Source organism: Arachis ipaensis, chromosome B2, assembly GCF_059453495.1.
Source record: "Arachis ipaensis isolate K30076 ecotype BB chromosome B2, ASM5945349v1, whole genome shotgun sequence".
Taxonomy (NCBI): Eukaryota; Viridiplantae; Streptophyta; class Magnoliopsida; order Fabales; family Fabaceae; genus Arachis; species Arachis ipaensis.
The window spans coordinates 112,468,491-112,533,540 of NC_142437.1; the positions used below are offsets into that span (position 1 = coordinate 112,468,491).

The window sequence follows — 65,050 nt, forward strand, 5'->3', positions numbered from 1 at the left end:
ATATAGTTAATATTAACAAAAAAAAATTGAGTTTGATTAATAAAAAATTTCATTTAGGTTAATAAGCCAAATTAATTTTAAATACAAAATCAGTTTTAAAAAAAGAATCCATTTTTAAATGGAAAAAAATTAATTTTTGCACATAAAAATCTATTTTTATTTAGAAAATTAATTTTTTTTATCTAAAATTTTATTTTTCTTTCAAAAAATTAATTTTTCTTTAAATTATATAAAATCAATTATAATTTATAAATTATTTTTTAGCATTTTAAAATATCAATTTTACCTTTATAATATTTATCTTTTAAAAGTTTCCAGACTAATTATTTTTGTTATTATTTTTATTACAAATCAAATAATATAATATAAAGTTAAAATGATGTTGAAGTAAGAATGATAAGAAAAAAGAAATTATTCAGTCTAATAAAAATTTTTATAAAAAAGAGAGAGTACCTGAGAAAAAAAGAGAAAGAAAAAGAACGTAGAAATAAAAAAAGAGCATGGAGTAAAAAAAAGTACTTTCTAAGAACAACGCAAAATAGAAAAAATAAGAAGGGGTAACAGTGGAATAATAAAAAATAGCACCATGGACAAAAAAGAAAAAAAATTCATAAAAACGTCCGTGTCTCTCTTCCAAATCCGTGTCCATCATTGTCCTCCGTAAAAAAGTGGACACAAAAGGATTAAAAACTGTCCCAGAGACAATATGTTCAGTGTTCATGTCTTTGCTTCCAAACGCTTTTTAAGAATGTGCTGTCCATGTCTCCGTGTCGTGTCTCCGAAAACAAACACTACCTTACATATGGCTAACATTGTGTCAGCAATCTGGATTTTTAGGACTTTGCAACAATAGGGTGAATGCAATTGATTTTTACACGGACGAAATCGATAAACTTTCAAAAGAAGCTAATATTACCAAACCTTCTTGTACAATTTCATGTACTTCATAATTTCTTGTTTACTTGGTGGATCACATAATCTTATGCCATTATTATAAACATTTAATAATATTTTTTCATTTCATAATTTGATTGTGTTACAGCCCGGCCCAGGATTCCCGCGGGTCAACCCGACCCGAGCTCCACCCGACCCGGCTACGCACCTTTCAATCGACCCAGACACGCGTCCCGTACGGCTCACCTGCAGTTGTGGGACAGCGTTCTTGGGAATATGGGCCTGCCCTCCAGAGGGGCCCACTACTGACATGTATATAAGGGGAAGACTGGCTCTTCCCCCGAGGTACGTCACATTCCTACATCACCCTCTTTCCGCCTGCACATATTTTGACAAAGGCGTCGGAGTGTCTTTGCAGGTGGCACCCCCTTCCTTTCCACACGAAGTACCCAGGACCTCGCACCTCTTGGACCGGAAGACCGTGACCAGACGAGCCCCTTCCATCACTTCGAATCCTGACCCGAACCGTCCGGTAACCGACCTACCGAACATTGGCGCCGTCTGTGGAGAGACTCGTCCATGGACTTCGTGCTAGTCCAAACTGGGACAGGCTGCGAGGCAGCGCCTCCCGTGCCCGGAAAAGGCGTCGCTGCGGCGGAAACTCGGCAACAACAGAGGTCGCCCCCAAGGGACGCGACGCAAACTCACGAGAGACGCCTCTTCGGGGGGACAGGCGACAACCACGCCAGGATAATGCAAGAGCTGCGCCATAGGATGCAAGACTTAGAACGCCGGCTAGCAGAAAGAGAACGCGACCAACGCACCCCGGAGCAGAGCCCCACCCGCTCCCGTTCAAGGAGCCGCTCGAGGCGCACACCCAGCCCTCAATACGAGTCGGAGAGCACTGGGGGACGGGGGCGAGCCAGAAGAAGAAGTCGGGACCCCATCATTTACGCCCGACACGAGAGGCGGCGTGCGTCGAACAGGGGCGAAGAGGACGCCCGTCGGGAGAATGACGAGCCGAGGAGAACTACCTGGGGACCAGTGATAATAGGAGCGACCCCTTTCCACCGTTCCGTACTCGAGGTCCGGCTGCCGAAACACTTTGACAAGCCAACGGACATGAAGTATGATGGAACACAAGATTCCCTGGAACACTTAACGGCCTTTGAGGCCAGAATGAACCTGGAAGGGGTGGGAGACGAGGTCAGATGTCGCGCCTTCCCGGTCACCTTGGCGGGCCCAGCGATACGGTGGTTCAACAACCCCCCGCAGGGCTCGGTGACCCAATTCTCTGACATCAGCCACGCCTTCTTGGCTCAATTCACGACCAGGATTGTCAAAGCCAAACACCCAATCAATTTGCTAGGGGTGACACAGAGACCCGGGGAGCCGACCAGGAAATACCTGGACCGTTTCAATGACGAGTGCCTGGAAATTGACGGTCTAACGGACTCGGTGGCAAGTCTGTGCTTGACGAACGGGCTCTCGAATGAGGACTTCAGGAAACACCTTACCACAAAGCCCGTTTGGACAATGCAAGAGATCTAGTGCGTGGCCAATGAGTACATCAATGACGAAGAAGTCAGCCGGGTCGTGGCTGCCAATAAACGGCAGCCCGCCTACAACCAAGCCCGGCACTATGAAGGCAGAGAAAGACCAAAGGAACACGCCAGGGATGGCGGTCCGAGTAAAACACCCAAACCGTTCCCCCGAGTTGGGAAGTTCACCAACTATACCCCCCTCACGGCATCAATCACCGAAGTTTACCAACAGATAGCGGAAAAGGAGATACTGTCAAAGCCCCAACCTCTGAATGACAGGACGGGAGGAAACAAGAACCTCTACTGCGAGTATCACAAGGGTTACGGGCACAAGACCCAAGACTGCTTCGACCTAAAAGACGCCCTGGAGCAAGCTATCAGGGATGGAAAACTTGTCGACTTCTCCCACCTTATACGGGAGCCAAGGAGACGCAACCGGGACCACGATAGCGAAGACAGATTCCGGTCAACAAGGCGACGACAGGAACCAGAGGGTGACGACCACGGCCTTACGGTGGTAAACGTGGTAACGGCCAGGAATACCGCCCCAAGGTCAAAGTCAACGCAGAAAAAAGACGCCAAGGTCCTAGCGGTCTCCACCTCGACTGTTAGAAGTTTCCGAGGTATCCCACCCATCTCCTTCGGCCCAGAGGACCAATGGTTTGACGAGGCACCGGAAAGTCTGCCCATGGTCATCACGACCAGGGTCGAAACGGGCCTCGTCAAACGAATCCTGGTAGATATGGGGGCAGACTCAAACATCATGTTTTGAAATGTTTTCGATGCCCTGGGACTAAGGGACGCCGACCTGACGACCCACCAGCACGGTGTGGTAGGGTTGGGGGATCACTTCATCAAGCCGGATGGAATCATCTCACTCCCGACCTCTGTGGGACAGCGGCAGAAGCGACGAACAGTTATGGCAGACTTTGTAATATTACGAGATTCCACGGCTTATAACATCATCCTGGGGAGAAAAACCATCAACGACCTGGGGGCGGCCATTAGTACAAAGCTACTGGTGATGAAGTTTGTCACCGATGACGGATCCGTAGGATCCATCAAAGGCGACTTGGAAACGGCAGTCGCTTGCGACCACGCCAGCCTTTCTCTCAGGAAAAAGTCCAAAGAAGCATCCGGGGTCTTCCTTGCTGACCTGAACGCCAGGATAGACGACAAACCTAGACCAGAGCCAGAAGGAGACTTGGAAAAGTTCAGGGTCGACGAGGAGGACGATAAATTCACATTCATAAACAGAAACCTCCCCCATGAAATGAAGGGGCCTTTGATGGAAATGATCAGGGCTAATGCCGACCTCTTTGCCTGGACGCCTGTCGATATGCCCGGGATAGATCCCCAGCTCATATCGCATCATCTGGCCGTCAAGGCGGGAACCAAGCCAGTGGCCCAGAAGAGGAGAAAAATGTCGCAGGAAAGGGCAGAAGAGGTAGCCAGGCACACGGCCAGCCTCCTAGAAGCAGGATTCATCCGGGAACTGGACTACTCGACCTGGTTGTCGAACGTGGTCCTGGTTAAAAAGCACAATGGGAGATGGAGAATGTGCGTGGACTACTCTGACCTCAACAAGGCGTGTCCCAAGGACTGCTACCCCCTGCCTAACATTGACGCACTCGTCGACGCAGTGGCGGGGTACCGGTATCTGAGCTTCATGGATGCCTACTCAGGATACAATCAGATCCCGATGCACCGACCCGACGAGGAAAAAACGGCGTTCATAACGCCAGGGGGAATCTATTGTTACAGGGTAATGCCTTTTGGTTTGAAAAACGCTGGGGCCACGTACCAAAGGCTGATGAATAAGATATTCAGTGAACTTATAGGCAAAACAGTAGAAGTCTACGTGGATGACATACTCGCGAAGACCGCACGACCCGACGACCTCCTGAGCGACCTTGATGGCGTTTTTTCGTCCCTCCGGCAGCACGGCATGAGGCTTAATCCGCTCAAGTGCGCGTTTGCCATGGAGGCCGGAAAGTTCCTGGGATTCATGATCACTCAAAGAGGAGTGGAAGCCAACCCCGAAAAGTGCCAAGCAGTTCTCCAGATGAAGAGCCCGGGTTGTATCAAAGACGTCCAACGACTTGCTGGGAGGTTAACGGCTTTATCCCGATTCCTCGGCGCGTCGGCAGCAAGAGCCCTGCCTTTCTTCAATCTAATGAGAAAAGGAATGACGTTCGAATGGACCCCAGCGTGCGAAGAGGCATTCAACCACTTCAAGGAGATCTTAGCGGCACCACCAGTTCTCGGGAAACCCAGGGCCAAAGAACCGCTCTATCTATACCTATCAGTAACCGAGGAAGCACTTGCCACAGTGCTCGTTAGAGAAGAGGGGAAGACCCAACAACCCGTTTACTTCGTGAGCAGGGTCCTCCAAGGACCAGAACTTAGGTACAGCAAGCTGAAAAAACTGGCGCTGGCGCTCCTAGTCTCCTCCCGAAGGTTAAGACAATACTTCCAGAGCCATCGTATAATCGTGAGGACGGATCAGGCGATTCGCCAAGTACTGCAAAAACCTGACTTGGCCGATAGGATGATGACCTGGGCCATCGAGCTCTCCCAATATGACCTACAGTATGAACCCCGACATGCAATCAAAGCCCAGGCAATGGCAGACTTTCTGGTAGAGGTGACGGGAGACCCCCCCAAGGAAACGGGCACACGGTGGAGGCTCCACGTGGACGGGGCCTCCAACCAAACGTCCGGGGGAGCAGGGGTCATCTTAGAAAGCCCAGCAGGGATCATCTATGAGCAATCGACTAAGTTCGAGTTCCCAGTGTCAAACAACCAAGCAGAATATGAGGCTCTCTTGGGTGGACTAATACTAGCTCGGGAAGTCGGGGCGACAAAGGTCGAAGTTTGCAGCGACTCACAAGTTGTCACCTCGCAGGTAAACGGAAGCTACCAGGCCCGGGACCCCCTCCTGCAAAAATACCTGGAAAAGGTTAAAGAAATAACAAGTCAGTTCCAGGAGGTCATCGTCCAACACATCCCAAGAGAAAGGAACACACGGGCGGACCTCCTGTCTAAGCTGGCGAGCACAAAGCCAGGATCGGGTAACCGGTCTCTTATCCAAGGCATGGTGAAGGAACCAACGGTCACCCTCCATTTGACGAAGTCAAGCCCCTCGTGGCTAGACCCCATCACCAACTTCCTGGAACTCGGCAAGTTGCCTGAAGATGAGAAAGCAGCCAAAGCTTTAAGAAGGGAGGCGGCCAGATACGCAATCATACATGGACAACTATTCAAAAAGGGACTCAGCCAGCCCCTATTAAAGTGTTTGCACCCCGACCAGACGGACTACGTGCTTAGAGAAGTCCATGAGGGGTGTTGCGGGCACCACATCGGGGGCAAAGCCCTAGCAAGGAAGCTCATCCGAGCCGGGTACTATTGGCCAACAATGATGAAAGACTCAAAGGAATTTGTCAAAAGGTGCATAAAGTGTCAACAAAACGCCAACTTCCACAAGGCACCGGCCTCTGAGCTAAGCTCTCTGACTACTACTCGACCTTTCGCACAATGGGGAGTTGACCTCCTGGGGCCTTTCCCGGTCGGCCCAGGACAAGTCAAATACCTCATTGTCGCCATTGACTACTACACCAAATGGGTGGAGGCTGAACCGCTAGCTACGATATCATTCTCCAACTGCCGAAAGTTCATGTGGAGGCAGGTGATAACCCGTTTCGGTATCCCGGAGGTAGTTATCTCGGATAATGGGACCCAGTTCACGGACAAGAAGTTCATGGAGTTCCTCTCTGGCCTAGGGATAAAACAGAGGTTCTCCTCGGTAGAACATCCCCAAACAAATGGGCAGGTAGAGGCTGCAAACAAAGTCGTCCTTCTTGGTCTAAAGAAACGCTTAGGCGACAAGAAAGGAACATGGGCTGACGAGCTCGCTTCCGTCCTATGGTCCTACCGGACAACTGTGCAAAGCGCCACGGGGGAAACTCCCTTTCGCCTAACATACGGGGTCGATGCTGTGATACCCGTCGAAATTGGCGAACCGAGCCCCCGACTACTACTCACGGGCATGAGCGAAGTGGTCGAAAAGGACCTGATCGAGGAGACAAGGGAGATGGCTCACTTATCAGAAACGGCGTTGAAACAAATAATAGCCCTGCGTTACAACGCTAAAGTCCTCAAACGAGATTTCGAGGAAAGGGACCTCGTCCTGCGACGCAACGACGTCGGCGCACCGACCCCAGGGGAAGGAAAGCTGGCGGTGAACTGGGAAGGTCCCTACAGGGTAAGGGAGGTGCTCGGCAAAGGTGCTTACAAGCTCGAAAGACTCGACGGCAAGGAAGTACCCAGAACATGGAACACAGGTAACCTAAAGAGCTTCTACTCATGACCTAACGGCTCGCTAACCAGGGAGCCTAACCAGATAGTTGATACTTGCCCTGTCCACATGTTAATTTACCTTCTCTATTCGCTTTATCAAATACTTGACCAGCTGACGATTAATTTTCACTTGTTAAATTTTTTACCTACCTATTGCTCCCCAATATGTGCTTCACACGATTGATCTCTAAAACGGCATCCCGGGACTGATCACCCCGGGAGCCAGACGGATCACAGCCATAATTAACTTGGCAACAACACGACCAAACCGGTCCGAACCGTTACCAACGTAAAAACGGCAAGACGGGCACAAGCAATAAGCCCGCCCCGGAAACGCGGTAACAAAAATAATCCAACGAACAAGGCAAAAAGACAACGACGGCAACACGACCAGACAACGAAACGAGCGTAAATTATAAAGCAACCAAATAAGCATAACTTATAAAGTGTCAAAACATGGAACGGACAAGCAAATTGTTCAAAACAAACAAACGACAAATACACAAAGTTACAAGGTATCACTTCCTCGGCATATCTACAATCTTGCCATCTTGAATCATTTTGAAGACCCCGATAGCAGAGGTATCGAAGTCGGGAGCCACAATCTTCACTTGAGCCTTCAGCTTCTTTTTGAGCCCTTCGACTTCCGACTTAGCGACCTCGGGCAACGAGACGGCTTCATCACGCTCTTTTTCCAAGGCCGCCACCCGACCCTGAGCAGAGTTCAGCTGGCCCTCCAAGGTCATCTCCCGCTCGGTTAGGCGGGCCATCGACTCGTCCGAAACTTTCAACTTCTCGGCAGCGGACATCGCCTTCTCCTCCGAAACTTTGAGCTTCTCCGCCGTCTCAGACAACTGGCCCTGGAGCTGCTCAACTTGGACTTTGAAATCATTATTGGCTTTGACAGAGGACTCGAGCTTCCTCCGGAGGGTCTGCATCCCCGACAACTCGAACTCGGCCTTTCGAGCTATCACGGCCCCCCGGAGCAAAGTCCGATACATCCATCTAGCCTGCCCAGCCAGTTCAGTGCCAAGGAAATGTTCCTCCGTCCCAGGGATCAATTGGGAGTCAATAAACCTTGTAGCATCAAAATTCCTCTCCATGATACTAAGGGCCCCCTCCGGGCTGGCTGACGACCTCCGCCTTTTGGGAGTATGGATAAGCTCCACGTCATCGTCTTCTTGATGGGAAGCGGTTGAGTGCCCACCAGTTGCCTCCTCGGGAATAGGGGAACCCTGATCCACGATAGGCCTTTTCCCCGCCGCAACGGCCTCCCGTGAAGAAGCCTCGCCCTGATCCCCAACCTCCACGGCTGGACCCTCCGACTTCCCGGCCTGATCCTCCGCCTCCCCGGCATCTTTCTCAGCTTTCTCGTCGTCACTATCTTCGAAAAAGGTCTTCATCAAATTTTCAAGCCCGACCACAGTGGCAGACATTTCCACTACAGCAAACAACAGACGCATTAGTCGTTAAATCGAATAAAGAAAACAACAATAAACGCAAAGGCAAGCAAATAAGACAACTCACAGATATAGCTCCTGCCGGCCTCCCGTTCACCCATAAGAAGATGAGGGTTCACGGGGTTCTTTTCAAACATGGCAAAAAGTACGTCAGCTATTTGCTTATCTACAGGCGACAACCTCTTGTACGTCACCTTGATGAAGGGATTCAACCCCGCCCCAAAACTCCAGTAAGTCGGGATAAGGCGCTCCCCCTCTAACGACAACCAAAAGGGGTGACGACCCTTGACGGGACGAACTTTGAAATACTTGTCTTTGAAACCATGGTAGGAGTCCTCAAAGAGGCCAAATATTCTCCTACCGTGGCCAGAACGAAAAGAGAGAAATCCTTTCCTCGCCTTCCCCTGCTTGGAAGGGTTGGTAAGGTTGAAGTAAAAAAGGAAGACGTCCACTGACACCGGCAGCTCTAGGTACTCGCAAACCATCTCGAAATAGCGGATCGAGGCCCAACTGTTCGGATGGAGCTGAGAGGGGAGACTGATATCCGGTTTAGGAGCGCCATTTGAAAATCAGAGAACGGTATCCGGACGCCAACTTGTGTGAACATGGACTTGTAAAACCAAATCCAATCGGGGACACGAGGAGAATGGAAGTTGAGCTCATAAATACGCTCGTTGGGGGCAGGAACAACGGTCTCATAGTTGGCCTCCTCGTCCGTCCCCCCACACAAGTGGCCGGCTCGCCGGAACTCGGTCAACTCCTCTAAATCCATTTGGTTGGGCGATTCCTTTATATCGTCAGTCACCCAGGCGTACGGGTCATAGGCCGCGCCAGATCCAGAAGACCGGGAGACGATGCGAGGCATACCTACAGCGGAGTACCACTCCGTTAGTCTATGAGGTCGGGAGTCCATAGAAACCCAGAAACTACACCCTTTCAACTTTATCATGACCAAATACGGTTAAAGCCTAAGCCTATCACACAAGTCACCTAAAAACCTACCCCGGAATGGTACCCCTCCCATAATTCATCTACCCCAGCGTTGGAAAGCCATCAGGCAAAAGTAAACATAAACAGCAACTACACAAGGCATAGTATAAACACAAGAGAATAAAAATCAAGAAATTACCTAAAATGGTTGTAGGAACTGGAGTGTGAAAGAGAAGCACGAGATGGCTCGAGCAAGAAAATTCGGATGTCAGGGAGAAAAGAGGATGAAAATAGCAAGAGTGGGAGAAAAAGAAAAAGGAAACTGTTTAAAAACCACCACGAGAAGCGCGAAAGAAGGCAGGGGCAAAACGGTCTTTACGCACGGGATTTTTTCAAACCATTATGAGCATTTAATGCTCAGCGCGAAGAACGAAGCGACGAACGAACGCCTCAGCAGACCAAGAGACACGCGCACAAGAGACGCGCCTCTCCCACGGTCAACCGACTCGACGACAACGCACGAACAAGGACATCACGCGCCACCGATCGCCCCCACGACCATCACTGGCACGTCGGGGGCACTGTTACGGCCCGGCCCAGGACTCCCACGGGTCAACCCGACCCGAGCTCCACCCGGCCCGGTTACGCACCTTTCAATCGACCCGGACACGCGTCCCGTACGGCTCACCTGCAGCTGTGGGACAGCGTTCTTGAGAATATGGGCCTGCCCTCCAGAGGGGCCCACTACTGACATGTATATAAGGGGAAGACTGGCTCTTCCCCCGAGGTACGTCACATTCCTACATCACCCTCTTTCCGCCTGCACATATTCTGACAAAGGCGTCGGAATGTCTTTGCAGGTGGCACCCCCCTTCCTTTCCACACGAAGTACCCGGGACCTCGCACCTCTTGGACCGGAAGACCGTGACCAGACGAGCCCCTTCCATCACTTCGAATCCTGACCCGAACCGTCCGGTAATCGACCTACCGAACAGATTGTAAACTTACTCTAAATTGGTATATGTAGTGGAATTCGGTACATGTATAAATTGTGAAAAGGTTTCAACGGTTTATGTATATTTTGTATCTTCATAGAAACTGTGAAATCTCTACCACAGTTTCTTCTTAAATACATGATCAACGTAAATCGTGGAACCCTTCAGCGATTTATGTATATTTTGAATATGTGGGACTCCTTCCACGATTTCAATAATTTTGTAAAAAGTTGTATTTTCGTATCTAAATTGCAAAATTGTATTTTAATAATTTTAAAACTCAAATGTTTTATTTTCGTAAATTGCCCTTAAATATAATTGAGAAATAAATAAATTTACAAATATTTATAAATTTTATCTTCATTGTTACACATAGTAACAACATAATGATTTTAGTATTATATCTAAATTAATTTAAATTCAATTATTCTATATATTAAAGAAATTAAATAACTAATAAATTTTTTATTTTTATTTAATTATTCTATACAAAATTTTTGAATGCTTGATATCTTAATTTTTGTTTAAATGATAAAATATGACTTAACAAGTAAGTATGAAAAATAAGTATTTTTATAATATTTATACATCTAGATATCTAAATCAAACAAAAAAATAATTCTTTTAATAAATCTTTAACAACTCAAAAGTTAACACAATGGATATGTATGGATCAAAGTGATAAACAAAAATGAGAGCTACGATAATAGTAATATGATATGGTGGTAATTGATTGCGGTCGGGGTTAATAAAAGAAGAAAACAAAAAAGGAGAATAAAATAAGACAATATAATAGTGACGACGAGACAATAATAATTATACATGTAAAAAAATAATAAGAGAAAATAATAGTGTATAATATGATGAGATGATATAATCAAAATAAAATTAATAATTTTAAAATAATAATAAAATTAAAGATAATTAAAAATCTTCAATATAAGATTAAAGAAATAATTTTTTATTTATTAGAATTATGTATAAAAAAAATGTTTTGAATATGAATATAACTTTTTAAATTTATTTTAAATTAAATAGGATTAAAAAAATAAATAAATTTAATATATAAATAACTAATTTGTAAATAATGGTAATAAATTTTTATCTTGACTTTGTTACATATAATAACAACAAAATTATTTTTTTAATTTAAATTTATTTATTTTATACTTTTTATATATATTAAATAACTCAAAATATTTTATTTTTTTATAATTTATTTTTTAATTATTAATATTAAACTTATAATTTTAGAAATAAAAATATAAAAATATTTTTTTAACTCAATAGAAAAGCGCTGAACAGGTATCGCAATTGAGCCACTAATTGTAATAAAAGGTTGAACATTGTCCCATTTTTAAAGAATACCTAATTGAATCGATCTTCTAAAATAAAATTCAAAATTTAGAGCATTTAAATTCATTAGGTTTTTTAAACCAGCGCCAATACAACGTCGTTTTGGATTAAAAAGAAAAAAAAAATTAACGAACAATTTCTTGACTCTGAAATCTTCTTCTTCTCCCAGCCGTGCTCTCCTCTTCGTCGCTGTTCCCTGCCGCCTCAGTCACCGTCGTCTCCTCTCTCCCAGAAGCCTTGTAATCGCCGACGTCGCCTCCCAGTCCTCTGCTAAGCCTCTCCTCGGCTTCTCAGTTCAGGACTTTCCTCAGGTAATATGTTTTTTAATTTTTCAGTCCTCAATCCGCTGTGTTAGTTTGTTTCCAGTTTTTCAATTTGTTGTAGTTGTTACTGCTGTGTTTTTGCCTCTCCTTCCTTCTCCCTCTTCGGATCTTCCTCCATCTCTGCTCATAACTTAGCCGCACTTTGAATTTCTCTCGTCTCCTTCCTTTGCGTACTCTCTCTCTCTCTTCAAGGCAACAACCAGCTACCACACACCTCTTTCAGCCTAATCGATTGGAGAAGCTCACATTATCCTTTTCTTTTCTTTTTTTTTTTCACTGTTTTTGCAGTTTCGAGTTCGATTATGTCGAAGGACAAGGACTCTACCAATTTGTCACGCACCTTCAAATACCTCTTAGGTTTCGATTTAAATTATTGTTTCTTTTTTCAGTAATGACAATTTAGCAATGTGATTTTAGTTTAACTGGAAAACATACATCAGATTTTAGTTTAACTGTTTCAGATTTTCGTTAAAATAGTATTGCATTCGTTCTTTCTTTTTCTGGTGCTACCTTACATAAGAAGGCTTGCTGATCTTCTTTTCTCGACGTGTTGAATGTGGATATCATGATTCCAGCTACTCAATTCTTGTCAAGAGGAATTCCATTTATATTCAATACATGGATTGTAACTTGTAAGGCATCTTACACAAGAGGACTATGCGGTAAATCAATTTCTATTGCTGTTTACATCTTCTCTGTGCAACTGAGTATATGTATGTTTGATTGTGTTCATCTTTAAACTTAGAAGCGGATTCTCTTTCTGTTGTGATGTAGACATGTGCTTGATAAAATTTGCCATCGGCAGTGTTCTCTATCATTTATTCAGATTAGATAGCTTTAGCAAATGATTTACATTGCTTATCTGCTTCTTGTACTTATGTTTTGGATGATCAGTTGTTTTGTTTCTGTGTTTCTTTGATGCAGCTATATGCAGTGCAGTTTCATCTGTTTGTCACATGTGTTTTATTTCTTAGTCGGGAAGGCTTCCGGCAAGCATGCGTGCGCATGGAAATGCAAAGGTGATCCATCATGCATTGCTATTTCTGTTATGTAGGAAATTTTGCTAGAAACTTTTTTCTCTATTGAGTTAATTTGGGTTCCTTGCTTCAGTTAGGGATAGTACAGGTTCCATCCCTATGGTGAGAGATTTGCCAGTTCTTTTAGTTCTCTTTGATTAGGTTGATCTGATCTATGTTTTTCAACTAAGTGGGTTTAAGGATGAGTCTTAGGTTTAGACCTGCAAATGCAATGTTAGTTTAGAGCTGATTTTTATGATGCTATGTATGAACTATATTGTTAGTCAAAGGAAGTGTTTGTGATCAAAGTTGGTTTTGCATAAGGTGAAAGAACTATGGAAAAGTCAAATTGATTCAATTAACCCTAGGTTATATCTATCTCTTTGATTGTATAGAACATAGTATTCCAAAAATGTAGTTCTTAATTTAATTTCCGAACGCTCCTGATCAAATCCTTTTATCTTATACATTTTTTCATTTTATAGTGATTGCAATACAAAAGATGTTGTGAAGCTAATGAAAGTAGTGTGGATGAGTTTCCCGCTTGGAATATTTATTACAATAGTGGCATGCTCTTTTGTTCTATGGTTGCAAGGCCTAAGTTATTCTAGTTCACTTGGGCAAGCTGTCTTGATCAATGGTAATCTACTTGAGCTTTATGCAATTTATACTCATTTTTTCTTTTGTCTTTGTGTGACTATTTAAGGCTTTGCTAAAAAAAACGTAGTTAGAAAGCCCTAAAGATAAAGCCTAACTTTACTGGAGACATTGATTATTCATGATGAGAAAAAGAATTCCATAATCTTATTTTTGTTCAATCCACATGTAATCAAGCAGCCTGGAATAACTCTTCAAGCTATCACACAATGTAATCTTTCAAATTTAATCAATTTGACTTGTTATGTCAGGTCTTGCATGCATTTTGGAGCTTTTAGCTGAGCCTTTGTATATTCTTTCACAGAACTTGGTCTTGCTTGAATTAAGATTGATGGTTGAGACAGTAGCTACTATTTCACGATGCTTGACAATGTACTTTCTACTTGTCAAGAAATCTCAAATGGTAAGAGCTTATTTGTATTGTGCTACAGACTTGTCCAATTTCCTTATCATAAGCATAAATAGTCAGTGCTTGACAATGTGCTTGCATCCAGTTTGAATTAAAAATGCATACACGAAGTCTATTATTAAGATGTCATTGGTTTTATTCCAAAAATGCTTGCTGTTGTTTTATGACTCAAATGTTAGTAACAGATTGCGAGCACAAAAATAGATCCTACATGCATATATAATAACTAGCTAGCCAGTATTGAGCTTGTTCTTCCAAGTTGGATATATAGGGTTGCAGATTTATTGGTAATAGTTTCTTGTTTAAGTATATGCATATATGATTAGTATATATATTTGTGTGTGTGTGTGATGTGTGTATGCAAATATTGTGGAATTGTCTTTTCATTTTTTATTTCTGTTAACATAAAAATATATCCGATTTTATTTTATACTATTTAGTTTTGTAATATATAAATAAATAAAAGATGATACGATCATTATCTCTTCAATACCCCATGTCAAGTTTGGCATATTAATAATAAGGATAAATTAAAATTTCATGTATAAAATTGGCATATCTAATATTGTGTATCACATAAAAAGAGATGAGCTTAACTTTAAGTTTGATATATTAAGATAACCAATTAAAATATCAACTAATTTAAACTTTTTTAAAATTATTAAAAAATAAAATTTTTAATTTTTAAAATTAGAATTTATATACCCATTTTGGTCCTCAAAAAATTTTAAATCAGACATTTTAGTCCCCAACTAAAATTAATTACTCGATTGTCCTTAACAATTAATTCCGTCAGTCATTTAGGTCCTTGGCTCCGTCAACTCTAACGGAAGACAAAATGGTCCCTGAAAACTCTAATATGGGACAAAATGATCCCCGACAACTCTAACAAGGGACAAAATGATCCCTGACCCCTTTATTCAAAAACGACACTGTTCTTCCTTAATTTTTATCATATCTCGCATAACCCTAACATTCATACTCTCCTTCTTCACCTTCATAGTCTTCTTTTTCATATTTTCCTTCCTCCTCTTTAGCTCCAAGATTAAGTCATGGTGTAATTGTCACACGTGTCGCACCTACCTCAACATGTCATGGACTACACACTTTCTAAATCTTTGTGACTGATACATCCACCTCCTCTGCATTTCACCCACCAAAAGCATCTACTTCCACGTCTTTGATAACATCACCTCCAACCCCGACAACGTCCACGACATCCTCAAGACCAAGTTCCACAACTGCTCCAAGGGCACACCTTTCTCCACTCTCCAGCAAGCAATATAGATTGTTGGACATTAGGATATCATGAGAAGATTCTCCTTCGACATCATATGCAAATTCTCATTTGAAATAGACATTGAGTGCTTCATTCCTTCTTTTCCGGAGTCCAAGTTGGGAGACAGTTTCGACCTCGCATCCAAGCTATTACAACGAGCAATGTTGCCGTTGCCGCTCATATGGAAACTGAAGCGATTATTGAACATTGGTTCGGAGAAGAAGCTGAAGAAACCGATCGTAGTGGTGGACAATGTGGTCATGGAGATGTTAGGGCAGAGGAGGAGGGAGATGGCAACGACGACGACGAGTCTTAACAAATCAGACTTGCTGTCTAGATTTATGGGATCCATCGAAGACGACAATTAGTTGGGAGACACAAGCATTAGTTTCCTGAGTATGAATTGGTTGAGAGCAAATTGAGGATTTTTTTTTCTTGTGAACATTAAATTTATAGAGTGTGCATTGTGTAGTTTGAAGTTACAGTGTTAGACTGTTAGTGTTATGCAAGATATGATGGAAATTGGGAGAGAACAGTGTCGTTTCCAAACAGAAGTGATCAGGGATCATTTTGTCCCCTGTTAGAGTTGTCAGGGACTATTTTGTCTTCCGTTAGAATTAACGGAGTAAAGGACCTAAGTGAGTGACGGAGTTAATTGTTAGGGACCAATCGAGCAATTAATTTTAGTTGGGGACTAAAGTGTCCAGTCTGAAATTTTTTAAGGACCAAAATGGGTATATACTCTTAAACTTATAACTGAAACATGACGTCGACAATCCGATCTCATCATAGAATATGTGCGTGGAGATTGGCACGTTGCAATGATAGTTGTTGGAGCTTCAGAAAATGTATGATGTGCAAATGGGTTAAATACGGATACAATTGAAAGATTATGATAATGAGAATGAAAATAATGCTGTTAAAGAAAGTGAACACGTGACTAATGCCCCTGAACATGTGACTAGTGCCCCTGAAATTGTGACAACAAAAAAGAGCAAAAGGAGCAAAAAAATACCTACAAAACTAAAGGATTACATCTTATAGAAGGGGAGAGAGTGTGCCACTTGCTTCCATGTGACTTCTGTGGATTATTATTAAGCTTCCACCACAACAATTGTTATTACCATTTAATTTCTTCAAACACTTGTCCTCCATCATTGGTGCTTTCATTGCTTATCGCTATGTCTAATAATTCAGCAGCTCGCTTGACTGATCTTGAAAATAGAATGGAAGTGCTCTTAGCAAGGTCAGAGTGCATTGAACACATAGAAACCTTACTCTCTAATCTACAAGTTCAACTTGAGCATTCTCCTACCTCTGTGCACGGTGCAGTCCCGCAACCTCGCACCCCATTTCAGGTGTGTAATGTGAAGTTGGATTTTCCACGTTTTGATGGTCGCGATGTTTTGGGATGGATTTTTCGTGCAGAGCAATTTTTTTATTATTACAACACGCCTGATGAGGATCGCATTACAATTGCTGCGATTCATATGGATGGCGATGCCGTTTCTTGGTACCAAATGATGCAGTGCGCCAACCCATTCCATTCGTGGCCTTCTTTGGCTCGTGTCTTGGAATCTGAATTTGGTCCATCCCCTTTTGATTGCCCTCGAGCTACATTATTCAAGCTATCTCAAACAACAAAAGTAAATTCACTTCTCTTGTCAATCGTATTTTTGGTCTGGCTCCAGATGCTATCCTTGATTGTTTCATCAGTGGTCTTCAACAAGAGATTAAACGGGATGTCTTTGCATTTCACCCTATGACTTTACAACGTGCAGTGTCTCTTGCTCGTCTATTTGAGGAGAAATATGTGCTTGCAAAATCAACTCAGCAACATTCTGGTGTCTATAATAGAGATTCTTCATCATCTAAACCAAACCAAAGCTCAACAACACCGTTTAGACAAAATATGCCCCCTTTGTTACCAGCTCCAACAGTTAAAAGCCCCACTAATGCACCTAGACAACAACCATTCAGACGCTTAACTCCAGCGGAAATTCAACAAAAGAAGGAGAAGGGTCTTTGTTTTAATTGTGATGAACACTTCACTTTAAATCATCGTTGTCCTAACAAACATTTTATGATTTTGCAAGTAGAGGAAGATAAAGAGGGAAATCCTTTAACTGACTTTGTTCTAGATGGACAACCTGCTGTGGATGAACAACCAATGATTCACCATTTATCCTTACATGCCTTTAAAGGAGGCGATGGATGTGGTACAATCCGTTTTCAGGGATTTGTGAAAGGTGTTCCAGTACAAGTTCTTATAGATGGAGGTAGTGATGATACATTTATTCAACCTAGAATTGCTAAGTTTCTTGAATTGCCAATCGAGCCAGCTGAGATGCAAATCATGGTGGGTGATGGTGTTTGTCTTCATGTAGAGGGTTTAGTCAACAAAGTGATTCTCAATGCTCAGTGCCATACATTGACATTTTCAGCTTTCTTGTTACCAGCAGCAGGTGCAGACCTAATATTGGGGACAACTTGGTTAGGAACTCTTGATGACCATATTCATAATTATCGCACCAAGACCCTCAAATTTTACCATGAAGGTGAATTGATTACATTGCAAGGGGATCCACAGCAGCTACCTTCTGAGGTTCAGTTTCACCAATTCAAAAGAATGTCTCATACGGGATCGATTGTAGAATTTTATACCTTGCAAAATATTGATATGATGGTGCAAAATGAGGAATTCCACCAATTGCCAGAGAACTTACCTCCAGAACTAGTAGTGCTTCTCAAATTTTATTGGCAAAATTTTCAAACATCGGTGGGCTTACCTCCTAATTGAAGCCATGACCATAGTATTCCCTTGTTGGAAGGGGCAAACCCGGTAAAAGTGAGGCCTTATAGATATCCACATAGCCAAAAGGAGCAGATTGAAACAATGGTTAAAGATATGCTACAAGAAGGAATCATTCGGCCAAGTAAGAGCCCCTTTTCTTCTCTCCTGTACTCCTAGTTAGAAAGAAAGATGGTTCGTGGCGTTTTTGTACTGATTATAAAGCACTAAATTCTATTACTATTAAGGACTCTTTTCCCATTCCTACTGTTGATGAATTAATTGATGAATTGCATGGTGCATCTTATTTTTCAAAGTTGGATCTTCGGGCTGGTTATCATCAAATCTTGCTCAACCCGGCTGACACTTATAAAACTGCTTTTAGAACTCATCATGGCCATTATGAGTGGTTAGTCATGCCCTTTGGCTTAACCAATTCCCCTGCGACCTTCCAAAGCTTGATGAACACTGTTTTCCAGGATGTGTTGAGGAAATTTGTCTTGGTTTTCTTTGATGATATATTGGTTTACAGTCCTACTTGGTCTGCACATTTATCTCATTTGGAGACTGTATTGCAAATTCTTCTTAAGGAAAAATTATTTGCTAAGTATTCCAAATGTTCCTTTGGTGAAAGGCAAGTTGATTACTTAGGTCACACAATTAATGCAGTTGGTGTTGCTATGGATAGTTCCAAGGTAGAAGTCGTTCTTTCTTGGCCAATTCCGATGAACTTGAAACAATTGAGGGGTTTTCTTGGGCTTACTGGATATTACCGCCGGTTTATCAAGTCGTATGCTACAATTGTAGCTCCACTTACCGAATTAACAAAGAAGGACAAATTTCTTTGGTCACAGGTTGCTGAGTCTGCATTTAAACAGTTGCAACATGCTCTTACCACTGCTCCTGTACTAGCCTTGCCAGATTTTCAAAAGCCCTTTTGTTTGGAAACGGATGCATCAGGCACTGCTATTGGTGCTGTTTTAACTCAAGATGGTCATCCCATTACCTATTTTTCAAAAAAATTGTCCTCTCGAATGCAGAAACAATCTGCATATATTAGGGAGTTGCATGCAATTACAGAGGCATTATCTAAGTTTCGACATTACCTACTGGGCCACCGTTTCACTATCAAAACTGATCAACGTAGTCTAAAAGAGTTAATGGAGCAAACACTCCAAACCCCGGAGCAGCAAGCATGGCTTCCAAAATTTTTGGGGTATGACTTCACAATTCAGAATAAACCAGGGTGTGAAAATGTCGCTGCTGATTCTCTTTCTCGGTCATTCAACATGGCATGGTCAGAACCGGTTCATACTTGGCTAAATGATCTCCGCAAAGCACTTTATGAGGATGCAACGACCACCGAGTTGATGCAGAAATATGCGACACAGCCACACAAACAAGATCCAATTGTTGTAAGAAATGGACTGCTGTTTTGGAGAGAACGATTATATATTCTTACTCCTTTGGCTCCTCGAATTTTACATGAGTTTCATAACTCACCAACAGGTGGTCACTCTGGAATTGCTAAGACAACAAGTCGCATCACTTCTCACTTTTATTGGCTCCACATGCATAAAGATATTAAGGACTTTGTGCGACATTGCGTGATTTGTCAACAAGCAAAGAGCGAAAATACTCTTCCGGGTGGGCTATTGCAACCCCTGCCGATACCACAACAGGTTTGGGAGGATATTTCAATGGATTTTATTACAGCCCTTCCACCTTCCAATGGCTTTACTGTGATATTAGTTGTAGTTGATCGTTTGACAAAATATGCTCATTTTATGACGTTAAAGGCTGATTTCTCTAGTAAAAGTGTGGCTGATTGCTTTGTTGCTAATATTGTTAAATTACATGGTATGCCTAAGTCCATTGTTTCAGATCGAGACAAAGTATTCATTAGTGCCTTTTGGCAACAGCTATTCAAGTTGTAAGGTACTGTTCTGGCCATGAGTTCAACTTATCATCCTGCCACAGATGGCCAAAGTGAAGTGGTGAATAGATGTGTGGAAATGTATCTTTGGCTGTTTCTCTTTTGATCATCCTAAAACCTGGAGCAAACACTTGCCATGGGCTGAATTTTGGTATAACACCAATCATCATAGGAGCATTGGCATGTCACCTTTTAAGGCATTGTATGGTCGTGAACCACCGTGAGTTGCTCGGTATGAACGCTCACCTATTGATCCTCCACAGTTGCAGCAATTATTGTCTGAAAGAGACTCACTTTTGGATAGACTTAAGACTTCGTTGCAGAAATCACAGGCTTACATGAAGTCTCAGGCAGATAAAAGACGTCGAAATGTTAATTTCGAGCCCAGGGAGGAAGTGTTGGTTAAGTTGCAACCATATCGATAACACTCAACTGGATTGAGGAAGAACCAGAAATTAGGCCTCCGATATTTTGGTCTCTTTACAGTGCTTGAAAAGGTGGGACACGTTGCCTATAAGCTGGAATTACTTGAGCATTCGCGGATTCATCCTGTTTTTCATGTTTTGGTCCTCAAGAAGTTTCATGATGATTTAAACTGTCGATATCTGCCATTTCCTCAAGAAACTTTTGAAGCTGGTCCAATTTTGCATCCTCTAGAGGTATTGGCAAAACACACTATAATAAAGGGTTAGGAATCTATTCCTCAACTCTTGATCCAATGGCAAAATACCCATAGTTCAGAAGCTAATTGGGAAGATGCTTCATATATCAGGAATGCCTTTTTAACCTTCAACTTTGCAGACAAAGTCGATTTTTATGGGGAGGGTAATAATGTGCAAATGGGTCAAATACGGGTACAATTGGAAGATTATGATAATGAGAATAAAAATAATACTGTTAAAAAAAGTGAACACGTGACTAATGCTCCTGACCATGTGACTAGTGCCCCTGAAATTGTGACAACAAGAAAGAGCAAAATGAGCAAAAAAATACCTACAAAATTAAAGAATTACATCTTATAAAAAGGAAGAGAGTGTGCCACTTGCTTCCATGTGACTTCCATGGATTATTATTAAGCTTCCACCACAACAATTGTTATTACCATTTAATTTCTTCAAACACTTGTCCTCCATCAATGTAATGTAAGGAGATGGCGTTCACGTTGCAGAAATTACTATGCAAAAAATTTGCGTTAAACTTATATGACGCATTTTTAATATTCTAATTCTATTTTTTTAAATCCTAATTTTTAAAAAGTTGTTCAAAATTAGTTTATAGTAAAGTTTTTACTAATCATAATTTAATTTAGATCGGAATAAGCTAGGAATGGTATGTGGTCTCTTAAACATGTTTGGTTTTGTACTTGTATCTCTTTTGCTGAACAAAAGTATTAATGTTGTTGCAATCCCATGCTGATAGCAATATATGATTAATCTGGAAATAGATTTCCTCCATTTTTTTTACTGGACAGAATAAAGTGTGATCTCTCACCTTTAATTCTATAAGTGGAACTAGAAATTAATAAGAGAGAACAATAAATGGTGAAATCAAACACTGGACACTATTCAATTTTTTTTCCACCGGAGAGGATCCACTCTCGATTAATCTCTCCACTATTGCGGCAATATTAACCTTTTCTGGCTTTTCATTGTTTCATACCATTGTAATCAGCATTTCCTTGTCCCTTTTGCCACAAATATTCATGCGCATCCCCAGTTGTTATCTTCATGCTTATTATGGCCTCAAATTACCCTTCTTTATATATATGTATATTATATATGTTAGATTTTGCTCACGCAGTTTCAAGTTGAAGGTCTTCTTCCCTCTTTTCTCGGCCGAGGTGATAAATAATTGTAGTCTTGCAAAAGTGACAATTATAAGATCTGGACCACTAAATTGCAAATAAATAAAGTTTACTTATTCATCCCTATACTAAAAGGTGTTTGCTTTAGTACGATAATAAATACGTATAGAGATATTTAAAATATAGACAAATAATAATTAATCATATAGAATTTATTTTTCACATCAGCATTTATTTTTTTTTAAAAGATATATATTATATCACTATTTTTATTATAATATTTTTTTAATTAAATAAAAATTAAAAAATATTTTTTATTTAATTTTATAAAAAAATCTAAATATTCTTTTTTTATATTAGACAAAATATATTTTTTTAAATTAATTAAATTTTAAAATTAAACTAACTTATATTTATAAATTTAAATAATTTAAAAATAAAACAACATTGATTGATTATTCATGTACAATCAATAATATTTATACTCTTCCATAAATTTCTGATGATCATTTATACAAAAAAAAAGAGCACATCTAAAGAACAAAAAAAAATTCAGAAGAACTGTTCTAGTGTTCTTATCTTTTCTGAGTTTTTTTACATCTCTCTCAAAGAATGTTTCTCTCTCAATTGTCAGACTAAAACTCTCTCTTCTTTCTCACACTAGCCCACTACAGTCTCTTTCAGTCTCATTCGAATCTCGTCTCAGTCACACTCGCCGACGTCTCCACGTGTCGCGGCCTTCCCTGGGATCCTCGTCGCCGGCGACAGAAGCAACTCGTCGGGTCGTCGTCGCTCGTCGTCTTCTGCTTTCGCGACCTCGCCGTCGCCGAGTCGCCGTAGACCGTAGTCAGTTGGTGAGTCCCTGCATCGTCGCTTCCCCTATTCCATCTTTTCCAGATTTTCCTTCTCCTTGTATTTTGAGATGATGTTGAATTGCTAACCAATTAATTTACTTTGTTTCTGATCTAAATGTTGCTGTAAATCATTGTCGGTAAAATCATTGTAATAATTCTCTTAAAATTGTTCATTTTATAATAATTGATTCAAAGAAGTTGTACCAACTTGATCTTGAAGAAGAAACAAATTATCTTTTGGAAAAGAGGAAGAAGAAGAAGAAGCCCTTTCCCAGTGGAGCTTCCACGGCACCTGCCAAATTTTTTGATGCTTTCACAGAATTCAATTGCAATACCGTATCTAATGCGTTTGTTTGTTTGTTGTGTTTCAGGTATTTCTAGAAATTCTTTGCACAAGAGGCGCACCACTGGTGGAAAGAAGAAGGTTTGTAGTTTGGAGGAAGAAGAGAAAGTATGCTTTCACTCTCTTTTTCAATTCTCTGTTTTTCTTAATTTTTTTTCCGAAGTGCCTTAGTTTCTCTTAGTTTCAAAACCAAATCCTTCCGAATTTCAACCCTCGTCTGAATTTCAACCCAAATCCTCTGTCCATATCCAATACCAAGATGATGGCACAGAACTTTGTAGTTGATTTGAATAATCCCCTTGTTGATCGATGATTCTAATATTTACTTGGATCACTGATTTCATGTTATTGCTTTTGGATCATATTTACAGCTGTAGTAATTTTTGGAGACTGATTCTGAATATTTTTCCCAAATTGACGTTATTGCTTGAGATCTTATGTGTGTGGACATGCAGATGGCCTTCTATTTCCGTTGTGGTCAATGAGACTAAAGGCTATAACAAACTCTCTAACTTTCATTGGACCTGTTGGGTGAATTCTCAGTGTTTCTTTGAGTATTGCTTGAAGATAAGGAAGGTTGACAATGTCTGATTCTTCTGCTATCCTATTATTTCCAACCACAGTTTTAATCTCTTGTCTTGCCCTCTCCATCACTTGAGGATGATTTATCAACTCAGCTAGACCCCATTCTATAGTTAATGCTGAAGTGTCTGTTCCTGCTATAAATATGTCCTGCAATATTGATGAAAATGAAATTGTTAAGTTTAAAAATTAATGCTTCTAGATATATATATATATATATATATATATACGAATCTGAAACTTACCAAGATGAAGGCCTTGATGTTCTCTTTAGTCAAATGTATCTCAGAGTTATCATCTTCATGTATGTCCAATAATATATCAAGTAGGTCTTTGATTTCACCATCTTCTCCTTCCTTCTTCCTCTTCATCCTTTCCTCTTGATGTTCCTTGATCACTCTCTCCATCAAGGAATCAAACCTGTTCCGAATCTCCTCAACCCTTTTTCTGATACCTTGCAAGTCCCAGTTCTTGAGGAACCAAATGAAATCCGAAGCATTAAACTTCCCGGTAAGTTCTGCCGTGTCCTGCACCAGCTTCCGTACCTCCTCAGCCTCACCATCATTTTCCATATGGGTCTTGCTCATGATCATCCTCGAGATAACGTTATTCGAAAGCTTCAAGAGTTCTCCTCCAACATCAACAGCCTCACCAGCCATCCCTCTCTTAAGCAATAACCTCAAGAATCTCTCTGTCTCTTGCCTCCTCAATGGTAAAAGCTGGTTTAGCGTGTCGCCTCCGAGAAGTTCAGACATGCAAATCTTCTTCATGAATGGATGACTGTTGTTTTGTGGATAATGGTGCTTGTTCATGCTGTAAACTGCCAAGTGCTAACACATTCAAATTCTTTGCAGGTTAAACTTCTCTTGGGAATGCTTGTCACAAAGTGTGGACAGGGTGCTGTTAAAGATGTCATACCCGAAGAACATATGAAACTTCTTACCAACATACGCAAGGTAATTTGGACAAGCATTATAGTGTATTTTTTTCCTTCCTTTGGAAGAGTTTTTCTGAGATTTTCAATCAATTTCCTAACAGATCCAGGAACGGAAAGAGAGAAAATGGGGTGCTAAATCTGAGGAAACTAAATCACATTTCTCCAAAGCAACCAAGTCCGGGTAACGGTCAAAGTATTTGGTTGCATTATTAGGGACAGAGAAAATAGTTTCAGCACCAGAAATCTATGTTTGTGACTCTTGAATTTCTACCCAATTTCACATTTGATGTAGTATTGTTTTGCAAGTGTATATGATTGTTGCATATATGAAAGCAAAGTGAATGTTACTTTAGTGACTAGCTAGAAAAGCTACATCCAGTATGGTGCACCAAATGCCATTTTAAAACATGTTTGTGCATTAATATGGCATTGAAGCTGTGATTTTTGTTATTATGCACGATTCTTTTATGCACTGACAAATATATGTAAGCTTATTTTCAGGCAAAGTATGTAGAATCATACAAAAATCTTTTCAGATTTTGATGAAGAAAGTGGTGGGAGTGATGTGGACTATCTAAATGCCAAGACAATCTCTGGAAGGGGCAGATCCGAAGCAACTTCAGTGAGGTAAGATGTATCTTCTGACTTGCCCATTCTTATTACTGGCTGGATTCTTTTGCTGATTTTGTTATTATTTTTAATATGTAATGAGTAAATTGGCATAGATCAAACATTTTGTAAGAGATAACTTCAATACTGCAAAATGTACTTTGGTTTGTATTGGAACTTAAAAATGGAGTGTTCCCAATTGTTGGTTGTTTCTGTAGGTCCAACATCAGGCCAAAAAAGAATTTGTCTGAGCACTTGTCTGACGAATCAGATGATGAACCGCTTGATCTGCTTGATCGCAGGAAAACATGGTCTGCTCTGAGATCATCTGAGCATCTCAAGAAAATCAAGGTCCGAAGATGATGAGATGGAGCTAGATCCCCATGGACGTTTAATTATCCGCGAGGAAGGGAAACAGAGGAAGGAAAAGCCTGCCGAACCTGAGTACGATGCTAGGAGCAAGCCTTATAGTCACTTGTCTGGGAAGTCTGGGACTAAAGCCCAGAAGCGAAGGAAAACATCAGACTCCGGGTGGGCTTACACGGGGAAGGAATATGCTAGCAAGAAAGCCAGGGGAGATGTGAAGAGGAAAGACAAGCTCGAACCATACGCATACTGGCCACTTGATAGAAAAATGATGAGTCGCCGACCACAGCAGCGTGCTGCAGCGAGAAAGGGTATGTCAAGTGTTGTAAAGATGACCAAAAGGTATGAAGGTAAGAGCGCTTCTGGTGTGTTGTCCATGAAGAGCTTGAAACTAAAGAAGAAAGGCAGCAAAAAGAAAATGTGAATTGGGTCAATGTATATTGGTATATCATTGATGAAGTAGATAACCATTTGGCAGTTTCCTTTATTTATGAAATCGATTTTAGTGTTCTCTTTTGTTTTGTCCGCCGCCAAATGTGTACATCACAAAAATTGATTCTGCAGTAGGTCAGAGCCAGTTTGAGTAGGCTTCTTGTGTTTGTTCTCCAGCAAATGGAAAAACTTTCGGATGTACATTTACTCATACTCGATTTTGTTTTGCATTTACTGCAATTCGAAGAAAAAGTACCTTTGCATCAAGGATGGATTGCTTTTGGTTAATTACTCGCATTAAACATGAACAATATCTCGAGGTTTTTCTGATTCTGATGAGCAATTGTCAAGTTTTGAAACTGACCTTTAATAGAAAAGCGAGAAATAAATCTTAATTTGATGCTGCTAAGAAGAAACCAAAGAAATTGTATGATGGAAGATAATATTTAACATCAATTGGAATAAAAATTGAGATCTATTTTCAAGAAAACGTTATTTGTCTTTGATATTTAGAGCACAAGACAAAAGAATAAGAGTATTATTTTCCAATACGCGCCATGCTTGTCTGAACGATAATATAAATAATAATTAATAATAAAGACTAAAGAGGCATTTCCTGAGAGATTAAAATCATCCCCTTCTCCCTAAATGGTCTGGTTTAAGGGCAATATAACAAGGCAGCGAAAAAATAAATTGTAATTTGTTATTGCACAAACTATTTGGGTACATATGGAATAAATAAAACAGAAGAGCTTATACATACCGCTAAGTGGGTTTGTTTAAGAGTCACATCAAAGTGGGTCAAGTCCTACTCTATAAAGGCAATAGCAGCCATTCATGTTCTTCATCGGTGGATAGAACCAGCTCCACCATGTATCTCGGCCAGACAATCTAAACCACAAAACCATCTCTCAACAATGTCCTCAAGAGTTACTGCTCTCATCCACCTCTGCAAGTTCTTTAGTAATTCACCTTGAGAAGCTATCAACCTTCTTCAGGTTCTCCTCTCCATCCAGTAATGCATGCTTTGCAGTCAAGGAATAGCCAGCACTATCCTCCCGAGGAAGTTCACATTCAGTGTCGGATCTTGGTGCATGCTGAGATTGTGCATCTGTAGACTGCTTTGAGATCTTCTGTTACTTTTGCCAGCCTAAGATTGACAGAATGATATATCTTGATGATACAACACAACGACCTTAACAACTAAACCATGTCTCACTCGGTGGAGTTTGCTACATGAACTAAACAGCACCATAGTGTTCTACAATATAACAATGTATCATGTTTATTGGGGTGATATTCTCTCTCAAATCAGTTTATCATCTTATTTGGGATAATCAAACACTTCAAAACTACAAAATTTTAATGCCATGATCATGATTTAGATATTGTACCTCTAGAACTGCAAAAGACTCGATAGTAGAATTGAGCTCCTCTTTAAGTGTACTCATGAAAAGAAGTGCTTCCATTCGCTTAAAAGCAAATGGCATGTCAACCATTGCTTTCAAGAACTGATCAGCAGGGCCAAGTTGAGATAGCTCACCAGTAAAAAGTCTAAGCTTAAGTTGTTCATCAGTCGTCGGTGCCATCTTCAGCAAGGTTTGGAGGAACTCAGCAGGCAACTCATTTCCTAACAAACCAAAGACAAATTTCAAAGCTATTATACAAGTGGAAGCAGAGACAAGTGAACATTTCTATATGATAAACAGATTTCATCATGATTTACCAAGCAAGCTTCAAAAAGTGATCAATTAACTTGTTCAGAAAACAGTTGTCTGTACACTAACAAAGACTACCACAATCTATGCTCCTCCATACTCAACCATGATAGCATAAATCAAATAATTTCAGAACAATAATCAAACCTAACAACAGCACTACCACAATCCATGGTCCCCACGTGCAGCAAAATGGTGCTAGATTCAAATAATCAACATGATACTGGTTGTCTATAATGTTTTAGGGCAGCAGTGTGACCATGCAAAGTTTTGTGTAACTTGTGTTCCCTACAAAATCTAATATTACTATCACAATTATCAACAGTTTCTTACAAAAAATTGAAGGACCAAGAAAATCACCTTCATAAAGTGCATCACATACTTCTTCCATTGTCACGTTCAATGCTCGCATTACATATTTTTGTTATTCTTTATGTCTACAGTTTCCAAATGTGAGAGTAAGCCTTTTATGCTTAGCAATAAATTATGATGTCAAAATAAAATAGCTATATTGATATTCCTATTCCTTCATGAACATTCAGACACCTGATTTAAAGGATCTTATAAAATAAGTTAAAAGCTTCACCCTTTAACCTTTTATGTCAAAGAAAAGTTAGTTACCTTTTTTAAATTCCAAAAGTATAGGAGTCTCAATGTGGAAAAGACACTGATAATGAGTCACACTAATTTATGCCAAACACAATAGAATTGCTAAAATGAGAACATAGACAATAATTAACAACTGATAAATGCTAAAAAAGAAACAAGTTAACTGCACGGCACCCAAATTGCTTAATTCAGCCAATAAACTTGAAAACTATCTCTTCTTACCTTCAAATCAAGGCTTCAAACCTTCACTATCGAAATTGAAGGTAATAGAATATAATCAAAATTGAACGACATTTTCAGCTTCAAAATCATAGAATCAAAATCTCAAACATGTAATCTACATAAACCAGGCACGACAAAGGAACAAAAAAAAACAATCACATTTGGAATCAGAACAAATCACACACACCTGAATCCCAATTGAGTTTGAATCATAAACCAAAGATCCGAATGACTGGGATTTCTTCAATCCCAACCCAGCTACGTGCATGTTCCATTGTGTGGTCTGAGAGTTCAATCCCAAACGTGAAAAAGAGAGACACTTGGGACAAGGGATGGTGAAAGATGCCATTTTGAACAAACCCCACAAATCAAAAACCGATTTTTTTTAGCTGCTGAGCTCAAATGACAGTGTGATCTAGCGAAGTGGGAGAGCGAGAATATAAGGATTCTTTGTGGCGATGAGGTCGAAGAAGGAATGGAGAATGGTGTGCGAGGAAATGGAGAAAAGCTTGCAATGAATGATGGAAACTACGAAGGAGGAACACTGGTTTTAACAGTGTGTGGCTTTGGTTTCGATGATTCCAATGGAAAGGGGAGAAAACATCAGCGTCACGGTTTCAAGTTTCAACTAGCTTGGAACAATAAAATCCTACCTTTGTTAGAACTCACCAAATCATGAAACAGCTTCTGATTGCGCGAAGGAGGCTGACGGCGAGACTCGAAGCAAGAAGACGACGAGTCCCAAGACCTGCTGCTTCTGCCGCCGGCGACGAAGAGCGCAACGAAGGCGCCCGACTATGTGCAAGACGATGACGAGACAGAGAGCAACGGCGACGCCACGGTGAGAAAGATGAGAGAGCCCGAGCTCCAGGGGGAGAGAGAGATACGAACAGGAGGGAGGAACTTGAGAAGATGAAGTGGGTTTCTGTCTTTCTGAAACCAGATTTCAGAAGGAATTTTTTATTTTTTTTTTTGTTTTTTAGATATATTTTTGTTTTGTTATTTAAATTATTTGAAAATATAAATTTTTTTTTTTTAATCAAAGATAGGAGAAAATATAAATTATTCGAACCCGCAACCTCTTAATTGAGTATGGGGAGATTATGCCATTTGAGCTATTACTCATTGGCTTGAAAATATAAAATTAGGATGAGTTAAATTTTAAAATTTGATTAATTTAAAAGAATATTTTTATCTAATCGAATAAAGAGAAAATGTTTAAGATTTTTATTAAAATTAAATAAAATAAATATTTTTTTTATTTAATTAAAAGGGTGTTATAATAAAAGTGCTGATATTAATATATATTTTAAAAAATAAATAAATATTAATGTAAAAAATAAATTTTACATAGCTAATTATTATTTGTCTATATTTTAAATGTATCAGTACAATACTATCATAATTTGTCGTTGTAGGAAAAATAGGCTCAATAACTTTAATAATAATTACCATACTTTTATAAATAGTGATAAATGACAGTGACAATGAAAAATAAAAATGTGAATTAATGTATTAATTAAGTTCTTTCAATTTTTTTAATTCATAATATTTGTGTCAATTTTAATTAATGTTAAAATATTTTATTACACTATTTAATCAAGATTAAACCATAAATAGAATTGGATGCAAATGCAATACTGACTTAAAATGATAAGTATAATTTTGTCAAATCTTAAATATAACTTATGCTATTTATATTCCAAAAAAAATATTATTAACAGATATTCTAAAAATACTTGATAAAGTTTTAACATATATATAATATATTTATACAAAAAAATCTATTATATTATTTACAGGCATGTGCTAACAAAATTTCTTAAAAAAAAATCTCAAAACAAGGAACAAAAATTAAATTGAGTTACATGCTTTATTTAAAGGATTTGTTTTTGAATTTTGAGTTTTCGTTGTTGAATACTTGATGAGAATTCTTTATTAAAATATTTTAAGCCCTAATGTTAAGGTGATAATTTACACATAATAATATGAATACAACATGTGAAAACGTGTGATTTGGGTTTCTTTTAAAAAGTAAAATGATCACTGCAATTTACCCGTAATCTTTTAAAAAAAAGCTGACTCTCGGTTGAAAAAAACTCACTCTCGCTTTGTTTACTAATAAAGTAATAATTTAGAAAAAAAAAATATGAAGAACAAGGGTGAGAGCGACTATGGTGAGAGAGCGAGAGGAGTGGAAAACACCGGGAGGGGGTAGAACTAGACAATTTAGTAGAGATCCGAGGGTTTGAAATCGAGAAGAGTATTGTCGTTTGAAAAAGGAATCATTCTCTATTTTTGTAGATCATCTTCCTGAAGATATATCAAAGAGGGAGTTATACCACTTGTTCAACTGGACTAGACGTATAAATGACATCTATCTCTCACGAAAACAAAAAATGGAAATACATACGTTTTTGCGTTCGTTCGGTCTACAACGAAGGGTGGCGATATGAAGGCTATTGCGGAGATGAATAGAATGAGATTACGAGAGAAGGTTGTTTCAGTAGGAGAAGTTAGGTATCAACGTACGAATGAAGTAAAGAGCAGGAAGAGAGATCATGAGGCGGGTGACGCTCAGAATATTGTTAAGCTTCAACCTCAACAAGAGGAAAGCCGAAGGGTTCCAGAGAAAAATGTGAAAGAGAAGAGGGACAATGGAAAAAAAGAAGATCCACATGGTAATGGGTGGACGAAGAAGAGGAAAATTTCGGTGGCAAAAGTGAATCCAGACTGGTTACAGAGGAGTCTAATAGCGGACGACAAAGGCTATTGAATTTACTTCTTTAAAGTGCATGATTGCGAAGAATTTGCCTCAAGTTGTGCAAGTGCGAGAACTAGGAGCGTACAAAGCACTCCTGACTTTTGATAGTGTCTTGAATGCAAAAGAAGCTTACACGTTCAAAATGAACAACCTGTTGCAATTTTTTCAAAGTGTATGGAGATGGGATGAGGAGGAGCGCAGTGAAACTCGAAGGCTATGGTTAGAGTGCTTTGGTGTTCCTTTGCAAATGTGGTCAGCAGAAACATTCAAGATAATAGGAAGCTAATGGAGATAAGTTGTCGGGTGTGACAAAGCCACGGAATCATACCTCTCATTCAGCATGAAACGGGTGCAACTTGATACCTGTATCATGGACATCATCAACGAGTGGATTCACGTCACAATTGGGACTAGCGGATTTGATGTCCTGGTTAAAGAGGTTGATCATGAGAGTTATGAAATGGAGTGCAAGCTTGCAGAGGTGGTTGAAAGCAATTCAAGCGCCATAGTACCGGTGGAAAGCAGAGATCCAGTGGTTGAGTTGGTGATGGCGGTGCCAAGAGAGGAAGAAACGGAGAAAGACAGAGTAGTAATTCCAGAGAATATTTTGAATGAATGGAGTAATTGCAATTCAATTTAAATTCGTGCAGCAAGAGACACTGATGATTCTAATTTAGAGAAAAGTGATGATTTTATGGGATATAATGATTTGATTATTAATGATGCTAAATCAGAAAAAATAATTAGTTGTGATTATGAGAACGGTAGGTTGAAGAAAAGGCATTTTTGGAGGAAAAAAGAAACCCAAAACATGCTTCTTAGAAGGCCCAATAATGATTTTTGTAATACTTGTGCCAAAGGAGAGAGCTTGGGCCTCATTTCCTTACTTGGAAGCCCAGCTCACGATGATGCTGCTAGAGGAGGTGGGCTCGTGAGTTCGGGTCAGGCAAGGGTGGACCGTGTTGTAGCCGCTCCAAATCATGTGTCATGCGCTGCGGTTCAACAACACTTTGAAGGGGAGATCTCTCTTCTGGACGGTGCACCTGATTCACGCAGCATGGGAAAGCTGAAGGCAGAGCTCCAAGCCGGCGAGCAGCGACGGGTTAGTGAAGGTGAGGATGCCGTCGGGCCTACAGCGGTGAATGCTTCTCGCGAGTGACAACCGTTGGGACGCCCCCTATGGAACCAGTATCATCGCCTGGGTACCGCTCATCGCTGGCAATGACGGGGCTACGCTCTTCAATGGATGGTGGGCTTGACGAGGAAGCGGCGTTGAGGTGTTTCGTGCGTGGAAAAAGTGTCGCGAGCTCCCAAGATGGTCTGATTAGAGGTGGAGAAGACGCACTTGGAGGCTGCCCGATCTTGAATGATGCAGGGATTGATGGAGGCAAAATCGGGACTGGGATTGTGGTGGACATTGGCGTTGGAATGCCGGGAAACAATGATGGAAACGCGTTGGAACGGGAGGAACAGATGCTGGAAAAAGGAGGACTTGGGAGTTGGCTATTGAATCAGGAGCCGTGCAGTACAACGATGAATATGATATCATGGCAATTCTTCAAGAACAGAATGAAACATTAGCTCAAAAGGGGAGATTAACGAAGAAGAAAGTAAAGGCACGAAGATGCAGACCCAAGAATCTCATAAAGGTGTGTAAAACAGTATTAAAATGATTTTTAGCTCTTAGAATATTAGGGGGTTACGGGGTGTTAAAAATTAAGTATGGTGAAAGAATTAAAAAAGAAGCAAAAAGTGAATATGCTAGGTTTGGTTGAAACTAAGATGAAGTTGTAACTAAGTTTGATATAGTACGTATTTGGGAGAGTGATACTGGGGGGGTGGGAGTGAGTAAGGTCGGAAGGCACATCTGGGAGTCTGTTATTAATGTAGGATGACATCATGTTTAAAATGAATTAGTGTTACAAAAGGGAGAGATAGTTATGTGTTGAAGGAGTGCTTTTAAAAAATGAGTTCAATTGTGCGTTTTGTTTAGTATATGGTACTCTTATTAGGATTGAGAAACTGGCTGTGTGGGATGAACTGAGCTTTATAGCTGGGTTATGTCAAGGTCTGATGTACTTCATGGGAGACTTTAATGAGGTTATACAAGTTGAAGAGAGGAAAGGTCAGGACAGGTTAACAGCGTCGACAGAACAGTTCAAGGATTGGATTCAAGATATGCAGTTAGTGGACTTACCGTCGAACGATCGAAAATATACATGATTTAGAGGCCGCTCCTGCAGTTGTATTGATAGAGTGGTCTATTGAGTGTAGATTGGCTTGAGAAGTTTCCGAAAACTCGATTAAAAGGTGGAATGAGAGGTTTGTCAGATCACTGCCTGATTATAGTTGAGGACTCAAAATTCAGCGGTGGTGTGAATGGCTATCCGACTTTGGGAGGCTGTGGTCTATTCCGAGTTCACTGAAATAATATTTCTAGAGCTGGACAGGAGTCATCAGGAGGAAGGAGGAGCGAAACAAGTGGCTCATATGTTTCTTTGCAGTTATTTGAAATGTTTAGCTAGAGAAGAATGGGCAGATCTTTAATAACAAGGAAGCCGGAGTGGAAGAGGTGTTTCACAAAATCTTGACCAGTTACAGAGAATAGTGTAGTTTGGATCTCTATTGTTATTGATGGCAATGCCAGAGATAACACTAGAGATTGTTTTCAGATTTTTTCGTTGGATATTAGTGTTTTAAACTCTGTTTGAGACTTTGTCGCTCCACTTTATTGTGTTGAGCTCGCTAATTATAAAAAAAGAAAAAAATATATGAAAACATTGATGTAGAGAAAGGAACAATTAATTATTTATTTTAGTTTAAAAATGTGAAAAACTAGCAAGTAATACAAATCCACAAACCCCAATAGTTATTGTTTTTATTGACAAGGTGACCATGTTTACAAGCAAAAAACGAAAAAGGAAAAAAAAAGAAAAAAACTGAGAAAGGAAGTCCAAAACTTTTTCTCTCATTCGTATAATCCAATTTCTCTTCCTCCTTTGCAGTCTACAATCTGAGTCTGCATTTCTGCATTCAACTTCTTCAAAAGAGAAGAGGATGCTTCTGTCTCAGAAGATTCACGAAGCTTTCAAGGGCACAGTTGAGAGGATCACGAGCGCTCGAACCGTCTCAGCCTTCAAATAGAAAGGAGTTCTCAGTGTCTCTGACTTCGTCACCGCCGGCGACAATCTCGTTGCCAAATGCCCCACTTGGTTCTGGTAAATTTTTCCCCTTTCTTTTTTTTTTTCATCCCAAAGATTTCATCTTTCTTAATTAGGGTCCCTGTTACACGATATTTCCGTTCCTCTAATGGCTATTCGTTATTTCCATATATATATATATATATATATATATATATATATTTTCAATCTGCTTTCAAGCCTCAAAATTTTACCTCTCAGAAGGGTTTTGATCATGTTATATAGCTTTGGTCCTTGTAAAAAAGGGTTTGGGGTCATATGGGACTTTCCGGGATACGTATATTAACTAATAGCAAGCATTCGAAATTTTCATTCATTTGTGTTATGACAATTGCTAAAGCTCAAAATTAAGAGGTCTTTCTTTTTGTGTCCTCATTAATTGTTAATGTTCTGTTTTTCCATTGCATAATTGGGAATCAGGTGAGCCAAGCAAAAGGAAGCCATATTTGCCAGCGGATAAACAATTCTTAATTACTAGGAATGGTAAGAGTCGAGCTTGGGATGTATTTGTATGTCATACATCTTCTTTGTTCTTGTTATCTTCAGTCTAGTTTGAACTGTATTATGTTGCTCTTTCTGTCCTTAAAGCTAGAAAGTTATGATACCTGTATTTTCCTGAGGTTTCTCCTGAATTTGTTATCAATGGCTGTCCTCATTAATGCTGGTTTATGAAGTTGCTTAACACTTGATAGTGCCGTATTTGCGGAGAGCTACATTTGTTGAAGAAGAATATGAAGCGGCTGGAGGAGAAGTTCTACTTGATAATGAAGAAAATGATGGATGGCTAGCAACTCGTGAATAACCTAAAGGTATGTATGTTGTTGGAGGCATTATTCTAGGGTTGTGTTACATTGCCTTACACAAGCTTGGGGTTAGGTTAGTCCACTACTTAAAATAACCCCCACAATCTTAGTGCAATAATGGTTTTGTAGTATTGGCTTTTTACAAATATAGGCTTTTCCAAAGTTAGTTAGTATTATGTTCATTAAATGCAAGAGGTGAGGCAACAACATCGTAGATCGGTGTCAACGTCAGACTCTCATGTCGAGCTTCTGGGCGTGCCACAACCCCCATCTAATCATAAACTTCCACTTTTCTTTTCCTAAAACAAACTCTTACCAATTTTTTCCACCCTCGTCATCTATGTTTCGATCTGTGCTCATTGTTGAGACCAGATGTCGTTTCTGTGTTTCGTTGAATTCCCTAATTCTACTACTCCTTTTGACGAAAAAGAGAATGAATGATCAAGTTGCTCCATTGACATACTCACATAAGCATATTGGGTTGGCCAATCAATTCCTTTAATAATTCGTTTTCTACCTTGGAACTGCTCCCCTGCCCCCCACCCTCCACCCACCAGAACCACAATAAAAAAAAAACCCTTGACGGGCTTTCCATACTTGAATTAAGTTCTTTCCACTTGTGAGTGGCATACTAGCAAATGTTATGGTAGACAAGTAACCTTTTTTCCCTTGAATCCAGTGTGGCTAGCTCACCTCCAGTCTACAAAGACCTAAGGATTTATCTGCAAAATATTGAAATCTCCAAAATTTCAAATAAATTTTCAAGCTAATAACCAGAATTGAAATAATTATCATTGAAATTGAAATAAAATCCGTCCTATGGTTGTGAGCATGAGTTATGCATGTGTTTATAATACTTTTTTATACACGACTAGCATAACTCCCAAACTTGTGGGAGTAACAAAACAAGAGCTTCTATTCTATATCAATATATTGTGATTTGGTTCTAATCCCATTCCCTAATGCTCATACCTTACACCTTTATTACTTTTTATTTCTTTCTTTCAAGAAACCAAATCCGACGAGAAAGAGGATTTACCTTCTATGGAAAGCCTAGAAATCAGCAAAAAGGAACCTATTAAGCAAATTTCATTCTACATGGGAGGTGATGAGGAAGACGATATTCCGGATATGGTTGAGTTTGAAGAAACTGATAACATTGTTACAGATCCTGTAAGTTGGGTATCACTTTCTAGGAAAGCTAGATTGTTGTTTCTTAACTGTTATATAATTGTATTTGGACTAAAAAGTGAAATTTTATTGAATCACATGAAAGAGAACAAAATATGTATCGACTGTCATATGCAGATGTATTCTCATACTATGCTTGTTGTAAGAGTCTTTTCAGGTTGGTCTATCCTTGCAATATTTGTTGGAATTAAAATGATAGGTAGGATGTAGGCAATTACAACCTGAATGTGAGCTCTAACTCAATTTTTTATTTTAATACTTTTTATTTTTTATTTGCATAATTTGCAATAGTAATATATTATTTCAAATAATTCTCCACTAGTTTACTTATTTTTTTTATTAACTATATACTTTCGTTGTTTACTTGTTTAATACTGATTTAAGAAATGTGATTTTGTCATTGTTTACTCTTCAGTCTACATATCTAGTGGCTCATGAATCTGATGATGATAATATTCTACGAACCCGAACTTACGACGTCAGTATCACGTAAGATGAGTTTCAAACTTACAGTGTAACTTTTCTTGATTGCCATTTTGTTCCTGAACAAACTGCTACTTGTAATATCAGAGAAGACTGGGTATCTTTTCCTGACATATCACACAAGTGCTAAGATTTTTCTGAACAAACTGTTGGAGGATATTTATTCCTGACATATTTGTACTTCTCCTATTTTCTTTGTTGTATATTGTTCTTTCTGTCAGATAGAAAGGACAACCTATTTTGTATTTGAAACAAACAGTCTTTAGACAATAATTTGAATAGTTCTATTTGACTTGTTTGCAGGTATGATAAATATTATCAAACACCTCGAGTATAGCTTACCGGGTATGATGAGGTTTGTTTTCCACAAGATCTTCTTTTAACTATATATATTCATTCACTTTTGTCGATCTATAAGCCTACGATGAACCTACCAGGACAACTACTGTTTGCTTATTTTAAGTAGTGGATATAAATGATTTGAATATCCCGAACTGGGGGCTCAGGGGGTGGGTTGATAACAGTTCCTTAATCTTTTTTTTATTTTTATACCTTGGAAACTTAGTTCACTGGTTTATGATCCCATATTTCCATCTTGCAGTCAATGATGATTTTACAACAAGAACTTGTCGTTGAAGATGTTAGTCAGGACCATGCTCGCAAAACGGTGAGATATGACATGAATTGTTTATGTGAAGGATATTTTATCAAAATTCAATACGATGTTTATTTTTGGATGAATCATTTTGAGGTATAGATCATAATTACATGCTTAAAGGCTAAAACTATTAAGCTTAATACTTCCTATGTTTTTAACCCCTCTATTTATCAATTTATAAACTTATGTTAATACGTTATTATTCTAAAATGAAATATATACAGGTAACAATTGAGGACCACCCTCACTTGCCTTGTAAGCATGCATCTATTCATCCATGTCGACATGGAGCAATGATGAAGAAAATCATTGTTGTTTTGATGTCACGTGGGGTTGAGCCAAAAGTTGACAAGTAAGCCCTTTCTGTCCAAGATATTATTGCTTTCATAGAAACGTAATTAAAATCTTTCCCATGGTGATATAAACTGGATTTTTCTTTTAATAAATCTAAAGCAACATTGTCTGTAATTGTTTACAACATCCATACAAATATTGTTTTCTCATTAGCTTCACAATTTTTTATTTATTGCTTATGTAATTACTGGCTTTCAGATGGTGGAATATTTGATTATGGAATCTGCCTAAAGATTGTTTGTAGCATATAGTCAAGCATGCATCTGTTTTTTGTTCAACAGTCATTCACCCCTTTCCTAGTTTCTGTGGTTAATTATATTATGTTCCTCGAGATAGGGGCAATTTTATATGCTTGAGATGCCATATTGAATTCCAACATGTATGCTTATGCCTGTTAATTTTACTTCAACCGCTCCGTACGACTTGAATTCCCATATATAATGACTTGTTTTTATTCAAATTCGTGAGTTATGTAAGCTTTCAACTAGAACTTGATATGGTACTTCTAGATATGGTCCCTCTTAGCAATGCCTGACTTAGTATAATCACATTTTATTCCTTGGAGTGGCATAACTAAATATAAGTAATGTATTTGTGTAGGTACATGTTCTTATTCTTGAAGTTTATGGCATCTGTAATTCCAACTATTGAGTATGATTACACAATGGACTTTGATCTTGGTAGCTCCAGGAACAACTGACTAAGGTAACTGATTTTTTTTTTATTTTTCTTAGTATCATAACATGAATTTTTTTCTTTCATTCTTATATTTTTTTTAGATGGAAGCAGCATATTCAAGTATAACTGGGGAATATACTCCATTGTTGATTTCTCATTGGATCCAACATTGAAACACTTAGTCCTTTTATCTTGTTTTGTTGGTTTGTTGCACATGTATTCATATTGCGAATAAATGTTGCTATTGTTGCCAAGTGTACATGTCATGTAAATTACAGCCACATTAGTGTGGTTTGGTTACTGTTTTTGTATATATATAGCTAACTCTATATCACTCTATAATGAAATATATGGCAGCCAATGCTTATCGTTACGTTCTCCCTAACTTCTATTTTAAAAAAATTATAGATTTCATTAAGATAACAAGAGTTACAATTAGGACCACTTGAGTCGGCAGTAATAGAAGAAATAAGATTTTCCAACAAAAATTAACCTAGAGAGAATGATAATGAAATAGAAGTCACTACTCACTTGTGTGTAAATTACTCTTAAAATGTGCGGCAAAACTTGTAGATGATTTTGCTTAGTCGCTTGTGCTCTTTATGCATAGGAACTTGAGTGTTAAACGGTTTTTAAAAGCGAGTCACTTCCTTAATGTTGAGCTTGTTAAGCTATTATGTACGTTTTTGTAGTGAAATGTTGATTAGATTTGGACTTATAGCTTGATAGTTATATGACATTCAAGTTGAGTTATGTGAAAGATCACCCTCAAATATAGGACTAGCGAATTTTAGAGTTTAATTTTGATGTACTTACAGTATAAAAAGTTTTATACTAAGTTTTACACTTTATACTATCATCTAATCACATTAGTATTTTTGAATCATTTACGCGGATAATGTAAAAGGTTGTTATATTTACTAATATAACGTTACGTAATTGGATGTATATGTAAAAAAAAAACTATCTTATACTCACACTAAATCAAAATTAAATTCTTTAGAAATTGCTAATATCCCTTACCAAAAAATAACGTTATGTAATTGGTAAGGGATATTAGCAATTTCTTAAGAAATCAATTTTGATTTAATGTGAGTATAAGACAGTTTTATTTTTATCTTTTACACGTACATCCAATTACGTAACGTTATATTAGTAAATATAACAACCTTTTACTTTATCCGCGTAAATGATACAAAAATACTAATGTGATTAGATGACAGTATAAAGTGTAAAACTTAGTATAAAACTTTTTACACTGTAAGTACATCAAAATTAAACTCTAAAATTCGCTAGTCCTATATTTGAGGGTGATCTTTCACATAACTCAACTTAAATGTCATATAATTATCAAGCTATAAGTCCAAATCTAATCAACATTTCACTACAAAAGCGTACATAATAGCTTAACAAGCTCAACATTAAGGAAGTGATTCGCTTTTAAAAACCATGTAAGGTGACACATTTTGATCTTCATTTAACACTCAATTTCCTATGCATAAAGAGCACAAGCGACTAAGCAAAATCATCTATAAGTTTCACCGCACATTTTAAGTGAGATTACACACAAGTGAGTAGTGACTTCTATTTGATTATCATTCTCTTTAGGTTAATTTTTGTTGGAAAATCTCATTTCTTCTATTATTACCGACTCAAGTGGTCATAATTGTAACTCTTGTTATCTTAATGAAATCTATGATTTTTTTTTTTAAAATAGAAGTTAGGGGGTACGTAACGATAAACATTGGCTGCCATATATTTCATTATAGAGTGACATAGAGTTAGCTATATATGTACAAAAACAATAACCAAACCACACTAATGTGGCCGTAATTTACATGACATGTACACTTGGCAACAACAGCAAGGTTGATTCGCAATCTGAATACATGTGCAACAAAACAAGATAAAAGGACTGAGTGTTTCTGCATTGGATCCAATGAAAAATTAACAATGGAGTATATTCCCCTGTTATACTTGAATATGCTGCTACCATCTAAAAAAAAGAATATAAGAATGAAAGAAAAAAACCATGTTATGATACTAAGGAAAATAAATAAAAATTAGTTACCTTAGTCAGTTGTTGATGGAGCTACCAAAATCAAAGTCCAATGTGTAATCATACTCAATAGTTGGAATTACAAAGGCCATAGACTTCAAGAATAAGAACAGGTACCTACACAAATACATTACTTATATTTAGTTATGCTACTCCAAGAAATAAAATGTGATTATACTAAGTCAAGCATTGCTAAGAGGGACCAGATCCAGAAGCGTCGTACCAAGTTCCAGTTGAAAGCTTACACAACTCACGAATATGAATAAAAACAAGTCATTATTTATGGGAATTCAAGTCGTACGGAGTGGTTGAAGTAAAATTAACAGGCATAAGCATACATGTTGGAATTCAATATGGCATCTCAAGCATATAAAGTTGCCCCTATCTCAAGGAACATAATATAATTAACCACAGAAACTAGGAAAGGGGTGAATGACTGTTGAACAAAAAATAGATGCATGCTTGACTATATGCTACAAACAATCTTTAGGCAGATTCCATAATCAAATATTCCATCACCTGAAAGCCAGTAATTACATAAGTAATAAATAAAAAATTGTGAAGCTAATGAGGAAACAATATTTGTATGGATGTTGTAAACAATTATAGACAATGTTGCTTTAGATTTATTAAAAGAAAAATCCAGTTTATATCACCATGTGGAAGATCTTAATTACATTTCTTGAAAGCAATAATATCTTGGAAAGAAATGGCTTACTTGTCAACTTCTGGCTCAACCCCACGTGACATCAAAACATCAATGATTTTCTTCATCACTGCTCCATGTCGACATGGATGAATAGATGCATGCTTACCAGGCAAGTGAGGGCGGTCCTCAATTGTTACCTATATATATTTCATTTTAGAACAATAACGTATTAACATAAGTTTATAAATTGATAAATAGAGGGGTTAAAAACATAGGAAGTATTAAGCTTAATAGTTTTAGCCTTTAAGCATGTAACTATGATCTATACCTCAAAATGATTCATCCAAAAATAAATATCGTATTGAATTTTGATAAAATATCCTTCACATAAACAATTCATGTCATATCTCACCGTTTTGTGAGCATGGTTCTGACTAACATCTTCAACGACAAGTTCTTGTCGTAAAATCATCCTTGACTGCAAGATGGAAAGATGGGATCATAAACCAGTGAACTAAGTTTCCAAGGTATAAAAATGAAAAAAGAATAAGGAACTGTTATCAACCCACCCCCTGAGCCCCCAGTTCGGGATATTAACATCATTTATATCCACTACTTAAAATAAGCAAACAGTAGTTGTCCTGGTAGGTTCATCGTAGGCTTATAGACCGACAAAAGTGAATGAATATATATAGTTAAAAGATCTTGTGAAAAACAAACCTCATCATACCCGGTAAGCCATACTCGAGGTGTTTGATAATATTTATCATACCTACAAATAAGTCAAATAGAACTATTCAAATTATTGTCTAAAGACTGTTTGTTTCAAATACAAAATAGGTAGTCCTTTCTATCTGACAGAAAGAACAAGATACAAGGAAAATAGGAGAAATACAAATATGTTAGAAATAAATATCCTCCAACAATTTGTTCAGGAAAATCTTAACACTTGTGTGATATGTCAGGAAAAGATACCCAATCTTCTCTAATATCACAAGTAGCAGTTTGTTCAGGAACAAATGGCAATCAAGAAAAGTTACACTGTAAGTTTGAAACTCATCTTACGTGATACTGATGTCGTAAGTTCGGGTTCGTAGAATATTATCATCATCAGATTCATGAGCCACTAGATATGTAGACTAAAGAGTAAACAATGACAAAATCACATTTCTTAAATCAGTACTAAACAAGTAAACAACGAAAATATATAGTTAATAAAAAATAAGTAAACTAGTGGAGAATTATTTGAAACAATATATTACTATTACAAATTATGCAAATAAAAAATAAAAAGTATTAAAATAAAAAATTGAGTTAGAGCTCACATTCAGGTTGTAATTGCCTACATCCTACCTATCATTTTAATTCCAACAAATATTGCAAAGACAGACCAGCCTGAAAAGACTCTTACAACAAGCATAGTATGAGAATACATCTGCATATGACAGTCGATACACATTTCTGTTCTCTTTCATGTGATTCAATAAAACTTCACTTTTTAGTCCAAATACAGTTGTATAACAGTTAAGAAACAACAATCTAGCTTCCTAGAAAGTGATACCCAACTTACAGGGTCTGTAACAATGTTATCAGTTTCTTCAAACTCAGCTATATCCGAAATATCGTCTTCCTCATCACCTCTCATGTAGGATGAAATTTGCTTAATAGGTTCCTTTTTGCTGATTTCTAGCTTTCCATGGAAGGTAAATCCTCTTTCTCGTTGGATTTGGTTTCTTGAAAGAAAGAAATAAAAAGTAATAAAGGTGTAAGGTATAAGCTTCAGGGAATGGGATTAGAACAAAATCACAATATACTGATATAGAATAGAAGCTCTTGTTTTGTTACTCCCACAAGTTTGGGAGTTATGCTAGTCGTGTATAAAAAGGTATTATAAACACATGCATAACTCATGCTCATAACCATAGGATGGATTTTATTTCAATTTCAATGGTAATTATTTCAATTCTGGTTAGTAGCTTAAAAATTTATTTAAAATTTTGGAGATTTTAATATTTTGCAGATAAATCCTTAGGTCTTTGTAGGTTGGAGGTGAGCTAGCCACACTGGACTCAAGGGAAAAAAAGTTACTTGTCTACCAGGACATTTGCTGGTATGCCACTCACAAGTGGGAAGAACTTAATTCAAGTATGGAAAGCCCCTCAAGGATTTTTTTTTTTATTGTGGTTGTGGTGGGTGGAGGGTGAGGGGGAGGGGTGCAGTTCCAAGGTAGAAAACGAATTATTAAAGGAATTGATTGGCCAACCCAATATGCTTATGTGAGTATGTCAATGGAGCAACTTGATCATTCATTCTCTTTTTCGTCAAAAGGAGTAGTAGAATTAGGGAATTCAACGAAACATAGAAACGACATCTGGTCTCAACAATGAGCACAGATCGAAACATAGATGACGAGGGTGGAAAAAATTGGTAAGAGTCTGTTTTAGGGAAAGAAAGGTGGAAGTTTATGATTAGATGGGGGTTGTGGCACGCCCAGAAGCTCGACATGAGAGTCTGACGTTGACACCGATCTGTGATGCTGTTGCCTCACTACTTGCATTTAATGAACATAATACTAACTAACTTTGGAAAAAGCCTATATTTGTAAAAAACCAATACTACAAAACCATTATTGCACTAAGATTGTGGGGGTCATTTTAAGCAGTGGACTAACCTAACCCTAAGCTTGTGTAAGGCAATGTAACACAACCCTAGAATAATGCCTCCAGCAACATACATACCTTTAGATTTTCCATGAGTTGCTAGCCATTTATCATTTTCTTCATCATCAAGTAGAACTTCTCCTCCATCCGCTTCATATTCTTCTTTAACAGATGCAGCTCTTCGCAAACACGACACTGTCAAGTGTTAAGCAACTTCGTAAACCAACATTAATGAGGACAGCCATAGATAACAAATTCAAGAGAAACCTCAGGAAAATACAGGTATCATAACTTTCTAGCTTTAAGGACAGAAAGATCAACATAATACAGTTCAAACTAGACTGAAGATAACAAGAACAAAGAAGATGTATGACATACAAATACATCCCAAGCTCGACTCTTACCATTCCTAGTAATTAAGAATTGTTTATCTGCTGGCAAATATGGCTTCCTTTTGCTTGGCTCACCTGATTCCCTATTATGCAATGGAAAAACAAAACATTCAAATTTATTAGGGCACAAAAAGAAGGACCTCTTAATTTTGAGCTTTAGCAATTGCCATAACACAAATTAATGAAAATTTCCAATGCTTGCTATTAGTTAATATACGTACATGATTCAAATCATCCCGAAAAGTCCCATATGACCCCAAACCCTTTGTTACAAGGACCAAAGCTATATAACTTGATCAAAACCCTTCTGAGAGGTAAAATTTTGAGGCTTGAAAGAAGATTAAAAAATATAAATATTTTGGAAATAACGAATAGCCATTAGAGGAACGGAAACATCGTGTAACGGGGACCCTAATTAAGAAAGATGAAATCTTTGGGATGAAAAAAAAAGAAAGGGGAAAAATTTACCAGGACCAAGTGGGGCATTTGGCAACGAGATTGTCGCCGGCGGTGACGAACTCGGAGACACTGAGAACTCCTTTCTCTTTGAAGGCTGAGACGGTTCGAGTGCTCGTGATCCTCTCTACTGTGCCCTTGAAAGCTTCGTGAATCTTCTGAAACAGAACCATCCTTTTCTCTTCTGAAAAAATTGAATGCAGAAATGTAGACTTAGATTGCAAACTGCAAAGGAGGAAGAGGAATTGGATTATACGAATGAGAGAAAAAGTTTTGGACTTCCTCTCTCAATTTTTTTCTTTTTTTTTCCTTTTTCGTTTTTTGCTTGTAAACACGATCACCTTGTCAATAAAAACAATAACTATTGGGGTTTGCGGATTTGCATTACTTGCTGTTTTTTCACATTTTTAAACTAAAATAAATAATTAATTGTTCCTTTCTCTACATCAATATTTTCATATGTTTTTTTCTTTTTTTTTTTTTGAATTAGCGAGCTCAACATAATAAAGTGGAGCGATAAAGTCTCAAACAAAGTTTAAAACACTAATATCCAACAAAAAACCTGAAAACAATCCCTAGTGTTATCTCTGGCATTGTCATTAACAACAAAAGGGATCCAAACTACATTCTCTGTAACTGGTCAAGATTTTGTGAAACACCTCTTCCATTTCGACTTCCTTGTTATTAAAGATCCGCTCGTTCTTCTCTAGCTAAACATTTCAAATAATTGCAAAGAAACATATGAGCCACTTGTTTCGCTCCTCCTTCCTCCTGACGACTCCTGTCCAACTCTCGAAATGTTATTTCAGTGAACATGGAATAGACCACAGCCTCCCAAAGTCAGATAGCCATTCACACCACTGCTGAATTTTGAGTCCTCAACTATAATTAGGCAGTGATCTGACAAACCTCTCATTCCACCTTTTAATCGAGTTTCTGGAAACTTCTCAAGCCAATCTACACTCAATAGATCACTCTATTAATACGACTGCAGGAGCAACCTCTAAACCATGTATATTTTCGATCATTCAACGGTAAGTCCACTAACTACATATCTTGAATCCAATCCTTGAACTCTTCTGCCGACACTATTAACCTGTCCTGACCTTTTCTCTCTTCAACCTGTATAACCTCATTAAAGTCTCCCATGAAGCACATCAGACCTTGACATAACCCAGCTATAAAGCTCAGTTCATCCCACACAACCATTTTCTCAATCCTAATAAGAGCACCATATACTAAACAAAACGCACAATTGAACTCATTTTTTAAAAGCACTCCTTCAACACATAACCATCTCTCCCTTTTGTAACACTAATTCATTTTAAACATGATGTCATCCTACATTGATAACAGACTCCCAGATGTGCCTTCCGACCCTACTCACTCCCACCCTACAGTATCACTCCCCAAATACGTACTATATCAAACTTAGTTACAAATTGCATCTTAGTTTCAACCAAACCTAGCATATTCACTTTTTGTTTCTTTTTTAATTCTTTCACCATACTTAATTCTCTAACACCCCGTAACCCCCTAATATTCTAAGAGCTAAAAATCATTTTAATACTATTTTATACACCTTTTTGAGATTCTTGGGTCTGCATCTTCGTGCCTTTTCTTTCTGCTTCATTAATCTCCTCTTTTGAGCTAATGTTTCATTCTGTTCTTGAAGAATTGCCATGATATCATATTTGTCGTTGTACTGCACGGCTCCTGATTCAATAGCCAACTCCCAAGTCCTCCTTTTTCCAGCATCTGTTCCTCCCGTTCCAACGCGTTTCCATCACTATTTCCCGGCATTCCAACGCCAATGTCCACCACAATCCCAGTCTCGATTCTGCCTCCATCAATCCCTGCATCATTCAAGATCGGGCAGCCTCCAAGTGCGTCTTCTCCACCTCTAATCAGACCATCTTGGGAGCTCGCGACACTTTTTCCACGAACGAAATACCTCACCACCGTTTCCTCGTCAAGCCCACCATCCATTGAAGAGCGTAGCCCCGTCATTGCCAGCGATGAGTGGTACCCAGGCGATGATACTGGTTCCATAGGGGGCGTCCCAACGGTTGTCACTCGCGAGAAGCATTCACCGCTGCAGGCCCGACGGCATCCTCACCTTCACTAACCCGTCGCTGCTCGCCGGCTTGGAGCTCTGCCTTCAGCTTTCCCATGCTGCGTGGATCAGGTGCACCGTCCAGAAGAGAGATCTCCCCTTCAAAATGTTGTTGAACCGCAGCGCATGACACATGATTTGGAGCGGCTACAACACGGTCCACCCTTGCCTGACCCGAACTCACGAGCCCACCTCCTCCAGCAGCATCATCGTGAGCTGGGCTTCCAAGTAAGGAAATGAGGCCCAAGCTCTCTCCTTTGGCACAAGTATTACAAAAATCATTATTGGGCCTTCTAAGAAGCCTGTTTTGGGTTTCTTTTTTCCTCCAAAAATGCCTTTTCTTCAACCTACCGTTCTCATAATTACAACTAACTGTTTTTTCTGATTCAGCATCATTAATAATCAAATCATTATATCCCATAAAATCATCACTTTTCTCTAAATTAGAATCATCAGTGTCTCTTGCTGCACGAATTTGAATTGAATTGCAATTACTCCATTCATTCAAAATATTCTCTGGAATTACTACTCTGTCTTTCTCCGTTTCTTCCTCTCTTGGCACCGCCATCACCAACTCAACCACTGGATCTCTGCTTTCCACCGGTACTATGGCGCTTGAATTGCTTTCAACCACCTCTGCAAGCTTGCACTCTATTCCATAACTCTCATGATCAACCTCTTTAACCAGGACATCAAATCCGCTAGTCCCAATTGTGACGTGAATCCACTCGTTGATGATGTCCATGATACAGGTATCAAGTTGCACCCGTTTCATGCTGAATGAGAGGTATGATTCCGTGGCTTTGTCACACCCGACAACTTATCTCCATTAGCTTCCTATTATCTTGAATGTTTCTGCTGACCACATTTGCAAAGGAACACCAAAGCACTCTAACCATAGCCTTCGAGTTTCACTGCGCTCCTCCTCATCCCATCTCCATACACTTTGAAAAAATTGCAACAGGTTGTTCATTTTGAACGTGTCAGCTTCTTTTGCATTCAAGACACTATCAAAAGTCAAGAGTGCTTTGTACGCTCCTAGTTCTCGCACTTGCACAACTTGAGGCAAATTCTTCGCAATCATGCACTTTAAAGAAGTAAATTCAATAGCCTTTGTCGTCCGCTATTAGACTCCTCTGTAACCAGTCTGGATTCACTTTTGCCACCGAAATTTTCCTCTTCTTCGTCCACCCATTACCATGTGGATCTTCTTTTTTTCCATTGTCCCTCTTCTCTTTCACATTTTTCTCTGGAACCCTTCGGCTTTCCTCTTGTTGAGGTTGAAGCTTAACAATATTCTGAGCGTCACCCGCCTCATGATCTCTCTTCCTGCTCTTTACTTCATTCGTACGTTGATACCTAACTTCTCCTACTGAAACAACCTTCTCTCGTAATCTCATTCTATTCATCTCCGCAATAGCCTTCATATCGCCACCCTTCGTTGTAGACCGAACGAACGCAAAAACGTATGTATTTCCATTTTTTGTTTTCGTGAGAGATAGATGTCATTTATACGTCTAGTCCAGTTGAACAAGTGGTATAACTCCCTCTTTGATATATCTTCAGGAAGATGATCTACAAAAATAGAGAATGATTCCTTTTTCAAACGACAATACTCTTCTCGATTTCAAACCCTCGTATCTCTACTAAATTGTCTAGTTCTACCCCTCCCGGTGTTTTCCACTCCTCTCGCTCTCTCACCATAGTCGCTCTCACCCTTGTTCTTCATATTTTTTTTTCTAAATTATTACTTTATTAGTAAACAAAGCGAGAGTGAGTTTTTTTCAACCGAGAGTCAGCTTTTTTCTAAAAAATTACGGGTAAATTGCAGTGATCATTTTACTTTTTAAAAGAAACCCAAATCACACGTTTTCACATGTTGTATTCATATTATTATGTGTAAATTATCACCTTAACATTAGGGCTTAAAATATTTTAATAAAGAATTCTCATCAAGTATTCAACAACGAAAACTCAAAATTCAAAAACAAATCCTTTAAATAAAGCATGTAACTCAATTTAATTTTTGTTCCTTGTTTTGAGATTTTTTTTTAAGAAATTTTGTTAGCACATGCCTGTAAATAATATAATAGATTTTTTTGTATAAATATATTATATATATGTTAAAACTTTATCAAGTATTTTTAGAATATCTGTTAATAATATTTTTTTTGGAATATAAATAGCATAAGTTATATTTAAGATTTGACAAAATTATACTTATCATTTTAAGTCAGTATTGCATTTGCATCCAATTCTATTTATGGTTTAATCTTGATTAAATAGTGTAATAAAATATTTTAACATTAATTAAAATTGACACAAATATTATGAATTAAAAAAATTGAAAGAACTTAATTAATACATTAATTCACATTTTTATTTTTCATTGTCACTGTCATTTATCACTATTTATAAAAGTATGGTAATTATTATTAAAGTTATTGAGCCTATTTTTCCTACAACGACAAATTATGATAGTATTGTACTGATACATTTAAAATATAGACAAATAATAATTAGCTATGTAAAATTTATTTTTTACATTAATATTTATTTATTTTTTAAAATATATATTAATATCAGCACTTTTATTATAACACCCTTTTAATTAAATAAAAAAAAATATTTATTTTATTTAATTTTAATAAAAATCTTAAACATTTTCTCTTTATTCGATTAGATAAAAATATTCTTTTAAATTAATCAAATTTTAAAATTTAACTCATCCTAATTTTATATTTTCAAGCCAATGAGTAATAGCTCAAATGGCATAATCTCCCCATACTCAATTAAGAGGTTGCGGGTTCGAATAATTTATATTTTCTCCTATCTTTGATTAAAAAAAAAAAAATTATATTTTCAAATAATTTAAATAACAAAACAAAAATATATCTAAAAAACAAAAAAAAAAATAAAAAATTCCTTCTGAAATCTGGTTTCAGAAAGACAGAAACCCACTTCATCTTCTCAAGTTCCTCCCTCCTGTTCGTATCTCTCTCTCCCCCTGGAGCTCGGGCTCTCTCATCTTTCTCACCGTGGCGTCGCCGTTGCTCTCTGTCTCGTCATCGTCTTGCACATAGTCGGGCGCCTTCGTTGCGCTCTTCGTCGCCGGCGGCAGAAGCAGCAGGTCTTGGGACTCGTCGTCTTCTTGCTTCGAGTCTCGCCGTCAGCCTCCTTCGCGCAATCAGAAGCTGTTTCATGATTTGGTGAGTTCTAACAAAGGTAGGATTTTATTGTTCCAAGCTAGTTGAAACTTGAAACCGTGACGCTGATGTTTTCTCCCCTTTCCATTGGAATCATCGAAACCAAAGCCACACACTGTTAAAACCAGTGTTCCTCCTTCGTAGTTTCCATCATTCATTGCAAGCTTTTCTCCATTTCCTCGCACACCATTCTCCATTCCTTCTTCGACCTCATCGCCACAAAGAATCCTTATATTCTCGCTCTCCCACTTCGCTAGATCACACTGTCATTTGAGCTCAGCAGCTAAAAAAAATCGGTTTTTGATTTGTGGGGTTTGTTCAAAATGGCATCTTTCACCATCCCTTGTCCCAAGTGTCTCTCTTTTTCACGTTTGGGATTGAACTCTCAGACCACACAATGGAACATGCACGTAGCTGGGTTGGGATTGAAGAAATCCCAGTCATTCGGATCTTTGGTTTATGATTCAAACTCAATTGGGATTCAGGTGTGTGTGATTTGTTCTGATTCCAAATGTGATTGTTTTTTTTTGTTCCTTTGTCGTGCCTGGTTTATGTAGATTACATGTTTGAGATTTTGATTCTATGATTTTGAAGCTGAAAATGTCGTTCAATTTTGATTATATTCTATTACCTTCAATTTCGATAGTGAAGGTTTGAAGCCTTGATTTGAAGGTAAGAAGAGATAGTTTTCAAGTTTATTGGCTGAATTAAGCAATTTGGGTGCCGTGCAGTTAACTTGTTTCTTTTTTAGCATTTATCAGTTGTTAATTATTGTCTATGTTCTCATTTTAGCAATTCTATTGTGTTTGGCATAAATTAGTGTGACTCATTATCAGTGTCTTTTCCACATTGAGACTCCTATACTTTTGGAATTTAAAAAAGGTAACTAACTTTTCTTTGACATAAAAGGTTAAAGGGTGAAGCTTTTAACTTATTTTATAAGATCCTTTAAATCAGGTGTCTGAATGTTCATGAAGGAATAGGAATATCAATATAGCTATTTTATTTTGACATCATAATTTATTGCTAAGCATAAAAGGCTTACTCTCACATTTGGAAACTGTAGACATAAAGAATAACAAAAATATGTAATGCGAGCATTGAACGTGACAATGGAAGAAGTATGTGATGCACTTTATGAAGGTGATTTTCTTGGTCCTTCAATTTTTTGTAAGAAACTGTTGATAATTGTGATAGTAATATTAGATTTTGTAGGGAACACAAGTTACACAAAACTTTGCATGGTCACACTGCTGCCCTAAAACATTATAGACAACCAGTATCATGTTGATTATTTGAATCTAGCACCATTTTGCTGCACGTGGGGACCATGGATTGTGGTAGTGCTGTTGTTAGGTTTGATTATTGTTCTGAAATTATTTGATTTATGCTATCATGGTTGAGTATGGAGGAGCATAGATTGTGGTAGTCTTTGTTAGTGTACAGACAACTGTTTTCTGAACAAGTTAATTGATCACTTTTTGAAGCTTGCTTGGTAAATCATGATGAAATCTGTTTATCATATAGAAATGTTCACTTGTCTCTGCTTCCACTTGTATAATAGCTTTGAAATTTGTCTTTGGTTTGTTAGGAAATGAGTTGCCTGCTGAGTTCCTCCAAACCTTGCTGAAGATGGCACCGACGACTGATGAACAACTTAAGCTTAGACTTTTTACTGGTGAGCTATCTCAACTTGGCCCTGCTGATCAGTTCTTGAAAGCAATGGTTGACATGCCATTTGCTTTTAAGCGAATGGAAGCACTTCTTTTCATGAGTACACTTAAAGAGGAGCTCAATTCTACTATCGAGTCTTTTGCAGTTCTAGAGGTACAATATCTAAATCATGATCATGGCATTAAAATTTTGTAGTTTTGAAGTGTTTGATTATCCCAAATAAGATGATAAACTGATTTGAGAGAGAATATCACCCCAATAAACATGATACATTGTTATATTGTAGAACACTATGGTGCTGTTTAGTTCATGTAGCAAACTCCACCGAGTGAGACATGGTTTAGTTGTTAAGGTCGTTGTGTTGTATCATCAAGATATATCATTCTGTCAATCTTAGGCTGGCAAAAGTAACAGAAGATCTCAAAGCAGTCTACAGATGCACAATCTCAGCATGCACCAAGATCCGACACTGAATGTGAACTTCCTCGGGAGGATAGTGCTGGCTATTCCTTGACTGCAAAGCATGCATTACTGGATGGAGAGGAGAACCTGAAGAAGGTTGATAGCTTCTCAAGGTGAATTACTAAAGAACTTGCAGAGGTGGATGAGAGCAGTAACTCTTGAGGACATTGTTGAGAGATGGTTTTGTGGTTTAGATTGTCTGGCCGAGATACATGGTGGAGCTGGTTCTATCCACCGATGAAGAACATGAATGGCTGCTATTGCCTTTATAGAGTAGGACTTGACCCACTTTGATGTGACTCTTAAACAAACCCACTTAGCGGTATGTATAAGCTCTTCTGTTTTATTTATTCCATATGTACCCAAATAGTTTGTGCAATAACAAATTACAATTTATTTTTTCGCTGCCTTGTTATATTGCCCTTAAACCAGACCATTTAGGGAGAAGGGGATGATTTTAATCTCTCAGGAAATGCCTCTTTAGTCTTTATTATTAATTATTATTTATATTATCGTTCAGACAAGCATGGCGCGTATTGGAAAATAATACTCTTATTCTTTTGTCTTGTGCTCTAAATATCAAAGACAAATAACGTTTTCTTGAAAATAGATCTCAATTTTTATTCCAATTGATGTTAAATATTATCTTCCATCATACAATTTCTTTGGTTTCTTCTTAGCAGCATCAAATTAAGATTTATTTCTCGCTTTTCTATTAAAGGTCAGTTTCAAAACTTGACAATTGCTCATCAGAATCAGAAAAACCTCGAGATATTGTTCATGTTTAATGCGAGTAATTAACCAAAAGCAATCCATCCTTGATGCAAAGGTACTTTTTCTTCGAATTGCAGTAAATGCAAAACAAAATCGAGTATGAGTAAATGTACATCCGAAAGTTTTTCCATTTGCTGGAGAACAAACACAAGAAGCCTACTCAAACTGGCTCTGACCTACTGCAGAATCAATTTTTGTGATGTACACATTTGGCGGCGGACAAAACAAAAGAGAACACTAAAATCGATTTCATAAATAAAGGAAACTGCCAAATGGTTATCTACTTCATCAATGATATACCAATATACATTGACCCAATTCACATTTTCTTTTTGCTGCCTTTCTTCTTTAGTTTCAAGCTCTTCATGGACAACACACCAGAAGCGCTCTTACCTTCATACCTTTTGGTCATCTTTACAACACTTGACATACCCTTTCTCGCTGCAGCACGCTGCTGTGGTCGGCGACTCATCATTTTTCTATCAAGTGGCCAGTATGCGTATGGTTCGAGCTTGTCTTTCCTCTTCACATCTCCCCTGGCTTTCTTGCTAGCATATTCCTTCCCCGTGTAAGCCCACCCGGAGTCTGATGTTTTCCTTCGCTTCTGGGCTTTAGTCCCAGACTTCCCAGACAAGTGACTATAAGGCTTGCTCCTAGCATCGTACTCAGGTTCGGCAGGCTTTTCCTTCCTCTGTTTCCCTTCCTCGCGGATAATTAAACGTCCATGGGGATCTAGCTCCATCTCATCATCTTCGGACCTTGATTTTCTTGAGATGCTCAGATGATCTCAGAGCAGACCATGTTTTCCTGCGATCAAGCAGATCAAGCGGTTCATCATCTGATTCGTCAGACAAGTGCTCAGACAAATTCTTTTTTGGCCTGATGTTGGACCTACAGAAACAACCAACAATTGGGAACACTCCATTTTTAAGTTCCAATACAAACCAAAGTACATTTTGCAGTATTGAAGTTATCTCTTACAAAATGTTTGATCTATGCCAATTTACTCATTACATATTAAAAATAATAACAAAATCAGCAAAAGAATCCAGCCAGTAATAAGAATGGGCAAGTCAGAAGATACATCTTACCTCACTGAAGTTGCTTCGGATCTGCCCCTTCCAGAGATTGTCTTGGCATTTAGATAGTCCACATCACTCCCACCACTTTCTTCATCAAAATCTGAAAAGATTTTTGTATGATTCTACATACTTTGCCTGAAAATAAGCTTACATATATTTGTCAGTGCATAAAAGAATCGTGCATAATAACAAAAATCACAGCTTCAATGCCATATTAATGCACAAACATGTTTTAAAATGGCATTTGGTGCACCATACTGGATGTAGCTTTTCTAGCTAGTCACTAAAGTAACATTCACTTTGCTTTCATATATGCAACAATCATATACACTTGCAAAACAATACTACATCAAATGTGAAATTGGGTAGAAATTCAAGAGTCACAAACATAGATTTCTGGTGCTGAAACTATTTTCTCTGTCCCTAATAATGCAACCAAATACTTTGACCGTTACCCGGACTTGGTTGCTTTGGAGAAATGTGATTTAGTTTCCTCAGATTTAGCACCCCATTTTCTCTCTTTCCGTTCCTGGATCTGTTAGGAAATTGATTGAAAATCTCAGAAAAACTCTTCCAAAGGAAGGAAAAAAATACACTATAATGCTTGTCCAAATTACCTTGCGTATGTTGGTAAGAAGTTTCATATGTTCTTCGGGTATGACATCTTTAACAGCACCCTGTCCACACTTTGTGACAAGCATTCCCAAGAGAAGTTTAACCTGCAAAGAATTTGAATGTGTTAGCACTTGGCAGTTTACAGCATGAACAAGCACCATTATCCACAAAACAACAGTCATCCATTCATGAAGAAGATTTGCATGTCTGAACTTCTCGGAGGCGACACGCTAAACCAGCTTTTACCATTGAGGAGGCAAGAGACAGAGAGATTCTTGAGGTTATTGCTTAAGAGAGGGATGGCTGGTGAGGCTGTTGATGTTGGAGGAGAACTCTTGAAGCTTTCGAATAACGTTATCTCGAGGATGATCATGAGCAAGACCCATATGGAAAATGATGGTGAGGCTGAGGAGGTACGGAAGCTGGTGCAGGACACGGCAGAACTTACCGGGAAGTTTAATGCTTCGGATTTCATTTGGTTCCTCAAGAACTGGGACTTGCAAGGTATCAGAAAAAGGGTTGAGGAGATTCGGAACAGGTTTGATTCCTTGATGGAGAGAGTGATCAAGGAACATCAAGAGGAAAGGATGAAGAGGAAGAAGGAAGGAGAAGATGGTGAAATCAAAGACCTACTTGATATATTATTGGACATACATGAAGATGATAACTCTGAGATACATTTGACTAAAGAGAACATCAAGGCCTTCATCTTGGTAAGTTTCAGATTCGTATATATATATATATATATATATCTAGAAGCATTAATTTTTAAACTTAACAATTTCATTTTCATCAATATTGCAGGACATATTTATAGCAGGAACAGACACTTCAGCATTAACTATAGAATGGGGTCTAGCTGAGTTGATAAATCATCCTCAAGTGATGGAGAGGGCAAGACAAGAGATTAAAACTGTGGTTGGAAATAATAGGATAGCAGAAGAATCAGACATTGTCAACCTTCCTTATCTTCAAGCAATACTCAAAGAAACACTGAGAATTCACCCAACAGGTCCAATGAAAGTTAGAGAGTTTGTTATAGCCTTTAGTCTCATTGACCACAACGGAAATAGAAGGCCATCTGCATGTCCACACACATAAGATCTCAAGCAATAACGTCAATTTGGGAAAAATATTCAGAATCAGTCTCCAAAAATTACTACAGCTGTAAATATGATCCAAAAGCAATAACATGAAATCAGTGATCCAAGTAAATATTAGAATCATCGATCAACAAGGGGATTATTCAAATCAACTACAAAGTTCTGTGCCATCATCTTGGTATTGGATATAGACAGAGGATTTGGGTTGAAATTCAGACGAGGGTTGAAATTTGGAAGGATTTGGTTTTGAAACTAAGAGAAACTAAGTTACTAAGGCACTTCGGAAAAAAAATTAAGAAAAACAGAGAATTGAAAAAGAGAGTGAAAGCATACTTTCTCTTCTTCCTCCAAACTACAAACCTTCTTCTTTCCACCAGTGGTGCGCCTCTTGTGCAAAGAATTTCTAGAAATACCTGAAACACAACAAACAAACAAACGCATTAGATACGGTATTGCAATTGAATTCTGTGAAAGCATCAAAAAATTTGGCAGGTGCCGTGGAAGCTCCACTGGGAAAGGGCTTCTTCTTCTTCTTCCTCTTTTCCAAAAGATAATTTGTTTCTTCTTCAAGATCAAGTTCTTCTGAATTTTTTTTTGTTCTTTAGATGTGCTCTTTTACTTTTTTTATATGAATGAACATCAGAAATTAGGATTTATGGAGGAGTATAAATATGATTGATAGTACATAAATATGGTTGATTTTTGAAGGTTCTACTTTTATGCCGTCTGTCATTTTAGCAAGCTCTGTGAAGTTGCTCCGTGAAATCCAAAGAACTCCCAGTTTAGGTCGTCATTTCCACTAGGCAAGTTCTTAGTTGCATGCAATTGGATTTATCCTTCTTTCTTCTTTAAGATTTTTCTTCATTTTTCGACCACGCACCGTTGAATGAATACCTTCAGTGTAGTGTTTTTGAGAAATCTCCACCTTTTATTATGCTGTCCTGTTTTTGGACATCTTTGTATTTCATTTTTTAATAATTAATGAAATATAACCTATTATCTTTGAAAAAAAATTAATCAGATGTTATTTTATTTTTAAATTATTTAAATTTATAAATATAAATTGACTCAATTTTTAAATTTAATTAATTTAAAAAGATATATTTTATCCAACATAAAAAAAGATATTTAGATTTTTTAATAAAATTAAATAAAAATTATTTTTTAATTTTTATTTAATTAAAAAAATATTATAATAAAAATAATAATTTAATATATATTTTAAAAAAATAAATATTAATATATAAAAAATAAATTTCATATAATTAATTATTATTTATCTATATTTTGAATATATCAGTTGGTATAAATTTATCGTCGTATCGAAACAAACACACTTTCTTTAATGCATGATACTAAGCAAAATCATCAATTTGGAAACTTTAGTTTTGCATAATCAAAAATTCAAAAAGAACATTAAAATCCTGTTCTGGTCAAAGGATTTTGCTTTCCTCTCTTGTTTTTTTTTTTTTTTTCTTTTTGGTACATGGTTTTAGTTTACTTTTAGGATATTGAGGAGAAGTAATATTTACCTAAAAGCCCATATTTTTCAGTCTCAGTTACACATGTTTATTATAGGCCTAACCTAACTCACTGCATTAAACGATGTTGTGACTTGTGTCGGAAAAAAATAGTGTTGCGACTCATTTAAAAAAAAAACAGATGTTGTGATTTAGGCTTAGTACACTTTTTATCCAAAACATTATGGGCCAAATTAATATTTGTGACTGCTTATAAAAAATTTTGGGCCAAAGAGACATCTTAGACCCAAATAAATATTTTTTACCAGTTCACGTCAAAAGTTATTTTTTAAGAAATTATTTTTCAATTTAACCGAAAAAACAATAAAATTATTTTCCTATTGTGGCAAAAGATAAATTTCCCATGCACCTTTCTTTTCTTTTTTTCATCTTTTGTATTTTTTAAAATATGAAGTATTGGATATATGAAGATAGTTTCAATGCACAATTAAAATATTTTTTTAGAGAGATATTTGTCTTCACACTTAATTATTGTAAAGTTTGATGACAATACTCTTTTAAAATATAATAAAACTAATAAATTTATTAATTAACAATAATAAAAATTTTTAACTTTCTTAAACAAAAAAATTAAAAGTACACTTTTTATTTATTTATTTTTTGCTAGATTCACCAATAGAAGATTAGTATCTGAACTCTATCCACTCAACCCGTGGTGAAACTTGAAACAAAATTTTGGGGGGACCAGATAGAGGATAATTGTCAAGATGCTTTTAATATAGATCCCATTTAAATTCGTCTAATTTTATCTCTCTGGTTTAGGTGATATTGTCAAATTTAAAGCCGTTTTTCAGGGTCTCGTTCCAAAAAATTAAGGTCAAACTCATCAGATGTAACTTTTTGAACTTTTAAAGGTTGTATTTCACTTTTTTCGTGATTCATTAAAGTGGAAGAACTATCTACAGGTGTTGATATTATAAAAGTTATATGTTTTCCTTCTTAAATATTAACCTTCCTCTTAAAAAATGTATCAATTCTTTAATTTTTCATTATTATTTTATATAAAATTTGAATATATATCTTATAAAATATGTAAAGAAGAAGTTAGAAGGACAAATATTAAAATTTATAATTTTTATTGAATTTTTTTTAGCAATTTATACAAATACAATAATATTAATACTTATTGATTCTATTATTTTTTATCATATAAAAAATTAAATTAAATAAACAGTAAAATATAAAATAATATTAAATTAATTAAATAAAAAATATCTAATTTTTTATATTTAAACTTAAAGATAGAGGGAGTGTTGCTTATTGAATTTATTGGATACTTTAAGTCATAGTAAAATATTTAAGTCAATTGAACTATTTTTTATCTTTTAAAAAAGTACCACTAATTTTTTTATAAAAAATTTGGGGGGTCATAGCCCCCCTTGTCTGAACTAAGCTCTGTCCCTTATTGGGATTCCCGTTCTAAGGAGCTACCGAACAACTTCGCTGGAGTACAGCTTCAGGGTGTTATGTGTGATTTAGGCTGGGTTTTGGTAAAATTTTTTGAATTTTATTTTGTGTTGGTTAAATTAAAAAACTCAAGTGTTTAAGTTTGTGGCTCTTAAAATTTAGGGATGCTTTTTAAAGTATTTAAGAAAAAACTTTTTAAAGTTGGCTTATGCTTATTAAAATTAAAAAAAAATCTAATACAATAAATATTCAAAATTACCATTATTAATTATTAACACCAGATTTTATTTATTTTCTCACACATATTTTTTACCATTATAGTGCCATTAAAATCCTCATATATTTCTAATTTTTTAACCTAATCTTCACAAATTCTAACACAATCTTCATATATTTTTTATTTTTTAACCTAATCTTCACAATTTCAACACAAATACATCTCTATCACGTATTAGGTATGAACTTCTATCTATTTATATTATTTTTGTGTGTTGTTTTTGTATTTTTTAGTAAATTTTGTTTTTTTTTTTTGTTCTTTAAAATGTGAAGAAGGAGACCTAGTTTATTAAAACCAATCATAAAATTTTTCTATACCAACTTTATAAACATCAGTCAAAATTATAATAACAATATGTATGTGTAAATGTAGATATGTAATTTTATTTATATAAAAAATTTATTTATTATGTCTATGTTTATTATGAATTGTTTATTTTATAATTATTTTATTTTAAAATATTATATAAAATTTTAAAAAATTAAAAAAAAAGATTATTCTTCGTTATAAATATGTTTATTATAGTTTTTTTAATTTTTAAGAGTTAATTTTATTAAATACAATTATAGTATTTATACTTATTAAAAATTATTTTTAACGTGAAAATAAAGTATTATAACTTTTAAAAAACTGACATAAGCTATTTTCGAAAAGTAACCGATCGAAAAGAATTGGAGCATCAATCACTGTTATATAGTAATGTTCTTTATGTTTTGTGGTTTATTTTGAAATCCCGAGGAAGGGTTCCTTACAATTTGAATTTCTCCAAAGAAATTGGATATTACAGAATAGTTAAAAAAAAAAAAGCTTCATGAGAATTCGAAAGATTATCCGAACGGGTACGTGGGTTGGATTATAGGATGGGGGCATAACTCAAGACCCAAAATAAAAATAATGGAGTGTACAAGAAAGGAGAAAAAAAAAATTACTCTTCAGTATTTCACAGTTTCAACAAATTTATCCTCGAGTTACTTGACTTGTCTTTATTAGGGAGTCAAATGACAATTCCTTCCGTCAACTCCTGTCATGGGTGAAATTCACATTAGTTTCTCAGCTTGTGAATAGTTGTGACTTTTTCAATGAATTTTAAATTTAAATCTTATCAATATACATATTGTTTTCTTGAGGAAACGTACTCAAAAAACATCCTTTTGTCAAATAATATAATGATTTAATACAAAAAGTATTATCATTATTATTTGTACTATGCTAAATGGTTAATAACAGTTAATTATTTTATTATTATTAATATTAATAATATTAATAATAATATTATAAATTTGTAAATATCTTTTAATATTCTACTATTTACAAAATTTAAATGTCATATAAATATGTACATAAAGAATGTGTCATTAAAATTAAACATTATTTTAGTATAAATTTTAAAATTCTAACGAAGTAATAGGTACCTAATTGATTAAACATATATTTCATATGTTAGTACTAAAAATCACACACATTACTTATATACCTCCAAATTCAAAAATTTATAATTTTAAGCAGCTATATGACCTTGTGTTCATCCTGATTTCATGAATATTTACAAAAATAAAACCTCTAGAATTCTCGATTAGAGCAGCATCACTCCTACATTCATATAGGTAAAATCCTTTAATATTATCATTTCATTAACAGTTTTAACTCACTCTCCTAATTTATTATAAATATCACTAACTTCTATACCTTAGTACTCCAATTGCTAAAAAACTTGTTATTACCCATTAAACCTTGAAACTAGTGGTCTACTAGAATAAGGTTAGGTTCCCATCATTTAACAACAATAGTTTTTAATCCCATTTTAGCAGTAATCTCTTTGAATTTATTCCTTGACAAACCTTTAGTCGAAGGGTCAGCTAAATTTCTTTGAGATCTTACATAAGTGATGATAATTAGACCATCATCTATTAGTTGCTTCACAAACTCATGTCTCAAACTTATATGTCTAGATTTTTTATTACAAACCTTATTATATGCTTGAGACATGATTGAATCACTATCACAAAAGATTGAAATGGCTGTCGTCTGTTGTGGCCACAACTTTATATCATATAACAAATTTCTTAATCATTCCGCTTATTTACCTGTAGCTGATAAAACTACAAACTCAACCTCCATAGTATAATGTGTAATACATGTTTGTTTATTTGAGACCCAACTTATACCTCCACCACCAAGGGTGAAAATCCATTCTAAACTGGATTTGTCATCACTAAAATTTGTAATTCAGCTGTCGGAATAACCTTTTAAACCTGCGGATAATCACTATAATGTAATCCCAAGTTTATGATTTTTTTGAGATAACCAAGAACTCTTGTTATACCTTTTCAATGTTGATTGCTAGGTTATCCTATAAACCTTGATAATTTATACACAGCAAATGCTATATCAGGTTTGGTACAATAATGCATTATATACATTAGACTTCCTATAGCACTAGCATATTCTAATTGTGCTATAGGTCTTTCTATGTTTCCTTCTAATTTAAAATTAGGATCAGAGTGTATTGGATTCTTCAATTGTGAGATGATTAAACTTTTTTAATATCTTTTTGATATAATGAGATTGACTAACTTCATTCTTATGCACCTTTATGCCTAATATTGTATCAATTTTATTCAAATCCTTCATCTTGAATTTAGAAATTAGATACTCCTTCGTTACATGAATTTTTTCTAAATTTGTTTTGATGATTAACATATCATCAATATATAAACACATGATTACTCAATAATCTTTAGTAAATTTTGAGTAAATACATTTATTCGCACTATTAGGTGAGAAGCCATTTGATAACACTACTGAATCAAACTTCTCATGTCCTTGTTTAGACGCTTGTTTTAGGCCATACAAAGATTTAATTAATTTACAAACTTTTTTTTTTTCATTTTCGGGTAGCACATAGCCTTTTCAGTTGCTCCATGTATACTTCTTCATTAAAATCTCCATTTAGAAAAGCCGTCTTAACATCCATTTGATGTATATGAAACTTGTGAATGGATGCTCATACTATAAAAGTCCTAATAGAAGTAATTTTTGTCACAGGTGCATAAGTATCAAAATAGTCTAAACCTTCTTGTTGTGTAAATTCTCTGGCCACTAACTATGTTTTAAAGGTTTGTAATAAACTATCAGTATTATACTTTTTTTTTAATACTCACTTACATTCTATAAGCTTTGATCCTGGAAGCAAATCAACAAAGATTTAAGTATTGTTTGATAATATTGAGTCCATTTCATTATTTGTTGTTTCTTTTCAAAAAGCAGAATTCCTTAAACTCATAACCTTTTTGAACGTTTGAGGATCACCCTCTGTGTTCATCACAATAAGAATATTGTTTGTCACTGAATCCCTAGTTCTTTCTACCAAAAAAGTGATAACCTGAGAAAAAAAATACCTGTCCTGTTAAATTTTCATATAATTGTATCCTCTCTATTAGATACTAGTCTAACTAGCCGTAATCTCTCATGAAATTGATTGAGTAACTCTAGCTCCCATTAGAATAATTCTCTCCTACACTGAAAGTTCCATATTCACTCTAACCCATCCCATAATCCACAGTCCCCTATGACAGATCCTTGTTGATTTGAAATAGAGAAGAGTCTCGGAAAACTATCTTTCAAAGAGCCACTTTGTAACCAATCATCCTGCCAGAATCTAATACTTCTGCCATTTCTCAACTCCATAGACAAACCACTGATCATCATATCTCTTACCTCTTGTTCTCTAATATTAAGTTGGCAAATATCTTTCCACGGGCCACCTCTTGATGGTAAAGGCTGTTTTGACAACATTACAGATGGGTTCAGCTGATTATAAGAACAAACAACCTTCTTCCACAACGGGCAATCTTCCTTCGAAAAGCGACACCACCACTTGAACAGAAGCGACACATTTCTGATTAAAGCATCTCCTACCCCTAAACCGCCCAACCTTTTCGGAGCTTGCACCAATTCCTATTTCACAAGAGGTATACCATTATTCCCATCTTCTATACTCCATAAAAACCGTCTTTGTAGCCCTATAATCCTTTCTGCAACTGCCTTTGGCATTTTATACAAGCTTAAGTAGTACACTGGCAAGCTATTAAGAACAGATTTTATGAGAACCAACTTATCAGCTTTGTTGAGAGACTTTGCTTTCCATAGGCTGAGCTTATCTTCCACCTTGTCAATGATTGGTTTCCAGATTTTCACCAACCGAGAATTTGCACCTAGAAGAATTTTCAAGTATCTGATAGGTAGAGTAGCTTCAACACATCCCAACAAACCACACATATTTGCCACTCATTCCTTCTCACAGTTAACCGAAATCAAGCTTGACTTATCAAAGTTAATGCTCAGGCCAGACATCAACTCGAAGCAACGCAGAAGTCTCTTATAGTTCACTAGTGTCTCCATTTTCTGTGGGCAGAATAGGATGGTGTCATCTGCAAATTGGAGATGCGACAACTCTATGTTGTCACTCCCCACCAACAATGGAGAAATGCGACCATTCCTGACTGCCTCACCCACCATCCTGTGCAAGACGTCAACTACAAGAACAAACAGAAAGGGAGAGAGAGGATTTCCTTGTCTAAGACCTCTCTCCATCTTAAATGGCTTGGATGGTGACCCATTAATCAACATTGATATAGACGATGTAGTCACACATTTCTTCACCTATGTCCTCCATCTAAGACCAAAACCCATCTTCTGTAGCACAATATCCACAAAGTACCATCTCACCCTGTCGTACGCGTTCTGAAAGTCCAATTTGATTATTGCCGCTTGCTTCTTGCGCAATTTCAGCCAATGGACCATCTCACAAGCAATGAGAGCACCATCGTGTATTTTGCGACCTTTTACAAACGCAGACTGAGTCTCTCCCACTAAGCCTGGCATCACTGAATGCATCTGTCTCACCAGTACTTTGGATATCACCTTATAGACACACCCAACCATGCTAATCGGCCTTAGGTCTTTGATTTCCTTTGCTCCCACAAATTTTGGAGCTAACGCTACCCATGTTACATTAGCGTCCGTGGGTAGCTTTGCACTTTGGAAGAATCCCAGCACAGCTGTAATAAATTCTTGACCAATCTCATCCCAACATTTCTTTATGAAGTTCATATTGTATCCATCACTACCCGGCGCTTTGTTGGACTCACAATTCCAAATTTCCTCTCGGATCTCCTCCGGCGATGGCATCACCTCTAACAATGTTGCATCTTCGTCATCAATCTGTTTTACTAACCCATCCCGGATCCTAATCATAAGAGCAAATTCCTACCAATACAGATCTTTATAAAATACTGTAATAGCAAGCTTTATTCTGGCCTGGTTCCTCACTAATCTGCCATTAATTACCAGAGAATCGATTCTGTTGTTCCTCCTTCTAGCCGACGCCAGGTTATGGAAGTATCTAGTGTTCTTGTCCATGTCTCTAGCATGTTGAAAGCGAGACATCTGCTTCCAATGGATCTCCTTTATGGCATACCACTTCGTAGAACAAGTCACAAGTGCCTTCCATCTGGCCTCCACTGTTCCGTCATAGCTACCAGCACTAACCATATCATCAATCTTCTTAATCTCCTCCTCAAACCTCTTTATCCTGTCATCCATGCCGCCAAAATTGTCCTTATGCCATCTCCTCAGCGGTATCGTCAAGGCCTGCAGCTTATTAGTGAACTGAGCCTCACCCAAATTTTGCCACTCATCCTTCACCATCCTCAAAAATCCTTCATGTGTAAACCAGGAATCCAAGCTTCGAAAAGGTCTTGGACCTGCACTCACTGTTGTATCTTCTGGAATCAACGGGCAGTGATCTGATAGACCTCTTGGTCGAGTATTTGGAAACTCCTCAAGCCACTCTACACTGACAAGAATCCTATTAATGTGGCTACAAGAACGACCTCGAAACCACGTGAACTGCCGATCAGTTAACGGTAAATCCACTAACTGTAAATCTTGCACCCATTCTTTAAAATCTTCCGCCGTAGCCGGCAGAGTAGCAGAGCCTTTCCTTTCCTGCAACCTTAG

At 37.3% G+C, this 65,050-nt stretch overlaps 7 protein-coding genes and 2 pseudogenes across 23 annotated transcripts; 4 read left to right on the forward strand and 5 right to left on the reverse strand.

Moving 5' to 3' along the window:
• Positions 1–22,262: 22,262 nt before the first annotated feature.
• LOC110269012 (uncharacterized) lies at positions 22,263–26,143 on the forward strand (the record flags this gene model as incomplete). Its single annotated transcript, XM_088506136.1, has 7 exons — positions 22,263–22,607; positions 22,979–23,058; positions 23,406–23,526; positions 24,387–24,488; positions 24,571–24,650; positions 24,971–25,096; positions 25,297–26,143. Coding segments are annotated over 6 exons (741 nt in total), but the record flags the coding sequence as incomplete, so codon positions are not given.
• On the forward strand, positions 25,446–25,868 carry LOC148575244 (uncharacterized). Its single transcript, XM_088506137.1, has one exon. It carries the CDS (start codon positions 25,446–25,448, stop codon positions 25,866–25,868), a length of 423 nt encoding a protein of 140 aa, XP_088362263.1.
• A 416-nt stretch (positions 26,144–26,559) lies between the features above and the next one.
• On the reverse strand, positions 26,560–29,393 carry LOC110270962 (formin-like protein 5). Of its 8 annotated transcripts, none has more exons than XM_088503811.1 (4): positions 29,079–29,391; positions 27,955–28,031; positions 27,271–27,506; positions 26,560–26,994 (listed from the first exon to the last, which is right to left on the reverse strand). In XM_088503811.1, exons 2-4 carry the CDS (start codon positions 28,004–28,006, stop codon positions 26,845–26,847), a joined length of 438 nt encoding a protein of 145 aa, XP_088359937.1. In that variant the 5' UTR covers positions 28,007–28,031; positions 29,079–29,391; the 3' UTR covers positions 26,560–26,844. The 8 variants fall into 8 exon arrangements, 6 of the variants coding, with proteins under 6 accessions (XP_088359937.1, XP_088359936.1, XP_088359939.1 ...); XM_088503810.1 differs by having other exon boundaries at positions 29,095–29,390; XM_088503813.1 differs by having other exon boundaries at positions 26,560–27,137; positions 29,095–29,390.
• Positions 29,394–34,246: 4,853 nt separating this feature from the next.
• LOC107628496 (autophagy-related protein 3-like) lies at positions 34,247–38,578 on the forward strand (annotated as a pseudogene).
• Positions 38,579–40,632: 2,054 nt separating this feature from the next.
• LOC107627732 (autophagy-related protein 3-like) lies at positions 40,633–44,945 on the reverse strand (annotated as a pseudogene).
• Positions 44,946–49,798: 4,853 nt separating this feature from the next.
• On the forward strand, positions 49,799–52,632 carry LOC148575245 (formin-like protein 5). Of its 8 annotated transcripts, none has more exons than XM_088503815.1 (4): positions 49,799–50,579; positions 51,161–51,237; positions 51,686–51,921; positions 52,198–52,632. In XM_088503815.1, the coding sequence occupies exons 2-4, from the start codon at positions 51,186–51,188 to the stop codon at positions 52,345–52,347; spliced, it is 438 nt and encodes a 145-aa protein (XP_088359941.1). In that variant the 5' UTR covers positions 49,799–50,579; positions 51,161–51,185; the 3' UTR covers positions 52,348–52,632. The 8 variants fall into 8 exon arrangements, 6 of the variants coding, with proteins under 6 accessions (XP_088359941.1, XP_088359943.1, XP_088359945.1 ...); XM_088503817.1 differs by having other exon boundaries at positions 49,799–50,113; XM_088503819.1 differs by having other exon boundaries at positions 49,799–50,097; positions 52,055–52,632.
• Positions 52,633–53,048: 416 nt separating this feature from the next.
• On the reverse strand, positions 53,049–56,609 carry LOC107625839 (uncharacterized). 3 transcript variants are annotated; one of them, XM_088503821.1, is made up of 5 exons: positions 56,138–56,609; positions 54,704–54,805; positions 54,542–54,621; positions 54,096–54,221; positions 53,049–53,895 (listed from the first exon to the last, which is right to left on the reverse strand). In XM_088503821.1, exons 1-4 carry the CDS (start codon positions 56,279–56,281, stop codon positions 54,209–54,211), a joined length of 339 nt encoding a protein of 112 aa, XP_088359947.1. In that variant the 5' UTR covers positions 56,282–56,609; the 3' UTR covers positions 53,049–53,895; positions 54,096–54,208. The 3 variants fall into 3 exon arrangements, with proteins under 3 accessions (XP_088359947.1, XP_088359946.1, XP_088359949.1); XM_088503820.1 differs by having other exon boundaries at positions 53,049–53,811; positions 56,138–56,604; XM_088503823.1 differs by having other exon boundaries at positions 56,165–56,460.
• Positions 53,324–53,746, reverse strand: LOC148575246 (uncharacterized). The gene has a single exon (XM_088506138.1). The coding sequence runs from the start codon at positions 53,744–53,746 to the stop codon at positions 53,324–53,326; it is 423 nt and encodes a 140-aa protein (XP_088362264.1).
• Positions 56,610–62,563: 5,954 nt separating the features above from the next.
• Positions 62,564–63,658, reverse strand: LOC148575247 (uncharacterized). The gene is made up of 3 exons (XM_088506139.1): positions 63,331–63,658; positions 62,996–63,243; positions 62,564–62,884 (listed from the first exon to the last, which is right to left on the reverse strand). Exons 1-3 carry the CDS (start codon positions 63,656–63,658, stop codon positions 62,564–62,566), a joined length of 897 nt encoding a protein of 298 aa, XP_088362265.1.
• Positions 63,659–65,050: the final 1,392 nt, after the last annotated feature.

Excerpts from the sequence above, each read along its gene's own strand:
- LOC148575244 (XM_088506137.1), top strand. The coding sequence starts at position 25,446 with ATGGAGCTAGATCCCCATGGACGTTTAATTATCCGCGAGGAAGGGAAA.
- LOC110270962 (XM_088503811.1), bottom strand. The coding sequence starts at position 28,006 with ATGCGAGCATTGAACGTGACAATGGAAGAAGTATGTGATGCACTTTAT. Across the intron at positions 27,507-27,954 it reads ATGTGATGCACTTTATGAAG|GAAATGAGTTGCCTGCTGAG; the intron begins GTGATTTTCTTG and ends TTGGTTTGTTAG. Across the intron at positions 26,995-27,270 it reads AGTCTTTTGCAGTTCTAGAG|TCTACAGATGCACAATCTCA; the intron begins GTACAATATCTA and ends ATCTCAAAGCAG.
- LOC148575245 (XM_088503814.1), top strand. The coding sequence starts at position 51,186 with ATGCGAGCATTGAACGTGACAATGGAAGAAGTATGTGATGCACTTTAT. Across the intron at positions 51,238-51,685 it reads ATGTGATGCACTTTATGAAG|GAAATGAGTTGCCTGCTGAG; the intron begins GTGATTTTCTTG and ends TTGGTTTGTTAG. Across the intron at positions 51,922-52,197 it reads AGTCTTTTGCAGTTCTAGAG|TCTACAGATGCACAATCTCA; the intron begins GTACAATATCTA and ends ATCTCAAAGCAG.
- LOC148575246 (XM_088506138.1), bottom strand. The coding sequence starts at position 53,746 with ATGGAGCTAGATCCCCATGGACGTTTAATTATCCGCGAGGAAGGGAAA.
- LOC107625839 (XM_088503821.1), bottom strand. The coding sequence starts at position 56,281 with ATGCTTTCACAGAATTCAATTGCAATACCGTATCTAATGCGTTTGTTT. Across the intron at positions 54,806-56,137 it reads GTTTGGAGGAAGAAGAGAAA|GTTAAACTTCTCTTGGGAAT; the intron begins GTATGCTTTCAC and ends AATTCTTTGCAG. Across the intron at positions 54,622-54,703 it reads TTCTTACCAACATACGCAAG|ATCCAGGAACGGAAAGAGAG; the intron begins GTAATTTGGACA and ends ATTTCCTAACAG.
- LOC148575247 (XM_088506139.1), bottom strand. The coding sequence starts at position 63,658 with ATGTTGATTAATGGGTCACCATCCAAGCCATTTAAGATGGAGAGAGGT. Across the intron at positions 63,244-63,330 it reads AAGCTTGATTTCGGTTAACT|GTGCAAATTCTCGGTTGGTG; the intron begins GTGAGAAGGAAT and ends AAATTCTTCTAG. Across the intron at positions 62,885-62,995 it reads GGAATAATGGTATACCTCTT|GAAGATTGCCCGTTGTGGAA; the intron begins GTGAAATAGGAA and ends CGCTTTTCGAAG.